Here is a 60948-nt window from a genome sequence, read left to right on the forward strand (position 1 = left end):
GTGCAGTGCAGTCCCAGCTGTCTGCAGTGATGGAGGGCTGCTGGCTCCTGCAGGGCTGGAGGACACAGGCAGTCCTCTCCTCACCTCCTGCCTCTCCTGCTCCAAGCAAAGGTTCTGCTTCAGCCACCACAAACAGCACTGAGTGCTCTCTGGGGCAGAAAGTGCACAACAAATATCCAACTCCAGCTGGGATCACCTACAGCCCCCTGGAGAAGTCTGTAGCAGAGGTCTGGAGAGGAGCAGCTGAGGGAGCTGGGGGTGTTCAGCCTGGGGAAGAGGAGGCTGAGGGGAGACCTTCTGGCTCTCTGCAGCTCCCTGAGAGGAGGCTGGAGCCAGGTGGGGGTCGGGCTCTTCTCCCAGGGAAAGCATCACAGGACAAGAAGGGGGTTTAGCTCGGTAGGGATGCTGGTGGGGGAGAAGCTGGAGAGGAGCCAGCAATGGGCACTTGCAGCCCAGGAGGCCAATGGCAGTAGCCATAGCCTCTGGAGATGTCCCTGCTGGCTGCAGGGCTGTTGGCCACAGTGACCTCTGCGGCCAGCCTGGGGCACTTTGTGATGGGATCGTTCTAAAGCTGCCTGTGGTCTTCTGAGGAGTCCACTGCATCCCTCTGCCTCAGGGCATCTCTGCCAGGGTGCTGCATGATGACCTCCCTGCCCGTCCGGACCCCTGCCCGCCCCGGGGCCCTGCCCGTCCGGACCCCTGCCCGTCCGGACCCCTGCCCGTCCGGACCCCTGCCCGCCCCAGCCCTGCTCTCTCCACCACCGGGGGCTGCCTGCCAGCCTCCCTTCCCCACCTCCTGGTCACCTGGGAGGGAAGGAGCTGAGCGGGAGGAAGCTGCTGCCCTCGGTGCGGAGCTCTGAGCAGTGTAATTACAGCTGCAGTGTTTCCATCAGCAGCAGGCAGCAGCAGGCTGGGTCTCAGGAGAGGGTTCTCATTGCACTGAAATCTGACTTTATTAATTACCAGCCTCTGATCTCATTTGAGAGCTCAGCTTCTGAACCTGAGTCCTGATTTCTCTGCTTGCCTCCCTCAGCTGCCTTGGCCAGAGCTGTACAGCGGAGGGCTTGGACCTCAGGAGCTCATTCCTCAGGCAGGAGCTGTGCAGGGCAAGTGGTGGAGCAAGAGGAGATGGCAGGAGGTGAAGTGGAAGACAAGCCCTCCAAACCTGCAAGCACTCAAAGCCAGGCTGGATGAGGCCTCCAGCAACTTGGTCCCTGCCTAAGGCAGGGGGGTTGGAACTGGATGGTCTTGAAGGTCCCTTCCAGCCCAAACCAGGCTATGATCTACGACAGAGGCTTCCAGAAGTCCTGGTGGAAGACACAGGAATAGGCTCCTAGAATCACAGGCTCTTAGAAGCACAGAACTGCTGAGGCTGGAGGAGACCTCTGGGATCAAGTCCAGCTGCTCACCCAGGTCTCAGGGAAGCTGAAGCTGGGGCTGGTTCCCCACTCTGGAAGGTCTCACTCTCAAATTATAGTTTGTTTTCCCCTCTCCAGGAATTCCTCCTTCCCAGGGGGATGCTGGTGGCAGCACCCAGAGCCCCAACCCCTGCCCAGTGAGGGGACACCGTGGTGGGAGCACCATGAGCTCCAGCTGTCTGCTCCCTCCAGGGAAGCTTTCCAGTCTCCCCCAGGTTATGCAGTGAGCAGCAGGCCTGGCTGGGGCCCTGCTGGCAGAGCCTGGGTTTGCTCTAAGTACCAGAGAGGACTTTCCTGTGAGAAGGGAAATAGCCTCCAGAGCAGCCCTTGGAGCTGGGGGCTGCTGTCTGCTTCCACTGGAGGAGCTCTGGTAGATAATTGTGAGACTTTCTGGAGAGAAGATAAAGCAATTGAGGCTCCTCATTAAAAGCTGTTCAGGCAGCTTTGATCTTTCCCTCTGCATCTCCACTTACCAAACACAAGTGTCAGGGAGAAACTATTGGCAATATTTGCTGTCACTGTTCCTGGAGTTTGCCTTTACAGTGTCTCCTCCTCCTCCCTCCCAGCGACAGGGAGGTGGGGGAGGAACAAAGCTTTCCCGGAGGGCTTCCTTTGGAAAGACTTTGGTTGGCTGGAAGGTGCCTCCTGTCCTGCCCCTCCATGATGAGAGAGAGTGTGGAGCTCCTCTGGAGGCCTCAGAGCTGCTCTGGATCGAGGGCTCAGCACCCCAAGTCTGGCTGCAGTGGTGGTGTGGGACCCAACATTGTCTGCCCTGGGCAGGGGACAGTGCTGCCAGTGCTGCATCCCCATGGCCTGCAGGTCCTCAGATCACCTCCCCCTGTGAAAGGGACCCCAGCCTGGGAAACCCCCTCAGCAGCAGGGCAGATGTCTGCCTTCAAGGTGCTGAGACCCCCTGAAGGCACTCAGCAGGGACTGTTTCTCCCAGAGCAGCAGTAAAGCTGAGGGCTCCCTTGGCTGTGCAGTGGGATCATCCCCAGCTGAGCGACACCCAGGGGCGCCAGCACCCCACAGGCAGCCAGGGCAATGCTGTAGGTAAGCTGGCAAGCAGCAAAGGGACAAATTCTCTCTCTTCTGGGCCACACTGGGGTGTGCTGTTTCTTTGCTCACCCCAAATGGTGACCAGCAGTAGGAGGCTCTGCAAGCACAGGAGGATTACAGCTTCACCGGGAGCCAGCTGCAGCACAGCTGGGGGGAGGACAATCGATCCTAGCAGCCTTTGGTACTGGCTGCAGCGTGAAGGCTTAAAGCAACAGTCACTGCCAGTCCCTGCCTCCTCTCAGGAGCCTGAGGTGGGAATATGAGCCTTGTATGAGCCCCAGTTCCTGGGTTTAGGCTGAAAAATAACATCTTCTTCCTCTCCTCAGGGATAATGAAGCAGAGTCCTCCAGGGGTCCCTGTCCTCACAGAATCATGGAAAGCATTGGGCTGGAAGTGACCCCCAGAAAGTCCTCTTGCTGTCAGGAGGGACACCTTCAGCTAGAGCAGGCTGCTCAGGACTCTGAGTCTGGTCTTGAATGTCTCCAGGGCTGGAGCCACCACTGCCTCTCTGGGCCACCCGTTCCAGCGTTTCCCTCATGGAGAGGAACTCCCTCCTGATGTGCAGCTCGTGGTGCAGCCAGAGCAGGTAAGGTGATGTCCTGCCTCGAGGTGAGAAAGCAGCAACCTGCTTCCTTCCTCCCTGCTACTGCAGTGGGCAGGAGACAGCAGACAGCTTCAGCTCGTGCTGTATCCAGGGAGCTGTGAGGTTACCTGGCACCTTTGCCCTCGTTAAGACATCCCAGACTCTTCCAGAAGGAAATCTGCCCAGCCCCTGAGCTGCCTTCCCTGCTGGATGCATGTCTGGCTGGGGAGGGATTTAGGGTGGGAGTGAGAGGGCAAGTCCCTGGCTTGGCTCAGGAACAGTGGGGCTGAGGGCCATGGGTTGGTGGTGCCTTGGCAGTGCTGGGTTAATGTTTTAGTTTGATCTTTGAGCTCTCTTCCCACTCAAACAATTCTGTGCTCCATCCTATGACCCTGTGCAGCCAGCCCCAGCAGCCTGGTGCAATTCAAAGCAGTGAGCACATGAGCAGGCTTCCCCTGGAGTGAATTTGTACAACAAGTGTGCAAGAGCCTCCTTGAAGGAGCAGCCACAGCAGCCTGGCCTCAGCTGCCATCCTCAGAGGTTCTGCCTGGGCAGGGGCAGCTTGAATTCTCAGGCTTTCCCTGCAGAAGCTCCATCCCAGCCTGGCTGTGAGCCTGAGCAGCTGCAGGGGCTGCAGCAGTGCTGAGCTGAAAGCAGAGAGTGCCCCTTAGTGCTGCTGGGCTGAAGCACAGAGAGCCAGAGAAAGCTCTCAGCATGGAAGTGGCATTAAAGATCCTCTGCTTCCAAATCCCCTGCCAGGGGCAGGGACAGCTCCAACGAGCCCAGGCTGCTCATCCAGCCTGGCATTGACCACCTCCAGGCAGGGGGATCCTCAACCTCCCTGTGCCACCCTCCCCACCCTCACTGGCAAGGGTTTCTTCCTAATCCTGGGTCTCAGTCTTCCCTCTGTCAGCTCACAGCCATTGTTGCTCCTCCTGTCACTCCCAGCTCTTGTAAAAAGTCTCTCCCAGCTGCCTTGTAGCCCCTTCAGACAGTGGCAGGCTGCTCGTGGCTCTCCCTGGAGCCTTCTCTTCTCCAGGCTGCACAGCCCCAGCTCTCCCAGCCTGCCCCCTTAGAGGAGGTGCTCCCAGCCCTCTGCTCTTCCCCCTAAGGCAATTTATTGCCTGTCCTACAACCTAGTGGCAGGGAGCAGTGGTGTTTGGGCTAGGCAGGAAATCTCTGTGTGGAGCACCACCATTTGAGTTTGTTTTCTCTACTCAGAGGCTCTTCCACCTGAGGAGCCCATTGCCAGCAGGTGGCAACCCTGCTGAGGCAGTGGCTGCCCATGAAGCCCTCCAGGCCGGGCTGGCTCTGCTCCCTGGCCTTGCCTGGGCTGCTCCAAGAGGTTGTGCAACACCTCTGCGCTCCCCCATCTGCTGCTGGCACCTGCCTGCCTCCTCATGGAGGTCTCTCAGGACCGTAGCACCCAGCTTTCCTTCCAGAGTCAGCCACCCAACTGGTCCCCAGTGCTCCATCTCCCAGGTCCTTCCCCTCCTCTCCAAACTCTTTGAGCCATTTGATGCCCCTTGAGTGGTATCCACCTTCTAGGTGGAGCTGCTCTCTTCTCCAGGTGCTTCCCAGTTCCTTCTTTTGTGGCTGGGGCTTGCTAGGCATCAGCTCCCCTGACCTGCCAGGGTCAACACACTGCCAGGACTGGATCAGAGAAGTTCTTGTCTTTGCTGAGAGTTGCAAGGTGCAGCTGATGAGAAGCCAGCTCAGGGAACCCTCTGGGCACTGAGTTTAGAACTGTGGGGTTCAGGGCCCACCACTGTGGTCTGTTCCTCCTGAGCCTGGCTGCTCAAGACCTTCACAGCAAGCTGCTGCTGCAGCTGGTGTGAATCAAGACACTGCTGGAGAGGCTTCACCTGGGGGAAACCTGCTGCTCTTCAGTGCTCTGCCAGAGGGCTGTGCAGGCTGAGCCCTGCAGCTTGCAGCCCCTGCTCTCCTGGGGTGGCTGTTCCAAGCCTTGCCTCCTGGCTGGACTGTGGACTCCTGCTGCATGCAGCCTTCTGCCAAGCCCCATTCTGTGGCCAGCCCCTGGACGCCTGTGGTGAGTTGCTTGTCCTCTGGACAGGTTTTGCTTTGTGCAGTATTGCTGTCCCTGGGCTTCTTTCTAGCCCTAATTCTTCCATTTGCCTCTCCTGCACTTCCTTGGTGGAGTTTGGGCAGGCAGGAGCCCAGCTTGGTGCTTCTGGATCTGGGAAAGGGTGGAGGGAAAACTTAAAGCAGTAAAAGAGAGACACAGAGAGCTGCAGGCTGTGAGGATGAGCTCTTCACAGCCCTCCCTCTTGCTGCAGCCCTTAGTGCTGTCCACAGCTGGGCAAGCTCAGGGGGGTTAGTTTGTGTGAGTGAGGGGAGTTAGTCTCTGGTGGTGCTTTGGCCAAGACAAGTCCCCTGGTGTCTAACAGGAGCCTTGGTGGCTCCTGGGGAGTCAGAATAGCAGAAGTGTGGCACATGCAGTGTGGTGGGTGCTGAGAGGGACTGAGCATGGCTGTGCCCTGGCTGTGATGCCTCCCTGTGGTGTGCTCACCTCCCTGGAGGGAGAGGTTGCCTTGCTGGGAGAAGGGTGATGGAGTTGCAGCATGGTTGGGATAGTTCCTGAGGGGTTCAGTATGGTTTTTGTGATCTCCAGAGGCCTCCTCTCAAGTCCTGGCTCTGATGAGGTACTTTTACCCTTCACCTGTTAATGACCTCGCTGCTCTCTAGAAGTCCCTGAAAGGAGGCTGGAGCCAGGGGGGGCTGAGTCTCTTCTCACATACAAGTGACAGGAGAAGAGGAAATGGCCTCAGGTTGTAGCAGGGGAGGCCTAGGTTGGAGATGAGGCAAAAAAATCCTTCAGAGAAAGGGTTCTCTGGCCCTGGCAGAGGCTGCCCTGGACAGTGGTGCTGAGGGACGTGGGCCAGCAGCAGTGCTGGGGTTGTGAGCTCTGGGTGAGCAGCTGGGCTTGGTGATCTCAGAGGTCTCCTCCAGCCTCTACAGTTCTTTGTTTCTACCAGGAGCCTGAGCTGTAGTGCTTGCCTGTGGCTTGCAAACCACCTTGGTTGGGTTATCAACCTACAGCACTTCATTTTGCAGCAGGGAAACTGCAGTCTCTGTGCAGGAAAGGCATGGGGCAAGCAGGGAAAGAAGGAGCAGGCTCTGGGGCTTTATCCACACAAGGTTTATTCTATTGATCACTCTGGCATCAGTCTCTCTCTGGCACTTGACAGGAACAACTGGTTTAAAGATAATCTCAAACACAAACTCCCACAGCTGCCCTGGCATTTGCACAGGGTGGTGCTTGTGCTTCTTCTGAGACCCCCTGCAGACCTTGCCTTTGGGTTTGTTGTAGCTTGTGTTGATCATCTAGGCAGGAGGTTTGGAGTGGGGGTGGCAGATGGACATCCCTCGAAAGCAAAGCCAAGTCCTACCACCTGGAGAGGGGAAGATGGTTCTTTTTCTCCCCCAAGCATTCATCTTGCATCCTCTGGTTTATTGATAAGGAATTGGAGCTCTTGAGCTCTGCTCCATGACACCCCCCCAGGGAATGTATGTGGCCATGGCAATTTGGGACGTGGCTTAGTGGTGTGGGGTCAATAGCTGGACCTGATGGTCCTAGAGGGCTTTTCCAGCTGAAACAATTCTCTGACTCTACCCAGAACTGAGCCTGGCAGGGGTCTGAAAGCTGCTCTCCAGCTTGCCTGTGCTGCACAGCAGATGGCAATAAAGGACCACAGTGCAGCAGAAGTACCTCTAAGGAGGAAGCTTTCTCTCCTCAGTGCCTCGGAGAGAGAGGTTGGAAATGAGAACACTGAACTTTGAGGAGTTGGGAGGTGCAGAGAGGGAGGACAGTGCCAGAGCTGCGAGGAAGCAGGACAGCAGATGAGAGACAGCCATAAACACACACAAAGGTTACACTGCAATGAGAGAGAGACCCTTGCACACCCCTTGACCACCCCTCCAGTCTGCAGAGCTGCCCCAGCAGGGACCCCATCCCAGCCACCCTTCAGGAAGTTCTGCACTCCAGCATCTTCCGGAAGCTCTTCCGGAAGCTGTCGTCCAGGAAGGCGTAGAGGAAGGGGTTCAGGCAGGAGTTGGCATAGCTCAGGCTGGTGATGAAGTAGGAGATGCCAATGACCACGGAGGTCTGGGGCAAGTCAGTGGTCAAAGCCACGATGGTGGCCAGGTGGAAGGGCGTCCAACAGAAGAGACACACAGCCAGGACTATGAAGACCATGACAGTGACCTTCTTCTTGGCCTTGTCCAGGGCCTTGGCGTTGGAGTTCAGGTGCATGTGCCTCAGCTTGTAGAGCATCACGGCGTAGAGGATGCAGATGGTGGACACGGGGATGGCGAAGCCGAGGATGAGGGTGTAGATCCTGCTGGCCTTGAACCAAAACCTTTCGGGCTTGGGGAAATTGAGACCGCAGCTCTTGATCTCCAGGTCGTCTACGTAGACGTTGGCGAAGACGACGAAGGGCAGGACGATGACGGTGACCAGCAGCCAGACGCAGAGGCTGACGATCCTGGCGGCGCGGTAGGTGCGGTGCGGCATCCGCTTGGAGCGGACGGTGGCGAGCACCACCAGGTACCTGTCCACGCTCATCACCGTCAGGAAGTAGATGCTGGAGAAGATGTTGTAGTGGTCTATGGACAAGATGACCTTGCAGAGGACCTCTCCGAAGGGCCAGTAGTGGAGGAGGTGCTCGGCGATGTTGATGGGCAGCACCAGCGTGAACAAGTCGTCGGCGATGGCGAGGTTGAGGATGAACATATTGGTCACGGTCTTCATCTTGGGGGCCTTGAGGATGACGTAGATGACAGCGGTGTTGCCGGTCAGCCCCACGGCGCAGATCAGGGAGTAAATCACGGGCAGGACCACGTAGAACTCTGCTGCTGAGTCCTGGAAGGTGAAGTTGAACCTCATGCTGCTCTCCAGGTAGCAGCTGTTGCCTGCGTTGCCGCAGGTGCTGTTCAGACCATCCCAAAGAGAGCTGTTTCCCATGCTTGCCGCTCACGGAGCACCTCGGCTGCCACTGGAAGCCCTGCTAGCCCAGGAAGGAGAGGAGAGCTCTTTCCTCCCGTGGGAAGCAGCTGTTGTCTCATTTAGAAGTGGGTTAGTTCCAAAGAATGGGCTGTGAGGCAGCATGGACCGTCTGACTTACCTCCGCCGCTGGAGAAGTCGATTTGCAAGGGATCAGAGGCAAGGAAAAAACAACCCAAGACACAAAGCTCCATCAACAAAGAGTTATAACTCCCTGTGTCAGCCAGGGAATTCCTCGGAGAGCATCCCGGGGAGCTTTGGCTTTCCTCTGCTGGGCAAGTCGAGTGGCTCCAGCTCAGCTGTCTGCAGCGAGTCCTCTTCGGGGCTGGCAGGACCAGGGAGAGGCGCGGCAGCTCTGTGCCTGGCTGGCTGTGGGGGGCAGCTGCTGCCTCCCTTGCACGGAGCTGGGTTTTCCACGCCAGAGCAGGAACGTCGCAGTGGTTAATCAGTGCCTTTGTCTGAGTCCAAGCTCTTCACTGACTGAGATCTCCCGAATTAGGCAGAAGTTGCCACCAGGGATATTCCCCACTCCAAAGAGGCAAAAGAAGGAAGAGGGGAAAGAGAGTTCAAAGATTATTCTCAGACCTGAGGGTTAAAGGAGCCTAATGCACAACGAAAGTAAGCCTGGAAGCGAGGGCAGGTCAGGACCTTTGCCAGGAGCATCTCCATGGCAAACTGTGGCAGCACACAAAGCTTGGCACGGGTGGACACAAAGCCTTAAACCTCCCAACTTCAGGATTATTCGAGGAGAAGGGAGCAGAAGGAGCCTGAAAGCAAATCCACTTCAGAGCCCAAGCAAGAATTACCCCATCCACATCCACCTCCATCCCTGCCTCCTGACCCTCACTTCCAAGAATTCCTCGGCAGGGAAGCCAGCCAGGAGCCGACCCCCGCGGTGCAGATCGGAGACTCGGCGGCTGGTCCCCAGGCTGCGCAGGGAGAAGCTCCTCACTCCCTGGGGCTTTTGTTGTCACACAGCAGCGAAGTGAGCAGGACCGGGAGGGATGGGGATGGAGGCTTGAGCTGTTCCTTACCTGCTGAGTAGCTCTGGCTGCCACCTCCAGCACCTGCTGCTCCTCCAGCTCTGCTCAGCCTCCTCTCTTTAATCCGAGCTGGAGGAGGGTCTCTGGGCTGCTGACGTTCCCCAGCTTTGCAGTCGCATCATGGTGGCTCTGGGTGTGCCTTGCACGTCTGAGTGATCAGCACTTGTTCACACCAGGGAGGGGAGAGAGAGGGTGGGGGAAAAGTTTTTGCTCTCCGCAGGGTGGTTCAAAGAGTAAATAAGGAGGACGCTGGTGAGCAGCTGATGCTCCAGGGCTGCATCCCTCCAGGAGAGAGGGAGATACAGGCAGCCCTCAGGGATATGTGCAGCGCTGGGAAGGGGAGGGGTGGGCTGGGTGTTAAACTGCTTCCCCAGGGAGCAGCCAGTGGTTTTAACGAAGATGCACACAAGGGCTGAGGGGAGAGGGAGGAGGTAACCAATATTGCAGTGCTCAAAACAAACAACCAGCTGCAGCTTGGCAGATCCACGCTGGGATTGGGATTGGGTGCTGGGGGAGAGCTCGGCTGGCTTCTCCCCAGCTTTGGGACTGCAGCTAAACCCTCCAGCTGTGCAGCACAAGATGCAGGAGTCCTGTGCAGCTTGCTCAGGTCAGAGAGCAGCAGCAGTTAGGATCACCTCCCCTCCATGTCCCTGCATGAAGAGGCTCTCTTGATTTCCCCTTTAGTCTTTTGGGTGCATCCCCCAGCTGCAGGCTGCCTGACCTTTGTGCAGGGCCAGGGGAGGCAAGAAGCAGAGGTCCCCCAGGGCTGTGCCTGGTGGTGCCAACCAACCAGTCAGGGCAGCTGCCTCCATCATCCTGGAGGTCTTTTCCAGCCAAAATGATTCTCTGGCTCTGTGTAGTTCAGAGCCATGTGGTTCAGGCTGGAAAGGACCTTCAAGATCAAGTCCAACCATTCTCTAGCTGTGTCAAGTCTGGTGCTGAGCCATGTCCCTCAGCACCACATCTCTGCCTGGGCCTTCCTCCACTCCTGTAGATATTTACCTTTTCCTGGCAATATTTCTGTGCACTGCTGCCTGGGTGGGAGCCAAACACTTCCTTGCCCACAGGGAGCTCCTCAAGCCCTTGGGGTCTGCCTGACTTTTCAGCAGCTGCTGAGTGTTCAGGCTCAGTGTACACAGCACACACACAGGTCGTGGCTGAGGTGCAGAACTGAGCAGCCACAAAGCCTGAGCAAAATTAAACAGATGGAAGTGCCCAAGGTGCTGTGTAGGGAGGCTGTGGGGGCTGCTGCTTCAGCTGAGAGCCCCTCTGGGCTCTCCTCTTGCCTCTCCTGGGGAAGCTGGCAGAGTTGGGAAGCCCTTGTAAGGGAAAGCAAGGTTTGATAGGTCTGCAGGGGGAAGGCAGATTTCCAGGAACTGTTGTCTTTGTCAGAGAGAAATGTGGCAGAGGAGAGCTCCAGGAGGAGGTGAGGCTCAGTTTGCTGATCTAGAACTGTCCTCCAGGGCAGGAGGGTGTAGGAGGGCTCCACACTGAGAAATCCTCCTCTGGTGGCTTCCTGCTTTGCAGCATGAAGCACATCTCAGATCCCTGGGAAGCTGTCCTGTCACTGCCCAAATGATGCTGTGCTGGAAGTGGCTCTCTCTGCCTTGGCCAGGTGCTGTGTGTTTTGGGACATCCCAGCAGGGTGGAGGTTGGAAGGGACCTCTGGAGCTCACCCAGGCCAAGCCCTGCTCCAGCAGGGCACCCACAGCAGCCTGCCCAGGAGCACAGTGCCCAGGGGGGGTTGGAGGCTCTGCACAGAAGGAGACTCCACAGCCTCTCTGGGCAGCCTGCTCCAGGGCTCTGCTCCCTCACAGCAGAGAAGTTTCTCCTGCTGGAACCTCCTGGGCTCCAGTTTGTGTCCCTTGCCCCTTGTCTTGCCACCAGGCACCACTGAGAAGAGTCTGACCCCACCCTTTTGACTCATGCCCTTTAGATATTGATCATCATTGATGAACTCTCTTCTCTCTCAGTGTTGGCATAGTCTGAAGGGGATGGGAGTTCAGGGGCTGGGGGGGGGCTGCTTCTGAGGGTGATGCTTTCCCCCCTCACTGTCTGTGCTATCTCACTTCTCATCTACACTTAGCATGAGCTCCTGCATGCCTTGGTTAGGATGTGCTTGATTAAAACACAGAGAGAGGAGATTGGAGACCAAGAGTTTAATCTCATCATCTGGTGGAGCTTTTGTTTCTGTTCTATCCCCCAGACCAATCCATGGTGGCTGCTTTGTGAGCTGTGCTCCTTGCCTGGCTCCCCTCACAGACCTGCAGCAGAACTCACCTGCTCTGGGGACACCAACTGCAAACAGAGCTAACTTCAGGCCTGAAATTGCTTTGTGGCAGAAGGGCTTCCATCAGCAAAGAGAAAACCTTTCCCTTGTGCCAGCTCTGGATGCTAGCAGGGCCGGTGGCTGAGCCCAGAGGAGGCAGGGTGTGTGTCAGTGTGATGTGGGATGCTGGAGGGAGGGGTGAGATGGTTGATCCATCTTGTTTGCTCTGCCTGGGTGTCCCTTCCTCTTCATTATGCATGCTACAGAGCCCTGCACGCTGAGCTCTGCTTCAAGCTGCCGTTGGGGAGGACCTGAGCCGGATTTTCCCTCTGGATCCGTGCTGGTGTGGGCAGCTCCACCTCCAGCACGGTGCAGGAGGGACAAAGTTTCTATCCCTGGTAAATCCATGCCATGGAGATGGACTTTGCCTCTGGAAGCCCTGGTGCACAGCTGTGCAAACAAAAGGCAGTAAATTAGGGAGGGGGAAATCCCTTCCAAGGCACATCGGTGGAGCCTTATTGCCTTCATAAAGTTGTTGTGCTGCTGGCTCCAGGCAAAGCACAGCCATCAGCTGGGAGCTGTGCAGAAAGGCTTTGCTGGCAGCCCCTGTCTGGGGGCAGCAGGAGTGCCTGGCAGCAGTCAGCTGGCAACAGGCAGGACCGAAGCTTTCTTTGCCTGGGTTGCTTCTGGAGAGCACTGCAAAGTGTTTGCTGGAAGGTGTGGTGCTCTCCCCAGCAGCAGGGTGCTGCCACCCAAGCCCTCTGAGGCTGCAGTGCTGACGGTCCTTGTCCTTTCCCCAGGGGAGCCTTTGAGCCTCAGCTCCGTGTCTGGGAGGCAGTCATCCTGGGAAGATGCACAGCAGCCTGCAGGGCTGGAGGAGGCTTGCTCCCAGAGCTGGGGCTCAGAAGGGTGCAAGCAGATAAGCAGCTGAGATCTGGGCTGGAGCTGCTGCTTCAGGGCCCCAGCTTTCCTGCACATCCAAAGGGATTTCTCTCCCCTCTGCTTCACTTCCCAGCTTTGGAGGAAGGGGTTGTGCAGAGCTAGCTCAGCAAAGCCAGGGAGCAGCAGCAGCCCTTCCCTTCGTCAGCCTTGGGCATGACCTTGGAGCTCCTGCAGCCGCCAGAGGATTCCTGTGGCTGGGTCTAGTTTGATAAGACTGCCTTGCTTCACACCCTGCCCTGGAAGGCTTAGCTGCAGAGGTAATCCTGTTTGCCTGGGCTCTGGCTGCTGCCAGGTTCACCTTGAGGACACAGATAGACAATCAATACTCTGTGCTCACCAAAACAGAATGTTCTCAGCTGACTATCTTGCAGTTGCTGGTCATTAGGGTGATTTGTGTGAGGTGTCCAAGCTTGTCAAGGAAGGTACAGCACTGCAGCTTGATATCCAGAAGTGATTATGCCAAACAGCCTGGGAGTGATGGCTTCTGCTGAGTGAAACCAGGCAGAGAGCAGAGTGCCTGGCCCGGACAGCTCCTGCAGGGTAACACCGGCTGTGCTGCCACCTGCCCTTGGGATCGGTCTGCCCTGGGCTGCTCTGGTCCCAGCCTGGGGGATGGACAGAGGTTGGCCACCACATCCCCGGGAACCACCTGCTGCTCCTTGCTGTGGTGCTGGCTCAGGGAAGGATCAGTGTGCGAGTGCTGGGGTGAGCTTACTCCTCACCCCTGTGCTACAAGGACAGTTCCTCCTGCTCCCAGCCCTCCCCAGGCTGGCTCAGGTGATGGTGCTCACCTCCTGGGCTCCCCTGGGAACCAGGCAGGGGCTGTAGGTGCTGATTTTTCGGGGGGATGAGGATAGAGCAGATGTCTCCAGCGATGATCCGGAGAGTCGTGGGTGACAAAGGCGTCTTTGAACGCTGTGAACAACCGCGGTGAATCAAGCAGCTGGTGGCTGTCTGACCTGCCGCACGCTGCAGCGAGGGCAAAGTGGGACTGGAGGTGCTCTAAAGAAAATCACAGTAATTGGCCTCGCCTCTAAAGGGCCTGGTTTTGTCAGGCAGGGGCTGTATCAATACCTGCCCCATCTCCACCTCGGCGGGGGAGCAATCAGGACAAATGCTGTGTGACTAATTTCCTCAGACCAGAGGTGGTGGGGAACAAAAGCTGTAGCGCTGGGAGGGGGTGGCTTGGCCTGGAGCTGTTTGCTCCCTTCCTGCCAGCCGAGAAGGAGGCTGCAATGGGTTAGTCCTCGTTTCTGTACCAAAAAAAAACACAACTAACCAACCCAAAAATAGCGAAGTGGGCAGGCTGGAAATTGTCCAGAGCAGGTCCATGAGGATGCTCGGAGGCCTGGGAGCCCTGCCCTACGAGGAAAGGCTGAGAGAAATGAGGCTGCTCAGCCCGGAGAGGAGGAGGCTCAGGGGAGCAGGATGTAGTGGCCAGTTCAGCTGGACTATGACCTGGAAAGGTTGGACCAGGGCATCCTTGGGGGCCCTTCCAGCCTGGCATTCTGTGTTTCCCTGCAGCTTTTGGAGGTCTTGGCTCTTCCACAGAGCCTCTCCAGCCCCATGGTGCCAGCACAGCCATGGCCTGGGCATCGTGAGAAGCTGGTTTCAGTCTTTGGCTTTGGCAAGGGGAGTTGCTGGGGACCCTGGGGGTCGAGCTCTGAATGCTTGGTCGTGGTCTGTGCTGTGTGGGGCTCGATCCTTGTGTATTGGGAGAGAAAGGTGAGGTGCCACAATGGCTGAAGCCTGGCCAGGTCCGAAGTGCAGGTTTTGCCCCAGCCCCGATGGAGAGGGGTGGGAGGTGCTGGGAGAGGCAGGAAAGTGTCTGTGTGACCTCTGTGGAAGCCCAGCTCCTGCTGTTGTGGTGCCTCTGGCAGCCCTGCTCTGCCCCAGCACTGCTCTGCCTTGGCTGTAGAATAAACTGCTGGGAAATGCAGCAGTGAGCTCCTTCCTCACAGCATGTTCCCAGCTGTGTGACCCAGCTGTGGTGTGACCCAGCTGTGTGACCCAGCTGTGTGACCCAGCTGTGGAGAGTGAGAGGCTGCCTGGGTCCCCGCCAGGAGCTGAGGCTGCCGGCAGTGCATCTGCTGTGCTGGCAGCAGTGTGGTGATTAGCAGAGCCCTGGTAGTGCCTCTGGGGCTGTGTGAGCAGGGACACAGTGCCAGGCCTGCTGCAGCTGTGTCTGAGAGACTCCAGCGTGCAGGGCACGATGCAGCTCCTTCAAGCACCTTCACTTCCTCCCTGCTCTGCTACTCTGCCTTCAGGCTGCCAGCTTCTGGAGCAATCACAGCAGGTTTCCACTGCAGGGTGGTTTTATTCCCCAGCATCCTTTCCTGCTTCCCCCAGGGCTGGAGGTGAGGCTGTGCTTTGGTTTATTTTTATGCCCTGAGCCAGTCCTAGAATCACAGAATGGTCTGGCTAGGAAGGGACCTTTAAAGGTCATCCAGTTCAGTCTGCCCAGGACAGAGCCCTGGGGCAGAGGGAGGTTTCTGGAAGAAGCTCTCTGGCTCTCTCTGCTGCCCACACTCCTTTCAAGTCACTCTCTGCTGCTGCTTTGCCTGCTGTGGCACTGCCGTGGAGCTAAGCCTTAGCCTTGGCCGCCCAGCCTGGAGCCCTCTGGGGGAGCTGGCAGGGAGCAGACTCTGTGCAAGATACCCAAATATCTCTAAGCAACAGCTCAGAGCTGTCTGCTTGAGCAGCAGAGCTGCTCTGGCCTAAAAGCCTCCTCATCAGAGGGTTATGGAGTGCAAATTGCTGCTGAATGAATGTGCTGCTTTGCTCACTCCAGGTTCCCCTCCCTGCTTGTGTTGTGACACTGGAATGAGTCATCCTCACCTTGTAGAAAGCCTCCTCACATTCTGGGTGATGTTTATGGCTTCAGAAACCCAACAACAACCAACACATGAAATCCATCTTCCACCACAGCGTTTTCCACTCCAGTTACACCCAGCCCAGCCTTTCCTCCACACACTGCCAGGTCAGGCACAATGGAGCACAGAGCTTACAGCTGTGGTGGTGGTCCCAAGGGAAAAGGGGGAGAGCAGGAGGCCTGAGTGGAGCTTAGTGAAACCTGACTCAGGCTCTGGGCTGAATCACTTGCTGGAGCTCCCTGACCTACTTCATCAGGGCACTGGAGTCCTTGTCCCAAATACCTGCACTGGTCCTGACCCTGGCACAGAATCATAGAAGCATTTTGGTTGGAAAAGAGCTTTAAGCTCATTGAGTCCAACCCTCAAACCCAGCACTGCCAGAGCACCACCAGCCCAGGGCCTCAGCACCACAGCTCCAGGGCTTTGAAACCCCTCCAGGGATGGGGACTCCACCACTGCCCTGGGCAGCCTGGGCCAGGCCTTGACAGCCCTCAAGGGGAAGAAATTGTTCCTCATGTCCATCCTAAACCTCCCCTGGGGCAGCTTAAGGTCAGTTCTTCTCATCCTCTCTCTTATTCCTTGGGAGAAGAGCCCAAGCCCCACCTGCCTCCAGCCTCCTTTCAGGGAATTGCAGAGAGCCAGAAGGTCTCTCCTCAGCCTCTTCTTCTCCAGACTGAACAACCCCAGGTCCTTCAGCTGCTCCTCACCAGCCCTGTTCCCCAGATTCTTGTCCTGTCCCTGGGCACCACTGAGCAGAGCCTGGCCCCAGCCTCTTGCCCCCCACAGCTCCTTTAGCTCTTGCTGAGCATTGCTCAGCTGCCCTCTGGGGCTGCTCTGCTGCAGGCTCTCAGCCCCAGGGCTCTCAGCCTCTGCTCCTCCCAGAGCTGCTCCAGGCCCCTCAGCAGCTCTGTAGCCTCTCTGGACTCTCTCCAGCAGTTCCCTGTCTCTCTTGAGCTGGGCAGCCCAGAACTGGACCCTGCACACCTGCTGTGCTGCTCCCTTGACCTCCTGGGCACACTCTTCATGCACCTGGGTTTTCTCCACCCCAAAGCAAGCCCAGGCAGGTTGCTTTTGTGGCAGGCAGAACAGCTAACCTCGGGTTGATAATTCCCTCTTCTGGGAAAGGAGTCGCTGCAAGTTTAGCTCTAGGGCCTGCTGCTGAGCAGAGATGGAGCCTGGATGGGGGTCTGCCCAAGTGACCCCCAGGAAAGCTCTCTGTGCATGTACAGGGGGTTGTCACCCCAGGGAAACCTTCCTCCTGCCAGGGAGAGAGTTGGCTTCACAGCTGACAGCAGCCAAGGCAAATCCTCCCTTCCCTCCTCGTTTCTGTGTATGCTTTGCCATGGAGCTCAGGCTCTCTGCTGTATTCCAGGAGCAGGCAGCCAACTGCTGAGGGGTTTCTGCTGGGGGATTTGTGTTTTATGACCTTCATGCTGGGGAGCTGGAAGTGGTGGCTAAATTGTCCTGCTCTCTGCTGCTTTAATTGTTTGTAATGACTTAATAAGCAGCACCAGGCAGGGAAGCTGATCCTTCCCTGCAGCAAGCACAGCCCTGTGGCTTTTCATTAGCCTTCCTGGGGCCTCTGCTTGGAATTCTCTTTGCTCTGTTTTCCTCTTTAAGGGCTTGATCCAAAGCTTAGGCAGGGAGGAAAGCTGCCTTGGTGGCATCAAGGCTCTGAGTGCATGCAGTGGTCAGGGCAGAAGAGAAGGTGGAGCAGTGGCAGCACCTAGGCAATGAAATGCTCTTGAATGTACACAGCTGCTGCAGCTGGAAAAGACCTCACTGAGTCCAGCTGTGAGTCCAGCTGCCAGCCCAGCACCACCCTGGCCATCAAGCCATGGCCCCAAGTGCCATGGCCCCAAGTGCCCTGGCCACAGGTTTCTTGAACCCCTCCATGCATGGTGACTCCACCACCTCCCTGGGCAGCCTCTGCCAGGCCCTGACCACTCTTAAAAGGAAAGAAACTGTTCCTAGTGTCCAGCCTAGCCCTCCCCTGGCACAGTTTCAGGCAATTTCTTCTCATCCTATCACCTGGTGCCAGAGAGAAGAGACAAGCCCCACCTCACCCCAACCTCCCCTCAGGGAACTGCAGAGAGCAGCGAATGAGGTCTCTCCCCGCAGACTGAAGCACCCCAGCTCCCTTAGCTGCTCCTCAGCAGCTTGTTCTCCAGATCCTCCACCAGCCCTGGCTTGGATTTTGGGTCACATTTCTCTGAGGGATGCAGTCTTGAGTCCTCCCAGCTGCTGAGTGCTGGGATACCCTCCTGCAGCTGCACCATGGAATGGGAGGCTGGGAGAGGAAGGTTCAGACTGGGTCTCAGAGGTGGGGAGAAGGATTTGAGATGCTTTCTGCAGCCCAGAGTGGTTAGAGCAGGGGGGATGCTGCATTCCTCCTGTGCCTGGAGCTGGTCACCTTGGTCTGAACAGTTGGTGAGTGCTTTGACTCCACACCCCTTTCACAGAAGCTTTCCCTCCCTCCTGGGCTGCAAACGAGGAGTTCTGCTGAGCCTCAGGCTTGCACACACCACCCATCCCCTCCCCTAAGGCTGCTTTTAATTACCTCACAAACCTGAATGTGGGAGGGCTGCCGGCGGCAGAGGAGCAGGGAACCATGCCAGAGGCAGAGGTGTGAGAGCAGGGCTGGGGGTAGTGCAGCTTGCAGCACCCTGGGGTTTCAGGCTGAGTGGATTAATGCTTTCCTCTGTGAGCTGATGACTTCAGTGTCATCTCCTCCTGAATTCCTACGTAAATGGCAGTGGGATGTGAATGTGCTCCTGCAGGGGGGCAGCTGGGCCTGAGGAGCAGCACAGCTTGTTCCTGCCCCGTGGCCCAGGGTGACCAGCAGCAGATGTTCCCAGCGTGGCCTGAGGCTGCAGCGCTGCTGGGGTGGCCAGCTGTGCTTGAGGACCCTCCTGGCCCCTGGCCCAGGCAAATGTAGCAGAGCAGGGAAAGGCACTGCTGCCAAGCAGGACTGGCATTGGAACCCTGCTCCTGAAGGAGGATCACTGGACCTCAGTGGAGGTGCTCGGCTGAGGTGCCCTTGGGGAGTAATTGAGTCTAAAGCTGCAGCCTGGTGCTGGTGCTCAGTCTGGCTGAGCTGTCAGCTGCCTCTGGGAGATTAAGGGCTGCAATTGTTCTTGTCAGGCTGAGCTGCTTCCTCGGCTCTTAGATCACACAATGGTTTTGCTTGGAAGTGACCTCTGAATTCATCAAGTCCAACCATTAACACTGGCTAACCAAACCATGGCCACCACTGACCCATGGCCTTCAGCACCACATCTCCAGCGTGGGCTTGGCAGACCCTCTGGCTCACGAAGCAGTGAAGGGCAGAGGGACCAGCTGGTCACGTTCAATACCCATCTCTGTGTCTCAGACCTCGTGAAGAAGAAGGGAAACCCACACAAACCAGGCAAGTTCCAGGCCCTGCTCAACTCCAGCAGAGCTTCTCATTGCTGCTGTCTCCCCCAGCAGACCCTGAGCTTCTCCAGCTGCATGCTGCAAGGTTCCCTACAGAAGCCTCATCCCAGCAACACTGCACTAGGGCCAGGTCCCACCTCATCCCCTGGGTGCTCCTGGCTGGGTTTCACCCATGAACCAGAGCCCATGCTGGAGCTGTGGGGCCCCTGGGGCTGTGTGGGACCTGGTGTGAATTGTTTGTGGGCTGCTCTTGGCAGAAAGTTGTGACAGGCAGCCAGGTGTCATCAAGGTGGCACTTCAATGCTGCTGCTGCTGCTGGCTTGTCAGGCAGTGCCCACACAGCGTGTCTGGAGGTGGCTCAGGGGGGAGGGCAGGATGCAATGCCATGTGAGGCTTACTGCTGCCAGCAGTGGCCTGGGGAGCAGCAGCTGCCAAGGGGCTTGGGAGGGCTGGGCAGAAGGGACAGCTCTGAGAGGTTCATGGCACATCAGTGACGTCCTAGCAATCATCTGCACCCAGGGGTGCAAAGATCAGCTTGCACAGCCTGGATGTCTGTGTCTGAGCACTCATGCTGTGTGCTGCAGGAGCCATGCTGAGCTCCTCCTGCCCTGAAATGCTCTCTCTGCAGCTTAACCAGCAACAGCCTGCAGGAGTGGCTGCGATCCAGGAGCAAACCTTTGCAACAGGCATGCATGGAACCAGAGAACTTTGGGTTGGAAGAGACCTCTGAGATCAAATCCTACCTTCAACCCAGCCCCACCATGGCCACAGGCTTCTTGAACTGCTCCAGGGCTGGGGACTCCACCACCCCCCTGGGCAGCCTCTGCCAGTGCCTGACCAAACCTGCTTCAGGTGAGCAGACCTCAAACTTCTCCTTAGGTTTATTCCTCTTGGAAAATGAGTTCAGCATTAAAAACTCCCTCTCTGTTGAAATGCTCTCTCCTCAGAGCCAGCTCTGACTCAGGCTACCTCTGCCAAGTGTTTTGTCTCTGCCATTGCTGCTGACAGGCTGTCCCCACGTCGCTGCCCGCAGGTAGGTGCTAATTAAAGCCGTGCTAAGGGTACTCAGGCTGGGTGCTGGAGCAGGGGCTGCAGAGCAGGGATTGCACACACTGACATTTGCCGTGGTGCAAAGTCCAAGCATCAAATTCATGGCCATTAGCAGCACACCTTCAACGAGGAGCATCAGCTCATCTTGTACCAGAACCTGGTGCCCAGGGCGGTGTCTAAAGGGAAGCTTGACCCAGGGAGGGCCTGGGGGTGGTTTTCCTCTCTGCTCCCTATGGACAGCAGTGAGCAAAGCTGGAGGCTGGCAAATACTGTCACAAACTGAGATAGGAATGTTAAACCCCGAGACCTCAGTTCCCTGCCCCCTTTTCCTTCTTTTCCTCCCCCCCCTGCTTTCCTGCCTCCTCCCCCCCCTGCTTTCCTGCCTCCTCCCCCCCCTGCTTTCCTGCCTCCTTTCCCCCCTGCTTTCCTGCCTCCTTTCCCCCATGCTTTCCTGCCTCCTTCCCCCCCTGCTTTCCTGCCTCCTTTCCCCCCTGCTTTCCTGCCTCCTTTCCCCCCTGCTTTCCTGCCTCCTTTCCCCCCTGCTTTCCTGCCTCCTTCCCCCCCTGCTTTCCTGCCTCCTTCCCCCCCTGCTTTCCTGCCTCCTTCCCCCCCTGCTTTCCTGCCTCCTTCCCCCCCTGCTTTCCTGCCTCCTTCCCCCCCTGCTTTCCTGCCTCCTTTCCCCCCCTGCTGCCCTTCTGGGCTGCTCTTCTCCAAGCTCTCAGCCCCAGGGCTCTCAGCCTTTGCTCCTCACAGAGCTGCTCCCCTTCCTCTTCTCTTCTCTCATGAAGGGGTGAACAGAGAAGAGAGAAAACAGAGGTTTGATTACTTTGCCTTTTCTCAGCCTTAAAATAGTGTGAGTTTGATGCCTGATATTTTAGGGGTTGGATTAGTAGCATCTATTTCATCCCACCAGGGAGGTGGGCTTGAAGGCCTCCAGCAGCAGAAGCAGTGGCAGTGCAAGAGCAGAGCTTCCCATCCCCAGCACCCTGGCATCTTGTCATGCTATTTTAAGCACCCTCAGCCAGCTAAACAAATAAGAGTGCTGCAAACAACAACAGAAAGAAAATGTTCCAGCAGGGGGGGGAGGAGAATGAGGCAAGGGTGAGGTCTCCCCAGAGCAGAGCAGAGGAGCAGGGTCCCCTCTCTCCACTGCTTTGGATGCAGCCCAGGCTGCCCTTGGCCTTCTGAGCTGCCAGTGCCCATGGCTGGCTCCTGCCCAGCTTCTCCCCCACCAGCACCCCCAGTGTTTCACTGGAACAAGTCCCTGAGGCTGTGCAGAAGTGTGGGAGGGTTTTACAGGCAGTTGTTAGGCTCTGGGTGGATCTGAAGGTCACTTCTGACCAGGCAGCTCTGTGATTTGAGGAACAGGACAAACGTTTTGCTTTCCTGGGGTGCAGCCTTGGCAAGGTGAGGCCACAACTGTCCCCCGGAGGTTGGTAAGGTGGTGCTGGGCAGCAGCCTGCTGTGCCCTCCCTGCTGTGCCCTCCCTGGCCTGCCCCGGGAGCTGATCACTTGCCCTTCGCGGGTGATTGTCACAAGGCAGAGGGAGAGCAGCTCCATGGATGGCCCCGCAGAGGGCAGCTGGTGGGTCTGCAGCTTAATCCCATGGATCTGTTTCCTTCTGCCATCCTTTGTAACCCGAGGCACTCCGAAGCTCTTGAACTCGGCGGCTGGGGAAGTTAATCAGTGTAATTAGTGCTAAATGAACCTGTGCCTTTCCCCTTAGCACGGGGGTGAGGAGCAGTAGGTAACCCTGGGAGCACTTGCTGGGGGGGGGGAGGTTGTTAGGCGGCAGGGAGGAGGAAGAAAATCTTGCTTGTAGCTCCTAGGGGTGAGTTGGCTTCCTGGGGGGAGGGGAAGCAGCAATTAAAGCTGTGAGCGCTGCAGGGCATCGCTTGCACCATTAGCCTCGCTGTCTGCAGAGCAGGCAGCAGTCTGAGAGCAGGAGGATGCTTTTGGTTGGAAAAGACCTCTAGGGCTGAGTCCAGCCAGCAACTCTGCCCCACCACTGAGCCCTGTCCCACAGTGCCTTGTCCAGAGGTGGTGACTCCACCACCTCCCTGGGCAGCCTGCTCCAGTGCCTGACCCGTCAGGGAGTACTTTTTCCCTGCTGCCCAACTCTTGAGCTCCCCAGCACACAGCACAGCCCTGAGCCACCAGCCCAGCTCACTGCTGTGTTTTCTGAGGCCTCCTTCCTCTCTCCTTGGTGCCTCTGAGATGTTGCAGTACCCAGACCTGGTCCTGCTCTGCACAGGGTTGGATCTTGTCTGCTGTGGACTGCCCTCAGCCAGCCATAGCTCTCCTGACCTCCACTCCAGCTTGCAGGCTCCGTGGGTAAAACAAACTGCAGCAGCAGGGAATGGATCAGGTGCCCAGGGGAGTGCAGAGGCATTCTTCACTTCTTTGCCTTTCTTCACATTGTTCCCTTTGCAGAGGAGCTTGCTCATTCCTCCTGGTCTCTGGAGCACTTCTAACTCTCCTCAGCTCCCCAGGCTTGCTTTGGCTCTGGATCTCACACTCACTGTTTAGTGACTTTGGCTCTGTGCTTTTTCCCCAGCTGCCTTTGTGTTTCTGTGGATTTCTGCTCTTCATGGTGCCCAGGGAGGCTGTGGAGTCTCCTTCTCTGCAGAGCTTCCAACTCCTCCTGGCCATTGTGCTCCTGGACAAGCTGCTCTGGACTGGGTGAGCTCCAGGGGTCCCTTCCAACCCCTCCCTGCTGGGATGCTGTAAAGATTTCTGCTTTCCACATTGAGAGTCCTGAAAGATCTTCTCCATTAGCTCCAGGAGGCACTGGATGGAGTCACATTGAATCCAGCATGTCTGCAGAGTGAGAAGTTGAGTATGAGCCTTCAGGCTGCTGCATGAGTGAGGGTGATGCTCTTGTAGGAAGAGAGATTAGGAGTGGACAGGCCATGAGCTTTAGCAGAGCAATTGTCATCTACACCAGCTCAGGGGGAGCACCTAGCTGAATTCAGCTAAGGCTCTGTCTTTGCTGGAGCTAAGCTTTACAACAGAGATCCACTGAAGGGGACTTAGGCTCCAAGCAGACCTTCAGACCCAGGTTTTTCTGTGGCTCAAGAAAACTCAGAGCTTGAGCAGCCCTTTATGACCTTGCTCTTGACTCTTGGGCGGTAAACCCTCCCATAAAAGGAAGACCAAAGTCAGAACTTCCAGAGCTCTCCATCAGAGAAAGCTTCCCCTGGGCTCTGGGGGACAGGCCCTGGGAAGAGAACCCTCTCAAGTGCTGTGAAACTGCACTGAACCTTCTTTTCCTTCTTTCTGGGCAGCTGATTTCAAACACCAGCCCATCAGCCCAGCACCAGCTTCAGCCAGGAGCAAACTTTACAGGGCAGATCTAAAACAATTGCACTGACAGCTTTTGAGCTGAGAGAGCATTAATAAAGTGCAAGAGGTATCCACTGTGCAGAAGGCTCTAAGCAATTATGTTTTATCTGCAGGCAGCCTAATGAAGCCTGCAGTTAACCACCTAATGAGGATTTAAACCAGGCCATTGCTCCATGGAGAAATCTCTTCTCTGTCCCTTGCTCATCCTGCACTCAGGGCTCTCCAGAGAAGTTTTCTGCTGCTTGGTGCTCTGGTAAGTGCTGCCTGATGGTGCAGAGGTGATGATGCACTTCTTGTTTGTGGCAGTGTTTCACAAACATGAGCCCAGGTGATGTCACCTGCAGGGCACAGCCCGATGGCTCTGCAGGAGGTGCTGAGCAGGGAGCTGTCAGCTCTGGAGCAGGGGAGGGCTGAGGGATGTGCTGATGGATGCAAACCCCAGGCAGTGACCCACAGAGGCTCACTGTGCCTCCACTGCTCCCCAAAGTGATGCCTTTGAGTGCACCCCCCTCATGCTGTCTGCTTTGCTGGAGCACTCAGAACCCCTTTTCTCCTGCATGAGGCAGCCTGGAGGGTCAGACTAACAAGCAAACTTCTACAGTCCTCCTCCAGCTCCTCAGCAAGGAGAGGACAAAAGTCATTAACCATCTGTGTGTGGGGAATTAAGCAGCACAGGCTGGCAGGCAGCCAGCAAGCAGGCGGCAGGGTGCTCCAGGCAGGGGGCTGATGCTGCTTTTCTTGTCCTGGGCACGACACAACTCTGGCCACAGCACTTGGGGGAAGCTGGAAGGGGCAGTTTCCCCTTGAGGGTATTGTCCCATCCCCCCAGGCCACTCTGGCTGTCGTTAGCTGAGCTGATGAGGGTGATGTGCAGAAATGAGACAGGGCAAGGGGTGGGGGCTTTAATCTAAAAGGGATTCAGACTGGAGAGAAGGAAGAGTTTTGTACCAGGAGGGTGGTGAGACCCTGGCCCAGGGCGCCCAGAGAGGTTGAACCATTCCAGGTCAGGTGGCTGTGGCTCTGAGCAGCCTGCTTCAGCTGCAGATGTCCCTGCTGACTGCAGGGGGCTGGGCTGGACCAGCCTTTAGAGGTCCCCTTCCAACCCCTTCTGTGACTCGATGAGGAGGGTCTGGGACTCGCAGCAGAGTCTGAGACCAGATGTGCCAGATGGTGTGAGCCCCTGCTTTGAGCAGGGCAGTGGTGGGAGTCGGGGAGGCACAGCCGTGCAGCAAGCTGGGTTTGCAGAGTGCTCTGCCCTGCCTGTGCTCCTCTCAGCTTGCTCTGCGAGGAGCCTGAGCAAAGCTGTGCAGAGAGCTCAGGGATGGCTCTGGAGACTCCATTGTCCTTCTCTTAGCTGCAACAGCCTGGAAGGTGGAGGCTTCCATCTGCCCCAGCTCAGTGAAGACCTCAGCCTTTATCTCTCTATTGATAACTCTTCAGATCAAAGCTGTTTTGGTTCTAGCTCTTTGTTGCCCTCAAAGCAGTTTTCCCCCTGACAATCTTGGGGTCTTTTCATTTCCCTGAGCAGCTGTCACTCTTTTGATACCTGGTGAATAGCAGCAGCTATTTTACCCTCATTACAGAGGTGGTTAGAGGATGCTGAGCCCTTTTAGCTTCTTTCTCCTCCACATCCTAATGGCTGTGCTCACTCCGATAAGCTCTTAATGATTTCTATTGCTTATCAGTGGACTTCGCAGCTCTGCCACCCACATTTGGAGCCGAGGTGTCTGACTCACTGCAGCCTGTGCCAGACAGCAGGTCAGGCTAAAGAGCAGCCTTTGGATGTGCTCAGCCCTGGTTTCTCTGCCTCTGCACACACACAAATGTTTCATCACCTGCACTCCTCCTTGCCGAGCTCTCTCTCATGGCTTGATCCATCTCTGGAGGAGGGAAGGTTGAGGGCAGACCACATTGCTCTCTACAGCTGCCTGAAAGGAGGCTGGAGTGAGGTGGGGGTTGGCCTCTTCTCCCTAGTGTCAGGGGACAGGACAAGAGGAAGTGGCCTGAATTGTGCCAGGGCAGGGTTAGGTTGGAGATGAGGAACAAGTCTTTGCTGCAAGAGTGGTCAGGGACTGGCACAGGCTGCCCAGGGGGTGGTGGAGTCCCCTGATTTCCATCCTTATTCTATGACTTAGTGGCCATGGAGGTGTTGGGTAGAAAGTTGGACTTCATGAGCTTAAAGGTGTTTTCCAACCTGACCAAGGCTGTGACAGGACAGCACAAACAGCTGATGCTCCCCATGGGCCTCCCTGCCTGATGGGTGGCACAGATGTGCTTCTGAAGAGCTTCATAATTTGCCCTTATGATGTTGTGTGGTTCAGTGAAAGACGCTGGAGTGAAAGCCCTTTCTGTGCTGTGATGGAGCTCTTAATCTTGCCTGAAAAGCAGAGCACAGTCCCTTCAGAAATGGTGCTTGGGAAGCAGCCCATTTGCATTTCCTGCATCATGATGTCACTCACAGGAGCCCCTGCTCCGTAGCTGAGAGCAGACAACAAGCAGAGCTCTTCAGAGTCAAAAATACATCAGTGATGGAGCAGCTCTGAGAAGCAAACCACCTCCCTGCCCAGCAGAGCGAGCAGGACCTTGCCTGGCTCTGACAATCAAGGAGGGAGCTCTCCCCTGGTGAGCAGCTGAGCCCTGCTGCGGTTGGTGCTCAGCAAATGGGGCATGGAGGTGGCAGCTGGCCGCAGAAGCACTTGCTCTGGGCAGGTAGAAGCTGGCAGGGGCTAAAAGTGGAGCTTCAAAACAACAAGATGCTGAAAACCCTGAGAAAGGCAGGGAGTGGAAGGGCCTCCCTCACCAGAAAACTTCAAGCAGCACCTGCACAGAAAGCCACCCAAATGTCCTGCACTTGGCTGCAGCCCAGGAGGAGAAACTGCTTCCCCTGAGGGAGCAGAGCCCTGCAGCAGGCTGCCCAGAGAGGTTGTGGAGTCTCCCTCTGCAGAGCTTCCAAGCCCCCAGGCACTGTGCTCCTGGGCAGGCTGCTGTGGGTGCTGGGCTGGAGCAGGGCTTGGGCTGGGTGAGCTCCAGGGGTCCCTTCCAACCCCTCCCTGCTGGGATTCTGCTTTTGTGATCAATGAGATCTCCCCCTCAGCTTTTCACAGGCAGAGTGCTGAGTGAAGACAGCTGCAGACTTTTCCTTGTGACCTTAGCAGCCTCTTTTTAAGGTGCTGGATGTGGGAGGGAGGCCACAAGCCCTCTCCCCAGGCTGTTGAGACCCTGGTGAGCTGTGCACTGGAGGACACTCCCAGGACCTAGTGTTGGGCTGGCCCAAACCCAAGCCCTGGATGAGACCTTGTGAAGCACCTAAGAGAAGGAAACCTTTGCAGCTGGGTGGTGATCCACAGCTCTCCAGAGCCATGGGCAATGCAAACTGTGCCTCCTTGGCTGCCTGCTCTGTGCTGCCTGAGCAGCAGAGCCGAGGGATGGGTTGGCTGCTGGCTTGCTGGGGAGCACAAGACCTTCCCTCTCCACTGCTCTGCTCCGTGGAGCAGAGTGCACTTAGCTGGAGAGTGGGACAGAAGAAGAAGCTGAAGCCTTCCCCTGGCCACTGGATGATGCTGTAGACAGGAGCTACATCCTGCACAGGGCCATGGAGTCCGTGTGGAGGGCTCCAGGCTGAGCTCAGACCTGCTGTGTCATTCCCCAGGTGAGTGAGAGCCATCCTGAGCACCACAGAGATGAGGGCCTTGAGCTCCATCTGAGGGGAGGATGAGGACTGGGTCCTGCTTTGCCTTGCCCTGTACAGCAGATATCTTAACTTCTCAGCTGCTGCACACCTTGGAGGAGACCCAGCTGCCTCAGTCCTGCCCCCCACCCCTCCCACCGGGCTTCCTTTTGTGCTCATCCGCTCGGCCCCGAGAGGAGCTGGGCTCCTGGATCAGCAGGCGCTGTCGGCTCAGCTTTTGACGTGAGGAGCAGTGGCTTTGTGCAGTCAACCTCTCCACTTGAGCTGCTGCAGGTAGAAGATCAGTTCCAGAACCTCTTTCGTGTTGCAGAGTGCAGCAGGCTGGAGAGGGTGAGGGTGGAGCCGGGGCTGCCTCCCGAGGGGAGCGGGTTTGTCCCGTTAGCACGTCGGTGGGAGCACACTTGCACCTCTTCGGCAGTCAAGTACCCAGATGAGGTCACTGAGTGGGCAGGGCTGGGGGCAGTCGCTGCCGCCGCCGGGCAGAGCTGAGCGCTCTGACATCTCTTCACACCAGAGCCCTTGGCTGGGGCCAGCTCCGTGAAGCAGGGCCTGGGACGGCATCTGGTCAAGGAGAGTTCCTCTGCCTGGTTCCACACCGTGCTGCTCCGGGGATGGGGTTTCCCGTGCCCTTTTCAGCCCTTGATGACATCACCCTGCCACGGGCTTGGTGCCTGCCTGGTGGCATCAGTGTGGCTTGCACCGTGGTCCTGTTTCACTCGGAGCTGGGGCAGGTGGGAGGGAGGAGGCTGCCCGGGGAGGTGGGGGGTCACCATCCCTGGGTGAGGTTACAGACCCTGCAGACTGGTGCCTGGGGTGTGGTTTAGTGCTGGACTTGGTGGAGTAGGGTTAATGGCTGGATTGATGATCTGGAAGGTCTTTTCCAAACTAAATGATTCTGTGACTCTGACTTTGAATTATTCAGCAGCACCAGAGGCTCTGGGAGGAGATAATTAGTGGCTGTCGTTATGCAAAGTGAGAGTGGAGGATTTCATGAGTTTTGGCAGAGGAGTAGGAGCTGCTGCAGGAGCCCTGAGCCAGAGTGCACCACCCAGGGACACCATGGAGAGGGACAGGATGTCTCTTGGGGCACCCTGGTCCCACTTGGCACAGCTTCCCACCCAAGGCCAGCTCAGACCCTTTCCCCTCCTGGAGCAAGGACCTGCTCCTTGTGCTCTCTGCCAGAAACAGGATGAAACGAGGGGGAAAAACCCCAAGTGAGCAACGCTGAGGGCAAGAGCTGCATGGGGCAGGGATGCTGTGGGGGGGACTGGCAGCAGCACCCTCCCTGTGCCCACCAGTGCTCACACAGCCTGTGCCACCCAGGGAGTCCTTTCTGGAACTGCTGCCGTGCTCCTGGTTGCATTTAATTAATTAGCAGCAGGTTGAGACTCTGGGAGCAGAGTTGTGCTGGGGCAGGAACACGAGACAGCATGTTCTCCTGCTGCTGGAGCTCCTCTCAGGGTACCCACGGCTGCCTTCGCCAAGGTAACCAGGGGATGACTCAGAGGCTGTGCAGACAGCAGCTGGCAGCACAGTGCTGGCTCCACCAAGGCTCAGCACTCGGACCTGGGGCTCTCAGACCTGGGGCTTTCAGACCCGGGCCTCAGGGCTCTGCAGCACCTTTCCAGCTCTGCAGGGATGGAGGGGGAGCATGGTGCCCAGGGGTGGTGTGAGGAGATGGATTTTCCACACCAGCTCCTTCTCACTGCTGCTCTCTCCCCTTGCAGAGGATGCTCTCAGATGCTGCCCCTGTGCTGCCCCTGTGCTGCCCCTGTGCTGCTCCTTCACTGTTGCACTCTGGAATCCTGACCCTAAACCCTGCATTTTTGGGGGTGTTTGTCCTTTTCAGTCACACTCTACAGGAGGGGAGTCTCTAGAGCTTTAGGTTGGGTTTGTTACTACCTGAACCTTTGAGGCTTTTTCTCCATTTGGGGCTTGGCAGAGGGTGTAAAGAACGTGGCCAGCCCTGCTGTCCTCTCAGGAGCTGCAGGGAGACTTGAAGCAGGTTTGGGGTGCCCAGGTGCCTGCAGCTGGCCTCAGGGCAGGACATTCCTTCCTTTCAGTTTCAGGATGCTGATCCTCCCCAGGCTGGTTAAACCCTGCCCTGTGAGCCTGTGAACACTCAAAAGAGGCTACAAAGAAGTAGCTGAAAGCATCAGGAGAGGGTTTGGGGAGGGAACTGAAAAGCCATCGCCATGTTTCCTGGCTCCACTCTCTCTCAGTTCAAGTTCCTGCTATTTGTTTTGTGATTTGTTTGTTTTCCTCACTGTGCTTTGAGCTCTCCCTGCCAGGCTCACAGAAGCAGCCCCAGGCAGCAGCCAGCCAAGCAGACAAGGAGAGAGGCACTGTGGAGCACAAAGGGCAGGTGCAGAGGACTCAGGAGAAAAGCCAGGTGAGGCTGGGGGAAGCTGAGGGGATGGCAAGGAAGGGGCTTGGAAGGAGCTTACAAAGGGGAAAGTGCTCCAGAGGAGAAAAGAAAACCCACCCTGGTGTGTGGAGGCCATCTGGGTGAACCTGGGGCAATCCAGTGGAAAGAATGAGGCCAGGAAGTTGTACTTTGGTAAAAGTGAAGCCCTGCTGGGCCCACAGAACTGTTTGGGCTGGAAAAGACCTCTCAGATTGTGTCCAGCCTTTGGCCCAACACCACCATGGCCATTAGGCTGTGTCCCAAATGCCATGGCCACACACTTCTTGAACCCTTCCAGGGATGGGGACTCCACCACCCCCCTGGGCAGCCTGGGCCCACCCCTGGCCACTCCTGCAGCAAAGACCTTGCTCCTATTCTCCAACCTAACCCTCACTTGGGGCAGCTGGAGGCTTCTCCTCTCAGAGGGCTGTGGAGGGCAATGAGCTCTCCCTCAGCCTCCTTTTCTGCAGGCTGAGCAGCTCCCCCAGCTGCTCCACGGAGCACAGCCAGGCTCTGCAGCCCCTGTGAAGCTCTGCCTCAGGCAGTTCATCTCTGATCTTGTCACAGTTCACAGCCTCTGCCACCTGAGGGATGAGAGGGAAAGGCTCCAGGCTAGGGCAGCCTTCCCCATCCTCTGCTAGGCAGGAGTTCTGCCCCCCAGGCTGGCTGGCTGCTGACCTGGGCTTGCTGCTTGCCTCCCAGTTTAGTTTGTTTCCATCCTATTAGGAGAGAAGGAAGCCTGTAGTCAAACTGCAGCTCATTGCAGGCTCCAGCCCGGGTGATGCTTTGCTGCTCCATGTGCTGAGGCAGAGGTGGGGCTTGCACTCTCCTCATTCGAGATGCAGAATGCCACCAGGAGGTCGCTCTCTGGCACACACAGTGGCTGTGCTGCAGTCTCTGTCGTGGATGGCCATGGAACCATGACCCAGACCCATCCTGATGGCTCCCCCAGCCCAGCCTGCCCTCCCACACAGGGCTGGTGACCAGGAGCACTGCTGAGTGCCTGAACCTCTTCATCCCTCTTGGAGCTTGGCTGTGAGGCCCTGCAGTGGGAAGGGCTCCTGATTAGGGAGTGGAGTGGCAGGACAAGGGGTGATGGTTTTAAACTAAATGAGTGGAGAGAAGGGAGAAAAGATTGGCACTGAGGGTGGGGAGAGCCTGGCCCAGGCTGCCCAGAGAGCTGGGAGCTGCCCCATGCCTGGCACCACTGCAGCTCAGGCTGGTTGGGGCTCTGAGCAACCTGCTCTGGTTGGGGATGTCCCTGCTGACTGCAGGGCTTGGACTGGATGAGCTTGAAAGGATGGCTTGAAACCCAGACCACAGAATGGTTCCTGTGGAGCACCTCTGGACCAGAGAAGCTTTTGTTGCTCCTTAGGTGCAGCTAAATCTAAGTCTCAGCAGGGGCAGCTTGGAGGTGAGTGGAGCTGGGGGCTCAGTGTGGGCTCTGTGCTAAGCACAGGTGGCAGAGCTGCTGGGGCAGTGCAGCTTCATTTCAGGGCTGGAGTCACCATCCTGTGCTTTGATCTGATGCTTTCATCAGGGGGGCCAAGCTCCCACTTGGAATGCTGAAATCTCCTGATGGAAGATGAAAGGGCCCTGGAGAGGGGCAGCTTGAGTCATGGAATCACAGAATGGTCTGGGTTGGAAGGGACCTCCAAAGCCCACCCAGTCCAACCCCCTGCACTCAGCAGGGACATCCTCAACCAGATCAGGTTGCCCAGAGCCCTGTCCAGCCTCCCCTGGAATATCTCCAGGCATGGCCCACAGCCACCTCCCTGGGCAGCCTCCTGGTAAAGAAGGTGCCAGGCTCTGGCCCTGGGGCCAGGCTCTGGGCTTTGCTTTGCAGAGGCAGCAGAGGCAGAGGTTCCTGAAGCAGCAGCAGCTCTCCCTGCAGCCCACAGTGGGACATCCAGCAGGGACTCTGTGTTCACACCCAGGGAAGGGAGCTCTAATCAGGGCTTGCTAATTGCCATGAAGCCAAGCACTTGGCATTCACTCCAGCCCTGTGCTTCCCTGGCACAATTCAGCACAAACACTCTGTGTTCACACACAGCCACTTGACTTCCCTGTTGTTTGATGAGGCCACAATTTGTCTTCCTCTTGTGGTCCCTGCCAGCCTTCCTCTCCTGTGGCTTGCCCTCCCACCCCAGGACTATTCATCTGGTAATGCTTTGCCTGTTGCTGGTTCTTCAGAGGGGAGCTGACACTGCCTGCTCCAAGCCTCCTTGGCAAGAGGATTTTACTTGAGCCAAGTCCTGCATCAACCCAAGATCCTCTCTCTGGTGTCTCTATTATTTCCCCCTGGTCACTGCTTTTCCACTTCTTCCTCCAGGGCAGGTCTCATTCTTCAGGGACACCACTCCAGCAAATTCAGAAGCTGCTGCTGCTTCCCTGCTCATTTCTGCTCTGAGCCCTGAGCTCAGCCAGGTCTCCACCTAGCTCCTGCTTCTCCCTGGGCTGACAGATGTCCTCTCTGAGCTGGAAATACTGCAGAGCAGGGGTGCAGACATTTTCCTACCCTGTGCAGCTCAGCCAAAGTCCTTTTCCAACAGCTCACTGAAGACCTGAGGTTTTTCTTTCTCCCAACAGCCTTCAGAGCTGCTTTTGGCAGCTGGTGGTGAGCCTGACCAAAAGCCATGCTTCAGGAAACCCCAACAGTGAGATCTGTGGGAGAAACCCACGGGGAAGCAGAGCTGTGCCTGGTCCAGCTTGATGTCTGCACTGGGGATGTGAACAGCAAGGTGAGGCAGGGACCTGCTGAGCTGGTTGCCACCAGCAGTGCTGCACAGGCTGGGACACAGCCAGGGAGCTGCACAGCCACCTGCAGGGGCAGATGGGCACAGGGGGTGGGAAGCCCCTGGGAGTCCTCAAGCAGAGCCTGGGGGTTATGGTCCTCTTCATCACATGGCAGGAGAAAAAGGAAGCAGCTGAGATGTGAGAACTGCTGGAGAGGGTCCAGCAAAGGGCTCCAGGGCTGCCGAGGGGGCTGGAACCTCTCTGAGGGGGAAAGGCTGAGAGGATTGGAGCTCTGTAGTCTGGAGAGGGCAGCCTGAGGGGGCTCTGATCAAGGGTGGGTGGCAGGGGGATGGGAGCAGGCTGTGTTCAGAGGTGCCCAGGGACAGGACCAGGGGCAATGGGCACACACACGGACATCTGAAGCTCCATCTGGACATGAGGAGGAGCTGCTTTAAGGCTGCTGGAGCCCTGGAGCAGGCTGCCCAGAGAGGTGGTGGAGCCTCCATCTCTGGGGACATTCCAAACCCCCCTGGCTGTGTCCCTGTGTGGCCACCTCCAGGTGACCTGCCTTGGCAGGGGGTGGGACTGGGGGATCTCCAGAGGTCCCTTCCAGCCCTGCCCCTCTGTGCTTCTCTCTGTGTGCCTTAACCTGGGAGAGATCTGCAGGTGGGGGAGAGGGCAATGCACAGCTGGTCTGAAAGATGCTTTGGAAGGGAATAAAACCTGCTGCTGGCTTCCCTCTGAGGGCAAGTCTGACCTCTTGCTCCCTTGCCTTTCCCTCTCTTGCTTTTGGAGCTGTCTCATTCCTCCATGGCCAGGGGCTGGAGGCATCTCCATTCTCTTCATGCCCTTGTTTCAAGAAAGGGCCCAGGACAAGACAGGAACACACAATGCAGCCACCCCTAAGCCTCTCTCCTCCTGTCTCAGGGAGAAAAGAATCCACCAAGCCCTGGAGCCTGACTCACTGGCTGTGTGAGCATGAATTAACCAGGAATGTTCCAGAATTAGCCCTGAATAATTCATGAACCTGAATTAATCATGCATTTGCCATGAATTATTCATGAATAACTCATGGAAATGCAAGGTTTATTCATGCTCCAAAAAACCCAAGGCTTTTTTCTCTCCTCTTCTCTTCTGCTCTCTCTCCCTGTAAGAAACAGACCTGAAACAAGCTGGGGGGGGAATAACACATCCCTATGGAGAAATAGCAGGAAGGAGAATGCTGAGCCACAACAACCAGGGGGAAAGCAAGCTGAGGGTCTTCTTCTCTTCTTCTTTTGCAGGTGGGAAGCTTTCTAAAGCAGACAAAGGAGACCTGAGAAGGAGCTGTGGTGAAGGGACCAGCCCAAGGTAAAGCAGTGTCCAGTCCCCTCCTCTCCTGGAGCAGCAGCTGGGAGCTGGATAGAGAGGAGACGTTTGGCACCTGGAGCTCTGCTAACCAGGCAAGGACTGAGCTCTGCTGCCACCAGGACTGTGATTTCTCTGCCCTCTTGCCCTCTGCCCTTCTCCCTCTTCCCCTCCCTTGCCCTCTGCCTCTCTCTCTCTCTCCCTTGCCCTCTGCCTCTCTCTCTCTCTCCCTTGCCCTCTTCCCTCCTCTCTCTCTTGCCCTCTTCCCTCCTCTCTCTCTTGCCCTCTTCCCTCCTCTCTCTCTTGCCCTCTTCCCTCCTCTCTCTCTTGCCCTCTTCCCTCCTCTCTCTCTTGCCCTCTTCCCTCCTCTCTCTCTTGCCCTCTTCCCTCCTCTCTCTCTTGCCCTCTTCCCTCCTCTCTCTCTTGCCCTCTTCCCTCCTCTCTCTCTTGCCCTCTTCCCTCCTCTCTCTCTTGCCCTCTTCCCTCCTCTCTCTCTTGCCCTCTTCCCTCCTCTCTCTCTTGCCCTCTTCCCTCCTCTCTCTCTTGCCCTCTTCCCTCCTCTCTCTCTTGCCCTCTTCCCTCCTCTCTCTCTTGCCCTCTTCCCTCCTCTCTCTCTTGCCCTCTTCCCTCCTCTCTCTCTTGCCCTCTTCCCTCCTCTCTCTCTTGCCCTCTTCCCTCCTCTCTCTCTTGCCCTCTTCCCTCCTCTCTCTCTTGCCCTCTTCCCTCCTCTCTCTCTTGCCCTCTTCCCTCCTCTCTCTCTTGCCCTCTTCCCTCCTCTCTCTCTTGCCCTCTTCCCTCCTCTCTCTCTTGCCCTCTTCCCTCCTCTCTCTCTTGCCCTCTTCCCTCCTCTCTCTCTTGCCCTCTGCCCCTCTCTCTCCCTTGCCCTCTTCCCCCCTCTCTGTGTTTCTGCATTCATGGAGTTCTGTGGCACAGGTTCAGGTGAAGGAGCAAGTGGTAAGTGGGGCAGGAGGGAGCAGCTGCAGGTCTCTGGAGCTCAGTGTTTGTTCCTTAAAGGGAAGGGGAAAGCCTCTGGAGGGCTCTGTGTGGTTGTTTGCTGTTTGCAATGTGGAGCTTTTGAACACAAGGTTGTGGGGCTGGGAGGGAGAGTTCTCAGCCCTGTGTTTAGCCCAGTTTGGGGGTCTGCAGCCTCCCCTGGGCTCAGGAGAGGGCAGGGAGCAGGTGCCTGCAAAGCAGCCAGCAGCAGGGGGGGGACTGGGGAGCCAGGCTGGTGCCTCAGGGTTGGTTTGGAGGTGGTGCCACAGGGTCAATATGGACATAAGAATTAAGCCCAGAGCCTGTTGTGGTCAGGAGAAAAGGGTTGAAGGGAACTCGGTGTGAGGCTGTGCCAGTGGGGCAGGCTGGCAGGTTTGGGGGAAGTTGTGGCTCCTCCAAGGAGCTGGAGATGATGGAGGGGAGAAAGGAGAAAGACAAAGTTCTCCAGGGTGAATTGCAGCTCCCAAGTGAGAGAAATCAAACCCAGGCTTGGCTTTGATGGGAGGGGAAGTGGAGGCAGAAGAAGAGCCAGCAATGACTTGGGTTGCAGCTGACAGCTTGTCCCTGCCCCAGCTCCCTCCCAGCGGCTCTGGACACTGTGGCTGTGCTCCACAGGCTGCTCAGCTGCAGTCCCCAAACCCCTTCTGCCAAACCCTGCTGCAGAGCAGGCTGCTCTGGGGTGATGCTCTGCCAGGGCCCCCAGGAGCTCTGGTGGCCTCTGCCAGGTTTTGTCTCCATCCATGATGTGTTGGATGGAATCTGGAATGAACTCCCCCCCAGGCCCAGCAGCCCCTGCTCTTGAGGAGGTTCTGGAAGTCACCACTGGCCTGGGTGGTTCTGACTGCTGAGCACTTCCATTTCTCCAGTGCAGCTCTAAGGGGAGGATGAAGAGGAGATGCCAGTGGGCAGGCACAGGAGGTGAGCTCCTTGTAGCATTGCTGCTTGGCTGCCTTAGATGTGCCTTTCACTGCTCTGTGCCTCAGTTTCCCCACGTGTGAAGCAGACATGTCTCTGCCCTGATGAGGGCACTTTGCTGTGCAGGCAGAGGGATGACCACTTCCCTGGGTACTCCTGGGTCTTGCTGAGTCTTGCCTGCTTTGAGATCACACAAAACATTTGCCTCCACTCCAGCAAATTGCTGCAGACCCCCTGGAGCCACTTGAGCTGTGGGTGCCCAGCTTCAGCAGGGAGGTTGGGCTGGATGATCTCCAGAGGACCTTTCCCACCCTGTGTCTGGGAGCTGGTTCCCAAGGGCAGAGGAGCAGCCTGCCCCTGCTTGGTGCTCTGCCCAGTGAGAACTGCTCCTGCCCAGCCCCGGGTGACCCAGAGCCAGGGCTGGAGCTGCAGCTCTCCCAGCCAAGCACAGGGAGCTCTGCACAGGTGTAGGCCCCAGGACAACCTCCCAGGGGAGCGCTTAGGGTGAGTCAAGCACAGAGGGCAAGAGTGGGAAAGGACAGGAGGGTAGAGAAGATGAAGGGAGAAGGATTTGCCACCTCTGGCAGAGCAGCCTTTGCTCATGCTGCCAGCCATGGCAGAGCACAGAGCCCTGCCCTGCTGCTCCCCTCACAGCAGGTGGAGAGCCCCATGGCAGCCAAGCTCTACGTCCTCATCCGCTGGCCGGACGGCAGCCGGGTGATCAGCGCGGAGAGCATCAGGGAGCCTCGCAAGCCCTCCCACCTCTACACGGAGGGGGAGCAGGTGCTGGCACGCTGCCCAGGCTTCAGCGGCCTCTACTGGGGCAGGGTGGAAGGCATCAGTGGTGAGTGGCGACCCTCTGCCCCGGGCGTTGCGATCTGGGGCTGCTCAGGAGCAGCCTTTAGAGGATGAGTTCGCTGCTGAGGAATTCTTCTCTCTCCCTGCAGAGCACAAAGATGTTTTAGAGAAGCAGCTGCTGGAAGGGAGACAGCTCCTGGGGAAGCTGAGTGAGTAGAGCTCGTTGGAGATTGCACCTTCCAGCCTGGGGTGGGAGGGTGCTGAGGGTGCTGGAGCCCTGGCACAGATGTCACAGTCACACACCACTGACGGGGCGGTGGGAGGGACGTGGCAGGGATGCACATCCTGAGCATCCACCTTGCTTCCAGAAGAGGAACCAGCTGCCTGCAGCATGATGCCACCCCAGCCAAAGAAGTCCAGGAAAACCTTCCCCAGGTGGAGCCCAGGGAATGCATCCAGGAGACACCACAGCGACAAGGCTTGCCCTGCCGAGCCACTGCTGAGGGCAGCGGAGACCGACCTGGGCCTTGGCACCAGCAGCTCCTCCAGCACCAAGGAGAGAGCTGCCCTGGGCAGCGCGGCAGGAAGCCCCAGCTCCTGGGCAGGACCTTCGCACCCAGCCAGTGCCTTCACACCCCCAGCCACATTTGTCACTGTGGCCATGCCAGGGACTTCCCGGGGTGAAGAGGACAGGGCTGCTCCAGCTACTAGAGGTAACTGGTGCTGTCAGTGAGGATGTGGGCACTTAGCCCTCGCCCTGAGTGGCAGGTTGGGATGGGACCCAGCAGGAGACCTCTGCTTTACTCCAGGGCTCTGTGGCTTTTCTTCTGGAGCTACAAAGCTTAGAGAATGAAGTTTCTTGGCCCTTTCCACTTGGGAGATCTCTTCCAGAGGAGCTGTCTGAAGGGAGGTGGCTGTGTGATAGCACATGGTGTCTGCTCTGCCAGCCACCAGCCCTTGTCTCCTGGGCCAGCAGTGCTTTCCCCACATGCCAGACCCCCATCCAGCCTGCCTGAAAACTGCAAGTACCCAAAGCCTCGTGTCCCAGCTAGCCAAACCTCCTCAGCTTTGCCTCTTTCCCTGCCTTTCCAGCCTCTACTCTGTACGTCAAACACATCAAACCACTTTTACCTGCCGACTAGCAGCGGTGTCCAGAGGCAGGTTGGCTTTGTTTGCCCACTGTGTCTTTTGTGATGGGAACAGAAGCAGCCCCTGAGATACCTCCCTTGGCTACTAACAAGCTCCCTGCTGTTCAGTCCTGGGAAGCTCCTGGGAAGGAGGCTTTGCAGTCTGGCAGGAGTGCTCAGACAACCTGCTCAGGAGACAAAGGGGTCCAGGCCCCTTTCAGCTTCCGGTTTGCTCAGCTTCTGTCCCCTCTCTACCTCTAGATTTCATTGCCCTGCCAATGAAAAGGAAGTCAGATGGCATCTTGTCCCACTGCCAGCAGCACCTCTGCCTGAACAGGTAACACTTGAAGGTGTGGAAAGGGTGGAGGTCATGAGGGTGAGGCTGGGCTCTGGGCAGCAGTGCTCAGTGGGGAAAACCAGGGCAAAACAGAGCCCAGGAGGCTCCATCTGAACAGGAGGAGAAAGTTTGGTGTGAAGGAGCAGAGCCCTGGGGCAGGCTGCCCAGAGAGGTTGTGGAGTCTCCTGGTGTGGAGAGCTTCCAACCCCCCCTGGGCACTGTGCTCCTGAACAGGCTGCTGTGGGAGCCCTGCTGGAGCAGGGGCTGGGCTGGGGGAGTTCCAGAGGTCCCTTCCACACCCCCCATGTTAGGATGCTGGGAGGACCTGCCATGCATTTAAATGTCTTAGTGTGGGGTCTGTTCACCCTGTTTCCATGCCCTGGTGGTGCTCACTGTGAATGTTCCTGTGGACTTCAATCCCAAGCACAAGATGAGAGGAGTTTATGTGGATGCATCCTGCAGAGCCCCTTGAGCCCTGGCGTTCTGAACCCCTTGGAGGGTCAGATAGAGGATCCCAGGCCTGTGTGCCAGGGCCTGCTCTGCATGAAACAGGATGCACAGGAGGCTGTCCACATGAAGGACTGTGAGGTTCCAGGGTGGTGCTCAGAGGGGTGGGAGCTGCCCCAACCCTGGAACCACTGCAGGTCAGGTTGGGGCTATGAGCAGCCTGCTCTGGTTGCAGATGTCCCTGCTGGCTGCAGAGGGGTTGGACTGGATGAGCTTGAAAGGTCCCTTCCACCCCAACCCATTCCATGATTCTGACCATGGCTGCTCCCCCTGAGCCCATTTCACTCTTGCTGTAAATGCCAACTTAGCTCTGAAGCCCAACCCTTGCATGGCAGAGAGTCCTCAGCAGGGCTGAGGGTGGCTGTGAACATGTGGCCTCCTGAGGCATTGCTTCTTAGCTTGCTTCTTTCTTCCAGCTGTGAAGGGAGGAAGTTTGATGCCTTGCAAGACACAGATGGCTTTGGGAGAGCTGAGAAAAGTCTTGGCCCTGGTGCCATGGAAAGGTAATTAGCCAAGGAGGGTCCTGTTCCTCGCCCTGTTTGCCTCCTGACTCCAAGAGCAAGCAGGGAGACCACAGCTGGGTGGCAAAGTGCTGCACATTTAGACCCAAGAGCTGCTGAATCTTGATGTAATCAGAGCTGAGGGTTTCATTCTGCTTGTAGGGCTGGGAGTTAGAGACACAAGAGGGCTCTAACGTGGAGCAGAAACCACAAAGCTTTTGCCTCTTGCCTGGAAGACTTCTCCCATGTCTGAACAGGCTGCGTGTTCTTTGCCTTGTTGTCCTTTACTTTGATGGCAAGTACCCAGGGCTGAGGTGGCTGCCAGGGCATCAGGGGGCAGTACTTGCACTGCCATTTCCCATGGCTTTGTTGGCTCACCCCAACAGCCTCCTGGGATCTGCAGGTCAGAGCTTCTCTCTTCCCTTGATGTTGAACAGGGAACGGAGAGCATCAAAGGCTCCGCGTGGGGAACAAGGAGGGGCTGAGAGTTAAATGCTGAACATTCTGAGCTGCTAAAAAAGTCCAGACCATGCTACCCTTCCCTCCTGCCTTGCTCCTCACTCAGATGTGGCAGGATGGGTGGGCACCCTGGCAGGGCAGTTGTGTCCTGCCATCGCTGCTTGGGTGGAGGTGCCGCCAAAGGCTGTGAGCCCCGGTGCCCTCTTGCCTTTACAGAGATGCTTTCGATCTTTCAGGGCAGAGAAGATAGAGCAGCTGGAAAGGATGGTGCTGAGCCTCCAGCAGGATGTCCTCTCTCTGAAGAAGAAGGTACAGAGGCTGGAGTCCCTGTCCTGCCAGGAGGAGCCCCCCCGGCAGCCGTGCGAGGCGGTGGAGCTCTTCAACGGCTACACCAAGGAGCAGCTGACGGAGACCATCCGCTTCGACCAGAAGATCAGCACGGCCTGCAAGACCCTGCTCTACAAGCTCTTCACATCTGACTACATCCAGAGCCACTCCATCACGGGCAGGAGGGGCAACACCTTCCGGGAGGCCAAGCCCATGATGGACGAGCGCTGCATCAAAATCATCCGGGTGCTGCTGAAGCAGAAGTTCGGGGAGCAGCTCAGCGACACTGTGATCACCGAGAAGATCCAGAACGTGCAGAAAGCCCTCCGGCAGAAGTTTAAGACAGAGTGCCTCTGAGGCGCGGCGCCTGGCCTCCCTTCCTGCCGTGCTCATCGATGTCTCTGAGCATCCCTGCCAGGAAACAAAAGCTGAGACCAATCTGCTGCTGTTCAGCTGCTTGCCGGCGGGGAGCCAGCCCGAGCGCCCCTGGTGTGTGGAGCAGAAGCAGAGCCCTTCCCTGCCAAGCCTCTGCCCTCCTTCAGTCAGTGGCACACCTCGGCCAGGTCTTCCCACACCCGGAGCACTTGACAAGTTCCTTTCCACCCAGTCTGTGTGCAGACCTCACTGCAGGGCACATCTAAAGCCCTCTGGACGTGTCCAAAAGCCTCAGGGTTCTTCCTGGGTCCGAGGACTGGTCAGTAAGTCAACTTTGTTCCAGCTTGACTTAGGGAGAAAGATTGGCTCTGGGTAGGGGGTCCAGCTGTGGATGGACTTTGTGTCACCCAGCACGGCTCTCCCTGCGTGCCTGTGGTTGCCTCCTCCTGCCTGTGGGACAATATTTGCTCTCTGTGATCCTTACAGCCTCCTGCAGCACCTGATGCAGGAAAACAGCACCACAAACCAGCCAGAGAATTCCATCTCCCCTCTTTTAATGCAGCTGCATGGGAGAAAGGTCTTCACTAACAGCCATCTGCTGAGCAGCAGCAGGGCTCCCCCCGGAAAGGACTTTGCATTCATTTTCCTTTGGGACCCAGGTCGTTTCCAGGAAGAAATTTCATGCCATGAGTAGGGGATGAAGGGCAAGGTATGCCCTGGCTGCAGCTGCAGCTTTCCTCCAGAGCTCAGACACGTTATGGACACAGACCCTAGGATCTAAAGGCAGTATTTATATCCCAGTCAAGAAACTCCAGGTGCCAGCAGGGATTCTGCTGTGTGAGAGGGGCTGGAGGGATCTGCCTGCTCCTAAGCAGCTCAGAGCTGGAGCTTGGGTGACTTCAAAGCGAGTTTGTTGCAAGGAGTCAGAGGCTGGGGTCTGCTGCACAGGAGTGCTGCCAAGTGCCAAACCTTCCCCTGCAGAAGAGGCCTCTCAGGGGAGAAATTGGTTCCTCTCAGCTTAGTTTTTCACTTATTCAGGGCAGCAAATGTCAGTCGGTTTGTGCTGGTCAGACCATTTGGCTGCATTCATGTGCCTGGGTCAGCTGTGGAGCACCCAATTTCTGCAGAGCTACAGGGGAGATCACAATGCAAAATAAAGGTACTGAAACCCAAGAGGCTGCTTTGAAACAGGGGGGAAAGGAAAAGAAAGGAAGGGAGAGGAGAGGGGAGGAGATGTTGTGCTATGTGCAGAGGCTCCCTCCCCCTCTGCCTTTTTGGGTTTGGTTCTTTCTCGAGTGGAAGAACAGAATCCTTTGAGTGGAGGCTAGGAAGCCTCCCTGGGCATGGTGGGGGAGAGGCTTGCCAACAGTTTTGGCACAGTTTTGTCTTTAGCAATCCTGTTCAACTGCCCCAGCCAGGAGCTAAAGGTTTTCCTCCTCTTTTCCCAGTGCAAGTGCTTTGCCTGACTCTGTGATGCCAGAGATGATTTCTCCTTTGGAGGGACCTTGAGCTGAGCAGCTGGAGCAGGGCACTTGGAGCCAGTCCTTGAGAACTCATTGGAATGGAGCAGCACTGACACACAGAGAGTCCCTCCCCTCCTCCCCCCCAGCTCCTCAGTGCAGACCCCCCCTGAAAATCATAGGATTAGAAAATGGTTTGGGTTGGAAGGGAGCTCAAAGCTCATCCAGTGCCAACCCTCTGCCAGGGGCAGGGACACCTCCCACCAGCCCAGGCTGCTCCAGGGCTCATCCAGCCTGGCCTTGGACATCTCCAGGGGGGAGGCAGCCACAGCCTCCCTGGGCAGCCTGTGCCAGAGTCTCCCCAGCCTCACAGCAAAGAATTTCTTCCTAATCTCCAGTCTCAATCTCCCTGTAACAGTACAGACCCTCCTCCTACATCTCCTCTCTCAGCTCAAAGCCACTGCCCCCTCCTAACCCAAAGGCCTGGCCAGCCTATCCCAGTAATTCTTCCAAGGCAGGAGGTTAATGCAGCTCAGTGGAGCTGCCCTTCATCACCTGGAGACAGACACACAGGCTTTGAACATCCCCAGGTGAAGTGGTGCTGGCATAAACCCTCCTCCTCCTCTATCTTCCCTGACCCCTTCATCCCTGAGGGGATGCCACATCCCAGCACTGCGTAATCTTCCCTCTGGAGGCTGATTAGCCAGGGCTGGAGTTCAGGGAGGTGAGAGCCTCAGCATCCTGGCAGAGCTGTTTGATCAGAGGTAGCTGCCAGTGCTCCCAATTAGCCTGGAACTGCTGCCTCTGCTTCAAAATCCTTCTCAAATGCAGAGTAACGAACAGCCACCTGCCTTGCCTTTCTTCAGCCTTCTGCACCGAATCAAAGCCTCAGAGAGGAGCTAAGGACAACTTTCATTGCTGGGAAGGACCTGTCTGAGTTGCTGGCTCGTTAGTGCCGTGGCTGTGCTGCACACAGAGCTGGGGAGCATCCATCAGCCCGTGCCACCAGCTCTGCTTCCCAGGAGCGCTCACAGAATAGCAGGCAGTGTGCTGGGCTGTGAAGTTCACTTCAGAGGGAGCCTCCAAAGGGCCTTTCAAGCAGAAAGGTCACCCAGCTCATCTGCTTCCAGAGGAGCTGATTAGAGGTGGCTTGTTTCAGGAGCAACTCCTTCCTCTCAGTGGTTTTTTTCCCCCTCTTCTTTTGCAGTAATGATCTGCAGCTAGGTGGAGGGAGAGGACAGCAGCAGCACATAGTGAAGTAAATAGCCTTTGGGAGCAGGCTTTCAAGGCTGCAGCTCGGCAAGAGGTGTGCTGAAGCACTGGGAGGGAAGATTAAGGTGGAAATGAGTGCCCAGGGAAACAGCTTGGATGAAGCTCAGGACACTGAGGTGCTGGAACCTGCCCAAAGAAGAACAATGAGGCTGCTGAAGGGTCTTGAGCACAGCTCTTCTGAGGAGCAGCTGAAGGACCTGGGCTTGCTTAGTCTGCATAAGAGGAGGCTGAGGGGAGACCTCATTGCCCTCTACAACTCCCTGCAGGGTGCCTGGAGCAGGTGGGGCTTGGGCTCAACAGGACAAGGGGCAATGGCCTCAAGTGGTGCCAGGGGAGGTTCAGGTTGGATATTAGGAGCAACTTCTCCACAGAAAGGGTTCTGAGGCTCTGGCACAGGCTGCCCAGGAGGTGCTGCAGTGTCTCAAAGCCTCCTGGATGTGGTGCTGAGGGAGGTGGTTTGGTGGCAGCGGCTCAGCAGCAGCAGCGGTGAGGCTGCGAGCTCCGGGCGAGTGCTTGGACTTGATCACCCCAAAGGTCTCTTCCAGCCTGGACAGCTCTGTGGTTCTAAACAGACCCTGCAGGAGGGGAAGTGCCCTTGGAGCTGCGGCCCAGGAGCTCTCTGTGTGTTGTAGCTGGGGCTGGGAATGTTTCCTGATGGGAGTGATCACTCTGTGCTTTTCTTGGAAGCACAGCTGCCTGTTTCCTGAGCCCACACACGCCTGCTCGGGCTGCAGAGAGAGTTTATGACTTTAAGCAGTCTTTCATGTCTCTGCTTCAGTCACATCTTCATTACAGATAATTTCTCCTGGTTTGGCTCTGTCTGAAGTACATGATTACATTATTCCAGCTCATCTCTCTCCATCTATTCAGAGTCAAATGGAGCTGGGGAGATTGTTAGCAAACCACAGAAAGCAGAGAAATAAAACTAACTGCAGCACCGGTTCTCTGGGTGCTGAATGCACCCAGGGAATCAAAGGGCTTTTCACTCCTAACAAAATCTGGGCACCAATTGCCTCTGAAGAGCTGAGATGAGTTGTGCTCAGCCCAAGGAGAAAAGAGAGAGCTCAGAGCCCCCTGGCTGTGGGTCAGAGGCTCTCCCTGCCTGGAGGTGCAGCGCATCCAAACGTGCCAGGAAAGCCTGGGGACCAGGTGTGATGCTCTGCTCAGGAAGTGAGCTGCAGGGCTTGAAGCCTTTGAGTCGCAGGCCCACAGGTGGTTAAAGCTCCTCCCAGCGAAACTGATCCCACTGAGCTTGCTGGAAGTCTTCCTGCACCCTCTGGAGGTTTATCCAGCACTTGGCTTCTTGCCCGAGTTCCCTGACGGTGAAGGAAGGACCTCCAGGGCAGCAGTGGCTTCCCAACTCTCTTCAAGTCCCACTCCAGTCCTCCCAGGAACGGTTTTGGAGATGGACCTCATTTCTCAGCTGCTTCACCTCCAAGCTGGAAGATGGCTGGTAAGGAGCAGTGCCCCAGTTCCTCTTCCCTGTGGGTCTCCAGTGTCACCTTGTCAGCAGCAGCTGCCTGCTGCCCCAGGGCATCTCTGTCCTCAGGAGTGGTGTGGGGCTGTGCTTCCCTTGTATGTGGCCTTGGGTGAGCTTCTTGGGTTGGCACAGGGAGTTGGCTGGAGCAGGGGGCTGTGCCTGGCTCCATAGGGCAGTAATTGTCTCCCCCCAAAGCCAGGGACTTGTGGTGCTCATTGATTGCTCCTCCCAGCAGAAGCAGCGTAGCCCAGAGCGTGAGGGCAGAGGAGACTGCAGACCCCATGCTGGTGCTGAATGACCACTGAACTCCAGAGGGGTTTGCTTTCATTGTCATCAATTCCAGCTGTGCTGTGTCCAGAGGCATGGAAGGTGGAGAAGGTGAGCTCTGGGTGGGTTGCAGGCTGGATTTTATCCTGGGAAGATGAGGAAAGTGATCACTTCTTGAGGGAGAAGCTGAGAGAATCCCTGACTGCAGAGGAGCAACACTGCAGTGGTGCCCAGGGACAGCCCAAGGGGCAAGGGGCACAGCTGGAACCCAGGAGCTTCCACCTGAACCTTCCTTGCTGTGAGGGTGCAGAGCCCTGGAGCAGGCTGCCCAGAGAGGTTGTGGAGAGCTTCCAACCTCCCCTGGCCATTGTGCTCCTGGGCAGGCTGCTGTGGTGCCCTGCTGGAGCAGGGGTTGGGCTGGCTGAGCTCCAGCCACCATCAGCCTGGGGTTCAGGGAAAGCCTTCCTTGCTCTGGGCTCTGTGGCCTCTGCTGGACTCTCTCCAGTAGTTTCCTGACTCTCTTCCCCTGGGGAGGCCAGAGCTGGACATGATACTCCAGATGTGTTCTCACCAGGCCAGAGTAGAGGTGGGAGGAGAACCTCACTTGCTCACTTTTTTCCATGTGCCTCAGGACCCCTTTGGCTTGCTTGGCCCTGAGCTCACCCTTTAGCACAAGGTGAGTTTGCTATCCACCAGCACTCCCAGGCCCTCCTCTGCAGAGCTGCTCTCCAGCAGCTCAGACCCTCCATCTCCAAGGTACTGAAGCAGGGACCTGGCAGCTGTGTTGTCTAGGAAGCCCAAGCCAGTGCCCCTGCCCCTGCAGAGCCACACCACCAGTCTGGAGCAACCCCTGATGGCAAATGGCCTGGGAAGTGGGAAAGGAGGAAGCTGCTGCTCCCCAGGGAGAAGTGAGGGCAATTCATTCTCAGTTTGAGAAGGCAGCAAGGGGAGGCACTTCCAGCTGCCTGGACATTGCCCTGGCACTGCCTGTGGAAGCTGAATGCCTGATGGTGACAGCTCCCAGGAATTAGCTACAGGCTGTGGCTGTGTCTCGTGCTCCCTAGGGCTGATGTGCCAGGAGCTTGTGAGGAGAATAAGACCCCAGGAGGGGAGGTCTCCCTCCAGGCTCCTGGTGAATGTGCAGTGGGTGGTTGCAGAGCACATCACCCACCTGGTGCAGGTTAAGCTTCTGCATGCTCTGTCTCGATAAAGAAGCCAAGGACAAGTGGCTGTGGCCCCAGGTGGCAGCCAGCAGCACACCTGAGCACAGCAGTGGTGCTTTGGTCTCCTGGGATGAAGGCTTTGGTGTGCTGCTGGGGGTCAGCAATTCCCACCTCTGTCACAGGAGGCCAGCACCAGGTCAGTGCGAGGTTTGCTTGCTACCTTCAACCATCACAAGTCCACAGCTGAGAAAAGAGTTCTCAGAAGCCAGCAGGGCTCAGTTTTCAGTCCCTGCCCTTCCACCTGACAGCAGCCACCCAGAGGCAAAGTGCAGCTTGGTCCTGCCCGGCAGGCAGCAAGGGCAGAGTGCTGTCTGCTCACCTCAAAGCCTTTCCTGCAGAGCCTGGGCAGGTGAAGCTCCACTGGAAATGTGCTGGATGCATTCACAGGCCAGGAGCTGTGACAAGCAAACCTCCCCAGCCCTCTGCTGAGCCACTTCAGCACAAGGGAGAGGGAGCTCTTGGCTCCTCTGTGGGTTCAGCCTCAGTGCCTGAGTGCCCCCAGCGCAGGAGGGTCACTGAGCTGCAGCAGAGGCTCCAGAGGAGGCCACAGGGATGATCTCTTCCCTGGAGCCTTTGTCTTCCTGCACTCCTTTCAGGTTTCTGTAGTCCATGGGGACTTGAGACAGCAGTGGCTGCACAAGTGCTGCCCTCCTGGCCACGTCCAGACCCCTCAGGACAACTGACTGGTGTGCCTGTGAGGGATGTCACAGCAGTGGGAAGCAGAGGCAGCATCACTGAGCTCTGACTCCTTTTGCCTTTGCATTTTGACACTGAGAAAATGCTTTTGGTCTCTTCTGTCCTCCAGCAGCTCCCCAGGGGGCTGGAGGCAGATGTTTCACAGCCCTGAGGTGGCAAACTGAGAGCTGCCCAACGTGTGGGCCAGGGTGTGACAGCTTCACTGTCAATGTCTGCCTGGGAGGACACTTTACAGCAGCTTTATCTCAGGCTTGTGGAGGTATTGGCAAGGGATTTCCCAACTCATTTCTGAAGAGCAAGCAGCTCTGGATATTAAAGAGCATTTAGGGGAAGGGGAGCAGCTGCCTGGTGGTTTTGAGGCTCAGAGGTGCAGCTCTGGCAGCACTAAATCTGAAAAGTCAACAAGCAGCTTAAAGAGCAGAGTTCAGCTCTCAGAACTGGAATGTCCAGCCTGGGACCTGCCACTGCACTTGGTGAGGAGAGGCCGTGGCTGCAAGCAGATCTGATCCCTCCAAAGCTCAGGAGGTTGGGGAGCTGCAGGGGCATGCAGATGGAGTGCTGGTGTTGGGGGGGGGTGTGACCATCCCACGATGAACCTCTTGACCTTTCTGCTGACCATCCACAGGGCACTGAACCCTGGAATGCACTGGGTTGGAAGTCAGCATCACCTGCTTCAGAGTCATCAGTGATCAGCACTTGCTTGCTCTGCAGTCTGGGCTCAGCTTATTGATTGTGTATTACATCTACTGTAGTTTGCCCTTTGGTCTGTGTGGGGAAGGGCAGATGAGGCTGCTCTGGGGGCTGACTGCTGCTTCTTTACTGTGTCAGGCAATGAGCTCTTACATCCTACAGGTGACCAACTCTTCAGTCCCATCTTCAGAGAAGCAGTGGCTCTCCCCCTTCATTTTCTACCAGGTTTGGAGTCTGGCCATGGTCAGCACCCTCTGAGGTTCAGCTCAGCTCTGAATATTGAAATAGTTCTCATCAAGGCCTGGCAGGGTTTGTGGAAAGCCTCAGCCCTGCTGTGCAGCCTGTGCTTAACAAGGCTCCAGCACCTCCTGCCAGTGCTGCTCTTGAGTGCCACATAGCACAGGGGGTGTGAAAGGGCATCACAGAGTCACAGAGTTGTTTGGGCTGGAAAAGACCTCAGAGACCTCCCAGTCCAACCATCAGCCTAAGGCCACCATGGCCATTAACCCAAGTGCCATGGCCACAGGGTTCCTGAGCACCTCTGGGGATGACGACTCCACCACCTCCCTGGGCAGCCTGAAATCCAGGATGGATCCCTAGGGGAGAAAACACAGCTGGGAACCAAAGAGAGAGAGCTGGAATTAGACCCCAGGTGCACAGGGAACCAGAGAGAGACACCACGAGGGTTTCACACAGAGTGAATCATAGGCTTGCTCTGGCTGGGAAATACCTTGGAGACCATTGGGGCAGCTTGAGAAAGAACTTCCTTGCTGTGGGGGTGGAGCAGCCCTGGAGCAGGCTGCACAGGGAGGTGGTGGAATCTCCTCCAGAGGCTTTCAAAACCCCTCTGGATGTGTTCCTGTGTGGCCTTCTCGAGGTCACCCTGCTTTGGCAGGGGGTGGGCTGGCGATCTCTAGAGGACCCTTCCAGCCCCCAGCAGGCTGAGATTCTGTGAGCCCAACCACTCCCTAGCTCTCCCAAGCCTGGAGCTAAGGTCTGGTCTGGTCTACTCTACTCTATGCCATGCCATGCCATGCCATGCCATGCCCTGTCCCCCAGCAGCAGCCTGTGCTGCAGGTAGGAATGTGATTGGCAAGCTGCCTGCAGGCCCTTTCCCCACGGCAAAGGGCAGCACAGGAGCAAACTCTCTGCCTTTCCATCCCAGCACAGGAGAGATCTTACTCCAGGTGCCAGCCTGCTTCCTCACAAACAATTCCACTTCTCTCTTCCTTTCTTCCCTGGACACAAAGGCAGCAGTTTGCCTTTGTTATTGGAGGGGGGGCATGGAGCCCTCCCTTGCTGCCACTGCTCACTCTGGTGATGCTCTGGCTTCAAAGCTCTACATATTAATGGTGTGAATCACTTCAGAGAGGTACATTATGTTTTCAATTTCCATGATGCTTTTAGTGCAGGCAGCTGATCAGGGGCTGCCATTTAATCTGCTGGAGCAATCTGGAGCATTAAAGGCAGGTTATTGCACAAAGGGATGTATTCCTTTCACTTGGGGAGGTTAATACCACCCATGATTATGTTTGACATTTCTCATGCTCTGTCTGAAGGTAACTACCCACTCTTTATTTCATGCTTTTTTCCCTCCTGAGCAGGGTTTGCAGTGGGGGCAGCTCAAATAGCTGCACACATCCCCCAGGGCCACCCCAGTGGCCCTGCTGCTGTGCAGGAGGAAAGGCAACGTCGTGAACCCCAGGGGCAGAGTGGAGCTGGGAGAGGTTTTCTCCAGTGGGTAAGCAAGCAAAGGGTAAACATCACTGTGTGCATCTGCTGGGGAAACTAGAGGAGGCAGTGGGTGCTGTGCTGCTTCAGGGAGCATCTCCAGGGCATCAGCACTCGAAAGCTTCCCTCAAACGCTGCTGAACACAGCTGAGGTGCAGCCAGCTGCCTGGAGAGGTGGCTTTTGTGGTACAGAACCACAGCATCCCAGCATGGGGGGTTGGAAGGGACCTCTGGAGCTCACCCAGGCCAAGGCCCTGCTCCAGCCCAGCACCCACAGCAGCCTGCCCAGGAGCACAGTGCCCAGGGGGGGTTGGAAGCTCTCCACACCAGGAGACTCCACAACCTCTCTGGGCAGCCTGCTGCAGGGCTCTGCTCCCTCACACCAAACAACTTTCTCCTCCTGATCAGATAGAACCTCCTGGGCTCCAGTCTGCACCCACTGCCCCTTGCCCTGTCACTGAACACCACTGAGAAGAGTCTGACCCCCCCCCCCCCCGCCCTTTGGATATTGATCAGATCCCCTCTCAGCTGACTGACAGCATGGCTCTGAGCTCTGCTCTCAGCAGGGGATGGTCTGAGACAGATCCAGAACCTGCTGTCTCAGTCTGAAAAACACTTCATGTCCTTCACAGCCAATGGACTCTGTCTGACTGTCAGCACAGGGCTGCCTGAGGATGAGCCTAAGAGGACTCTTCAGAGCTGAAGATGGGAAAATTCACCTCAGTTGCCAGTGCTGGCCTGGTGCAGATGATAATTCTCATTTAGAGTAAGTGCTTTTCATTTAGCAGTCAAGGGAGCCCGTGTCATGGACATCACTGACTCATCTCTGTCTCTGCATGCATAGCTCTGCCAGCTCCAGCTGCTAATTGCTTGAGCCCCACTTGCTCCCTTTTGTCTCTGCTGAGGACAGGTTATGGAAGGTGGAGCTCTAGATGCTGCTCTGGGGCACAAATCACTTGGAGAACTTAGTGCCAGGGGCTGTTCAGTCTGCAGAAGAGAAGGCTCCCAGGTGACCTCATTGTGGCCTTCCAGTATCTGCAGGGGGCTACAGAAAGGCTGGGGAGGGACTGCTCAGGATCTCAGGCAGTGATAGGACTAGGGGGAATGGAATGAAGCTGGAGGTGGGGAGATTCAGGCTGGAGGTGAGGAGGAAGTTCTTCCCCATGAGAGTGGTGAAGCCCTGGAATGGGTTGTGTAGGGAGGTGGTTGGGGCCCTGTCCCTGGAGGTGTTTAAGCCCAGGCTGGATGAGGCTCTGGCCAGGCTGATCTAGTGTGGGGTGTCCCTGCCCATGGCAGGGGGGTTGGAACTACATGATCCTTGTGGTCCCTTCCAACCCTGGCTGATACTGTGATACTGTGATCTCAGCAGGATTGGGTGCTGAGCAAGATCTTAGTGAAGCCAGGGCTTGTCCTCTCACCCTCTGATGTGCTTGGTCCTGCTGGCTGCAGCGTGCAGAAGGGACACAGAGCCTTGGTGGAGCTTTGGATGCTGGGGCTGGGTTTGGTTTGGTTGGTTTGGTTTTTTCTCCTGACATCACTGCTCTATTTCTGGCTTTATTTGTTCAGCCTTGGAGCCTTAGTTTGCTCTTAATGAGGTATGAAAAGAGAGCAGTGGGCTGCAAGGGAAGAATGGGACAGGAGGAGCCAGCAGCTCAGGAGAGGGGGAGAGCAAGTGGAATGGAGTCAGCAGCAGCTTCTGGGGCCTGGCAAAGCACTGGTGGGCTTCAGGGAGGATTCAGACAGCTGAGCTTGAGGAAAATGCTCCTCCCAGCATCCCACTGGCATCAGCTGCCATTTCCACAGCCCCTGCCTTGGATTACCTTGCAAAGCCAGCTGGTAATGCTCCCATAATCTCTTCTGCCTTTGTCTTTTATCTGTTCCTAGCACTGTGACTAGAGTGGAGGAAAGACCCCAAAGAGCAGTGGCACCAACCCTGCCCTGCACTTGCTGCAGGTAATGGGAGACAAAGGAGACTTGGTAGAGCTGCACTACTAGACCTAAGGAGCCAGTAAAAGAGAGCAGACTCAGTTCCCAGCCTGCCTGAGCACTGCCTGGGCAGATGCCAACACCACAGATCTGGGCCAGCTGCCCTTTGCCACCTAGCACAGCCCAGGGCTCCTCGGGGAGGTCTTTGGGTCTTCCCCTTTCCTGCAAGGGGAAGCTCTACTGTGTAAAGCTTGAACCCAATCCCAGCATCCAGCATGGTGGGGTTGAAGGGAGCTCTGGAGATCACCCAGTCCAGCCCCCTGCTGCAGCAGTGTCACCCACAGCAGGGGGGCTGGAACTAGATGATCCTTGTGGTCCCTTCCACCCCTGACTGATTCTATGACACTGCTGAAGCCACTTGGAGTAACTGCAAAACTCCTGACCCCAACAGTGCTGTGATTTCAGCCTGGAACTCCTCTGCTGCTCTTAGATGTGTATTAATAGTGCCAGAGTGATAGAAAACTAAGCTGGAGAAGAGCATCAGGACCTCAGAGCCATCCACTCTCCCCCTGCCTATCCCTGATCAGCTCCTGCTGTGCTTTCTTGGCTCTCTTAACTTGGGGACTTTCCTGTTCCCCACAGCCAGCTCCAGTGCTTCACTGACCTCCCTCCAACTCCTTAACTCCTAGGGAGGTTCTCCAACCCCCAGCTCCCACCTGGCACATTTTAGGGGAGCTCTGGAGGTGAGTTCAGGATCCAGATAACCTTCCCCAGCATTTCAGAAGTGGACTCCATTGTGTTGTATAAGACATCCCCCAGGCCTGCCTGATGGCTGCCATTGGGCTGCAGCTGTGGCACAGCAGTGCTGCAACAGAGCTGCTCATGGACACCTCCAGCCCCAGGCAGGGGAAGGCCCCCGTGAGAAATGGTCCTCTGGGCCCCCTCTGCCCTCTCTCTTGTCCCCAGACACACTCAGACCCCGTTCCAGGGGGGGCTGCTGCACTTCCATCATGTTTCAGTGACTGCAGTGTTGTGTAGTGCTGCCCCTGAGGAGCTCTGCAGACTTTTGGAGAGCTCCAAGCTCCTCCAATCTTCCCCCTAAGTGTTCCTACTGCTGTTGGGAAAGAACATTAGAAGAGTGTGGTTCTGCCCTCCAGCCTCTCGTTTGGAGCCTGTGATTCATGGTTTATAGCATCTCCCTCCCATTACCACCAGCTTGGGCTTGCTTCTGCAGCATCTTCTGCAGCAGGACTGAGGAGCTGTTGTGAGCCATGGGTTTGTACCCTGCCCCCCACATCTGCCCCAGGTTACTTCAGGAACCCTGATCCTCTATCCTGCCCCATGTCCATCCTCTCTGGATGAGGCAGGGCAGCAGCAGGGCTGCTCTTCATCTGCATGGATGCAGCCTGCTCCCCCAGCACAGGCTGGCTGGCCTGTGGCAGATGGGGGATGACATTTTCTGGCTTCTTTCAACTGATCTCCTTGGGCCACACTGTTCCCAAAGCTTACACCTGAGACCCTTCCACCTGAACAGGAGGAGGAAGTTGTTTGGTGTGAGGGAGCAGAGCCCTGCAGCAAGCTGCCCAGGGAGGTTGTGGAGTCTCCTGGTGTGGAGAGCTTCCAACTCCCCCTGGGCACTGTGCTCCTGGGCAGGCTGCTGTGGGTGCTGGGCTGGAGCAGGGCTTGGGCTGGGTGAGCTCCAGAGGTCCCTTCCAGCCTCCCCAGGCTGGGCTGCTGGGGTTCCTTCCTTTCTTCCAGGCACCCTTCCACCCCTAAGTGAATGATTTTAGGCACTGGTAGTGGACTGAAGACAGGAGGCTGCTGGGTCCCATCCCACAGCCACAGGAGCCTCAACCCTTTGGAAGCCAGGAGCAAAATCCAGCTACAAGCATTCTGAAAGTGCAGAGCTGGGAGTCACTGCAAAGGATGCTGCAGGCAATCCCTGCCAGGGGGTGCTGGTGGATTCCTGTTGGTTGGAACTCCTCAGAGGCTGTGGGCTGGCTGATGAAAAGGCCTTTGGTGGCAGGCTGCAGCCCCTCTGCCCCGCAGCGGGGGCTCAGACTAAACAATTATCTGTGGAAGGAGGAAAGGATTTCTCTAGCAGCACAAGGTCTGACTGTGGGCTCAGGGGCAGAGGTGCCATGTGGCATGGGCTTCTCAGGAGGAAGCTGGCTATCTACAGATGAGGTCAGGATAACTGAGCTGCAGAGAGCTTTGTTCATTTTCCCTCCTTCTGCCAGGGCAAACATTTGGTCTCAGCCTGTGCCCAGTTCAGACCTCTCTAGCCTGGAGCAAAGGAGGCTGAGGGAAGATCTTCTGGCTCTCTACAGCTCCCTGTAAGGAGATTGGAGCCAGGTGGGGCTTGGGCTCTTCTCCCTAGGAACGAGGGACAGGACAAGAGGAGATGGCCTCAGGTTGCCCCAGGGGAGGTTTAGGTTGGACATGAGGAGCAATTTCTTCCCCTTGAGGGCTGTCCAGGCCTGGCCCAGGCTGACCAGGGCAGTGGTGCAGTCTCCATCCCTGGAGGGGTTTCAGAGCTGTGGAGCTGTGGTGCTGAGGGCCATGGGGTGGTGGTGCCCTGGCAGTGCTGGGGTCAGGCTTGGACCTGATGGGCTCTTCCAACCCAGCTCTGATGATTCTCTGCACTGCTGGCTCCAAGCAGGTGATGATTTTCCTAAGCACTTTGGTGAGCTTTGCAGCAACCCCAGCCTGAGTGACTGAGAGGCTGAGCCCTGCTTGGCTGAGCCTGGGAAATGAGATCAAGGCTGGCACAGGCTTTGTGTTGCTAATTAGCACAGAGTAAATGAGCTGGCAACCTGAGCAAGAGGCACTGAGGATGAGCTACCACTGGTGGGGTTTGCATGGTGACAGCTGGACTCAGAGCAGGGAAATCTGGGATCAGTTTCACTGAGCAGGGCAAGGAAGCAGAGCAGCACCACCTCACCCTGGCTGTGCACCCCAACCTCCTGCCCCGGCCATAGGGCTGCAGGATCTTGGTCCCATGGCCATGTGCAGCAGGAATGGACAGTCTCAGACTGTGGGTTGGACTCAACTCACCCCAAACTTGCCCCCAAAGCATCCCAGGCTCCTGACTGCTCCCACCTTTACCAACCCTGTGCATGCCTGCAGCTCAGCCCAAAAGTGTGGTTAGAAATGGTGCAGGAGAATGGCTCTGGCACTGTGGCTGATGCAGGGGGTGGGAGAGGGAAGATCCAGCAGGAATGGCACAGCTGTTTGTGGAGAGGGTCGAGAGCCCTTTCAGTGAGGAGCTTTACTACCCAGTCTAAACCCCCTCTGGAGCAACTGGAGGCTGTTTCATCTTGTGCTGTCCCTTGATGCTGCAGAGATCAGCCCCTTCACTCCTCAGCCTCCTCTCAGGGAGCTGCAGAGAGCCTTACAGATTGGTTTGGGCTGGACGGGACCTCGGCAATGATGCAGCTGCAGCCTGGGCTGCTGCTTGCCCACCCCCTGACCCTGCCCACCTTCAGCAAGGTCTGTTCCGAGTGGCCTGTGAGTCACACCTGCTGGCCCTGCTCTTCATAGCTGCCTCTGCCCTCCAGCCAGGCTGCAGCCACCTCTAATTTTAGTGCTCTGAGTCACCCCTCAGATTATTGACAGGCAAATGCTCCTTGTCTGTTAGCTGCTGTGGTGCCCAAGGACCCACAGGGCTGCTTCTGCCCCACCTCCATCAGTGCTGTGGCTGTGCACATCCGAGCAGCTCTGGGCTCGCAGGGACAGGCTCTGGCGGAGCGCAGGACCGCAGCCAGCAGCTCCTCTAATTAAAGCGTGCTGAAGGAGCAGCTGCTAACGGGGTGCCAACTGAAGCACTGCTCCAGCAGATTTCCCTCCCCCTTCTCTTTTCTTTTCTGAACACAGGAGGGGGGAGAGGAAAAGGCTTCCTGAGCCCTCTCATTGTCAGCTTTTGCTCAGGAACCTGCCCAAGAGGAAAGGATGAATTTGGTGTTTCTGCTGCACGATTTCCCCCTCCCCTTCCACCAAAGCCTTTGCTTCTAGCAGGGTTTCAACCATCACAGCCCCCTGAGCAGAGACTGAAGCTCCCAAGCAGTTCAGGCAGAGAAGCAGAGCTGCTTCCATTGCAGTTGGCTTTGTGGGTGTCGTGGCTAATGCAGTAGGAAGTGTGTTTGGGATCTCTGTGGTGGCAGGGAGCACAAAAGTGGAATCTGAGCCTACAAAGTGTGAGATCCTGTGTGGCAGGAGTGCTCTGTGCTGCTTGAGGAGGCCAAGGTGTTGCAGAGTGAGGGGGAAAGACAACTCTCCTGCTTTAGGGTGGCTCCAGGGCTGGGCAAGAAGATATTGCTGCTCTTGATAGGATGGTTTGGGCTGCAAGGGACCTTTGGAGGTCATCTAATCCAGCTGCCCCTGCAGTAAGAGGAGGCTGAGGGCACACCTCATGGCTCTCTACAGCTGCCTGGAAGGAGATTGTACCCAGCTGGGGGTTGGGCTCTTCTCCCTAGAATCAGGTGATAGAACAAAAGGAAATGGCCTGAAATTGTGCCAGGGGGAGTTTGGGCTGGAGATGAGGAAGAATTTCTTTGCTGCAGGAGTGGTCAGGGACTGGCAGAGGCTGCCCAGGGGGGTGGTGGAGTCCCCATCCCTGGAGCTGTGCAAGAGACCTGTGGCCATGGCACCTGGGGATGTGTTTAGTGGCCATGGTGGTGCTGGGCTGCTGGCTGGGCTCAGGGATCTCAGAGACCTTTTCCAGCCCAAGCAGTTCTGTGATTCTGTAAGCAGAGACCTCTTCAAGTAGCACAGGTTCCTCACAGCCCCCTCAAGCCTGGTCCTGAGTGTCTCCAGGTCTGGAGCCTCCACCACCTCCCTGGGCAACTTATTCCAGTGTCCCACCACCCTCACTGTAAAGAACTTCTCCCTGCTGTCCAAAGGCAGTTTGCAGCCTGAGAACATTGGGTTGGGGTCTGCATTGCCTGGCACACCTGGCCTGGTAGGCACCTTCTGTGTATCTGTCCAGCTGAAGGTCACAGGCAAGGGACACTGAGTGACAGTGAGTGCACAACCCCCCTTTGGGGCTCAGTTCTGCAGCAGCTGGTGGAGGTCTGCTTGGCTGGGAGGGAGAGCTTTGCACAGCAGCACTTTCCCTGGGCTTCTGAAATGGCTTCTGGAGCCTTCCACAGGGGGAGCCATGTGAATCACCACAGCATAACGTTTGCTGTTGAGTCTCTGCTGTGGAGCTGTGGGATGCACACAACTCTGCAGCAATATTTGCCCCTGGGGGCTGGTTGCAAAGAGAGATAATAAGGCTCAGCCTTATTGCTTTCCTTGCCTGCTCCCTGGGGAGGCAGGAGCAAGGTCCTTGGAAAGAGCCTCTGAAGTGTGATTCGCACCCAACAGGTTGGTTGATTCTGCTGCTTGAAGGACACTTCCTGCTTCCAGAGGGACAAGTGGCCACGTGAAGGCTGTGAGGTTGGTTCAGCACCAAGAGGTTTCTTCAGAAGGAGGATTTCCAAGCAGGGGAAGGTTCCCATCCCATCCTAGCCAAAAGCAAGCAGTGCTGGTGCTCGCAGTTCTGCTGCCATTTCCCACTGGCTTGGTGTGAACTAGGCCAGAACCAGTTCTGTGCAGTGATTTCCCTTCTCAGCCTGGCCTCACAGCAGAGGGGTTCCAGCCCTCAGGTCTCTCCAGAATCATAGAACTGCTGAGGGTGGAAGAGACCTTTGGGCCAAGCTCTTCATGAAAGCTCAGCAGCAGGTTGGGATTTGCTCAGCCTGCCATGGGCAGAGCAGCCTGCACGGGGGAAAGAAGTTAGCCTGGACCAGATAACTGCTGAATTGCTGCTCCTTTGGCTCCTCTCCTCTGTGAGTGGCCTGGGAGGGAGCAGAGCTGCTCCTGGGTGAGGTGCTGGTGGAGCTGCTTACTTTGGAGAGCTTCTGGGCAAGGACCAAAACAAGTGAGCACAAGGCTCTAAGGGCCAGAGGGGTTTTGTTATTGCTCTTTGCACCTTGAAGTGCTGCCTTTAAGCAGCCTCTAAAAGCTTTGGTGGGAGAACAGGAAAACCAGAGCTGCTCTGAGCAGGGGTGGGGAGCCCTTGGGCAATCACTCATGCTTTAAAGGGTTATTTGCTGTTAAAAGTCAACAATGTGGGCAGTTTTCTGCTGGGCAAGAAGCATTTCCTGGGCTGTAGCCACAGACTGCTCCAGACAGAGCCATGTGTTGCACCTGAAGCTGGGAGGGTTCACCTCCCCTTCCCTTGCCCTGGCTCTTCTGGAAGGCAGGTTACACAGGGAGCCTTGGTGTGGGCAGTCAGAAAGCCTCTGCTTTGCCCTGGGGGTCCTCTGGAAAAGTCTCACTGGTTACCCCAAGAGCTGCTGGGAGGAGAGAGAGTTTGTGCCTGTGCAGCTCATCTGTGTCACTCCTCTTACCCACACCTGGTGGAGAGCAGAGCTCTGAAGTTCTTGGCTTTGGGTCTGCCAGTCCTGGCCAGTGTTTGACATCCTCCCAGGGACCCCTCAGAAACCTCAGTGAGAGAAGCTTGGAGGGCATGGGTTTGAGGTGAGTGCTCCCACCCCCAGCCACTGCTGCTTTGAGGTTTGTGCCAAGGCACAGTCCTTGGGGAGGGGCTCTGGAGGAGCTCCCTGAAGACCAGGCTGGGACAAGTTTCCATCTGTAAGTCCATAAGGAAACCAAACCAAATCTGATGCTTTCTCCAGAGCCCAATGTGATGTCTGCAGGCTCTGTGCCAGCAGCAGGGAAAAAAGAGGATTAATTCACTTGGATCCCTTCATTGATCCCAATAACTCCACTGTGCTGTGAGTGTGCTCTAAGAGCCCCTGTCCCACCAGCCTTGAGCTGGGGGGGTGGCTCAGCACCCCTCAGGAGCAGGTGATGGAGAGAACAAGGAGGACTTCACCCTTCACTGGAATGCAGGCAGCTCAGAGGAGGGAGGCAGCATCCCCTTGGATGCCTCTGGCTGCACAGCACCACAGGCTGCCAAACCTTACTGCAGACAGAGTTTGGGGGCTGGGGGAGGTGTAAGCAAGGTGGGAGGTGAGTGAGTGGACTGGAGGTTGGGTACAGACATTGCCATGGAGCCTGTGAGGAATCCACTGGTCCCAGCTGCTTGCTGTGGAAACCAGCAGCTGGATTTGGGGGAGGCACAGGGTGGCTGCACCCCAGACCTGCACCTGGGTGATGTGCAGCGAGGGAAGGGCTCCTGGAGCTGGACAACAAGCTCCATGGTATTGGAACCCAGGTCCTGGCTCCCTGTGAGCTGGGCACAGAGACCTGAAGGATCCTTCTGAGCAGGGAAAATGAATGAATCCACCAGCTCAACATCCCCATTGCCAAACGTTCTCCCACCTGGGGGTCTGACAAGTGGAGCCTGTGGAGCCCCTGAGCAGCCTGAGGCTGACAACCAGCAAGGGGCTGGGGAGTAAAATGAGGGAAGGAAAAACCCAGCAGTGTTTTCTTGATCAAATGTGGTGTGGATGCTACATGGGAGTCAGGAGACACAAACCAAGCAAACACAAAGTGCCATGGGAGAGGAGGGAGAAGTGAGCCTGTATCTAATCCCAGAGCCTGACAGCCAGCTCACATGAGATAGCTCTGAAGGCTCCTGCTGCTCCCTGAGGTATTTGCTTTCTGAATAGATCTACAGATGCACTAATTAGCCAAAGGAGAGGCGCAGGAGTTAATCCCTAATCATGTAACTGTGTTGTCTCAATTAATTAATGCACGTGGCACTTGTGCTGTGGTGCCAGGCACCCCGAGGAGAGGAGCCACGGGTGGGGATCACCATCTTCAGCTGCCTGCTCCCACCTGTGCCTCCAAACACTGCCGGGGACAGACCTCCCCAGCACCTCTCTCCCTGGCTCCTTGCTGCTTGGCAGTGAAATCAGGCTGGAGAGGGGAGTTTGGTGGAGGGCAGCAGGGTGTCTGGGTGGTGACCCCGGGGAGGGATGGCAGCAGGGCAGAAGGGGAGCACTGGCTTGTGGGCTGCCTGCCTGGGGATGCTGCCCTGTGGATGGGTGCAGGCTGGAGTTGGGCATCTCTGTGTTGGGTGCTGCTCTAAGGGCACGTGGAGAGGCTAAGAGGAGGAAAAGCAGTCACCAAAAGTCACATTTTCAACCATTAGGACCTTGCTGGCCTTGAAACCTCTGCCCCAGCCTCCTGTCAGCATGGGAAAGAAGGATCTTGTCTGGGTTTAGGGTTTGGTTCTGTGCTGGCTGCTTTGGGAGTCTGTATCTGGGATGGTGCTGGCACCAGCATCCTATGGTTGGGTGCAGGCTGGAGCTGGGCAACTATGGGTTGGGTTCTGGAGGGGCTTTGCCAGCCTTGGTGCTGTAGTGCAAGTGGAGAGACAGGGAGATGAAAACAAGTCACCAAAGGGTCACCTTTCCAGCCATCAGGGTTGGTTGGTTTGGTTTTTACTTACTAAAGACCTTACTGACCTTCAGTCTGCCCCAGCCATGGCCCCAGCCCTGTGGGAGCACGGATCCTTCCTGCTGGGCTGGGAGTTTCAGCTCAGCCACCGCACAGCTAATAAACAGGACATGTTTGTACAAACCTGAGGGGACTGCAATGTCCTTTCCATCTTATTTCTGAGAACTGGAAGTACTGCACCAGAATTAAAAGCCACTTTATTAGGGAGAAGGCAGAGAAAGGAGTGTGGAGCAAGGCAGGCAAGGCTGCTGCTGGTGTGGTGAGCCAGGGCTGAGCGCTGCAGGGAGGGCAGCCTGGACAGGCAAGGTCTGGCTCCTCGGAGCCAGCTGAGCCTGCTGTTGGCAAGCTGAAAACATCCACAAATGGCAGGCTGGAGGCCCCCCTGGGGGCAGCCATTACCTGCTGGGCTGGGGGATGCCAGCCTTAGTGAGAGGCAGGGCACTGCGGGGGCTGCCTGAGCTCTCTTGGGAAAGGTGGGGACTTTGCAGAGGGGTTCTGCTGCCACAGGGTCCCAGCACGGTGGAGGTTGGAAGGGACCTCTGGAAATCATCTGATCCAGCCCCCTTCCCCCCAGGCAGAGCAGGCTGCACAGGCTGGTGTCCAGGTGGGGTCTGAATTGCTGCAGAGGTGGAGACTTCATCACCTCTCTGGGCAGCCTGCTCCAGAGCTCTGCCACCCTCACAGCAGAGAGTTTCCTCTTCATGTTTAGATGGAACTTCTGTGTTCAGGTTTGTGCCTGCTGCCCTTCCTCCTGTCACTGGGCAGGACTGAAAGGAGCCTGGTCCCATCCTCCTGACAGCCTCTTAGTGTTGAGAAGCATTGACCTCCCCTCAGTCTCCTCTGGAGTAGGAAGCCTCAGGTGCCAAAGCCTTCTCTTTTTGCAGTGTTTGTCCTTTTCCTCTCCCCTGTCCCTTCCCCTGTCCCTGCTCCCCTCTGCTCTTCCCACCATGGCTTCCTCCTGCTCCTGGAAGGGCTTTCTCCTCCTGCAAAGCCAAAAGGTCTCTTCCCAGAGCAGGGCCTTGCAGCACTGCTGGGCTGCTGGAGAGGAAGGCTCTGCAGAGCAGGTGTGAGCCTTGCCCTGCTGTGCAGCCCTCCCTGGCTGAAGCTGCCTGCCATGGGCACTCCCTGTGGTGCTCAGCAGTCACAAGTTGCTGTTTCTCAGTTCCCTGGGGGAACATCCCAAACAGCCTGAGTTTCCTGTGACTTTTCCCCCCTCTGGTTGCTGTGGTAACTGTTTTGTCAAGCCATCCATTTGGGGGTTGAGTGAGGGAAGCTTTAGTTTTGCTCCAGCAAATTAGCTCATCCTTCAAGTGCTTTCCCCTGGTGGAAAATCCCTGCTGCAGCTTCCCAGCCCTGCAGAGAGCAGCCTTGGTGCAGGGCACATGGCTCTGACTCCCACTCCCAGACCTCTACTCTGACCACCTCGTGGGCCCACAGGGACTCAGCCCCAGGCTTGTGCCCTGGTGGTCAAACTCCAGCAGCTCTGAAAGGAGCCCTTGGTGACAGAAGACACTTCAGACCTGTTGAAAGTAAGTGGATGGTGTGGGAGAAAGCCATGAAGCTGCTCTGAAGTCCAAACCCAGCTGTGAAACACCACAGCTGGAGGGCTGTGCTGCCCTACCCAAGCCAACCAAACTTCCATGGAGCAATGGTTGACCTCTCTGGGCTGCAAAGGACCTGAAATGACTTCACAGCCCTTCCTAAGCTGGGGAAGGACTCTAAGAGCCCAGTGCTGCTGCTGGCTTGGTTTGTTTCCTGGCTGGTGCTTCCTCAGTCAGCTCTCTTAGGGTTAGTCTCCTGGGGCAGGGCTTGGTTTGAGGCCCCAAGAAGGACAGGGAGGTGCTGGAGTGTGTCCAGCTAGGCTGGTGAGCTGCACTGCACTGCTCTGGGGCAGCCCCAGAGAGGACAGGAACCATTTCTGAATGGCTTGGGAGTCCCTAATGCCAGAGGCTGAACAGACTTTCCCCCCTGGTCTCTCCCTCAGACCCCATGGGGAGATGCTTCCCAGCAGCCTGCTCAGCCCCTTAGCACACAACCACTTTGGTTAGAGGAGACCTTGAAGCTCATCCAGCCCAGCCCTAACCCAGCACCACCAGGTTGCTGCTGAACCATGGCCCTCAGCACTGCATCTCCACAGCTTTGAAACCCCTCCAGGGACTCCCCCACTGCCCTCATCAAGGTTTTCCAATGCTCAGCAATCCTTACTCTGAAGAATCTTTTCCCCCACATCCAACCTAAGCCTCCTTTGGC

The 60948-nt window shown here is 56.8% G+C and overlaps 2 protein-coding genes across 5 annotated transcripts; one reads left to right on the forward strand and one right to left on the reverse strand.

Moving 5' to 3' along the window:
- Positions 1-6214: 6214 nt before the first annotated feature.
- Positions 6215-8044, reverse strand: NPBWR2 (neuropeptides B and W receptor 2). Its single transcript, XM_068150422.1, has one exon. The coding sequence runs from the start codon at positions 8042-8044 to the stop codon at positions 7046-7048; it is 999 nt and encodes a 332-aa protein (XP_068006523.1). The 3' UTR covers positions 6215-7045.
- Positions 8045-29016: 20972 nt separating this feature from the next.
- Positions 29017-59296, forward strand: LOC137447091 (uncharacterized). 4 transcript variants are annotated; one of them, XM_068150343.1, is made up of 15 exons: positions 29017-29102; positions 31707-31858; positions 33137-33203; positions 35060-35111; positions 35763-35952; positions 36056-36115; positions 36275-36619; positions 37295-37370; positions 38294-38380; positions 39073-40697; positions 40987-43723; positions 43983-44128; positions 48231-48367; positions 48990-49123; positions 55651-59296. In XM_068150343.1, exons 5-10 carry the CDS (start codon positions 35778-35780, stop codon positions 39518-39520), a joined length of 1191 nt encoding a protein of 396 aa, XP_068006444.1. In that variant the 5' UTR covers positions 29017-29102; positions 31707-31858; positions 33137-33203; positions 35060-35111; positions 35763-35777; the 3' UTR covers positions 39521-40697; positions 40987-43723; positions 43983-44128; positions 48231-48367; positions 48990-49123; positions 55651-59296. The 4 variants fall into 4 exon arrangements, with proteins under 4 accessions (XP_068006444.1, XP_068006441.1, XP_068006442.1 ...); XM_068150340.1 differs by lacking the exons at positions 29017-29102; positions 31707-31858; positions 33137-33203; positions 35060-35111 and having other exon boundaries at positions 35130-35952; XM_068150341.1 differs by lacking the exons at positions 29017-29102; positions 31707-31858; positions 33137-33203; positions 35060-35111 and having other exon boundaries at positions 35130-35952; positions 43986-44128.
- The last annotated feature ends 1652 nt before the right edge of the window (positions 59297-60948 follow it).

This window comes from Melanerpes formicivorus, unplaced genomic scaffold, assembly GCF_026170545.1.
Source record: "Melanerpes formicivorus ecotype bairdi unplaced genomic scaffold, bMelFor1.0.p_v2 SCAF_19, whole genome shotgun sequence".
In the NCBI taxonomy this organism is placed as follows: domain Eukaryota; kingdom Metazoa; phylum Chordata; class Aves; order Piciformes; family Picidae; genus Melanerpes; species Melanerpes formicivorus.

What these genes read in the sequence shown, in the direction of transcription:
- NPBWR2 (XM_068150422.1), bottom strand. Translation starts at nt 8,044, where the DNA reads ATGGGAAACAGCTCTCTTTGGGATGGTCTGAACAGCACCTGCGGCAAC.
- LOC137447091 (XM_068150340.1), top strand. Translation starts at nt 35,664, where the DNA reads ATGAAGGGAGAAGGATTTGCCACCTCTGGCAGAGCAGCCTTTGCTCAT. An exon ending in GGCTGCTCCAGCTACTAGAG is followed by an intron (nt 36,620 to 37,294) that starts GTAACTGGTGCT and finishes CTCTACCTCTAG; the next exon opens with ATTTCATTGCCCTGCCAATG. An exon ending in GGCCCTGGTGCCATGGAAAG is followed by an intron (nt 38,381 to 39,072) that starts GTAATTAGCCAA and finishes TCGATCTTTCAG; the next exon opens with GGCAGAGAAGATAGAGCAGC.